The 72,089-nt window shown below is 39.0% G+C and overlaps 5 protein-coding genes across 13 annotated transcripts in view; 4 read left to right on the top strand and 1 right to left on the bottom strand.

The window, feature by feature from the left end:
• Positions 1-6,859: 6,859 nt before the first annotated feature.
• LOC109053177 (protein snail homolog Sna-like) lies at positions 6,860-9,575 on the bottom strand. Its single transcript, XM_042712573.1, has 3 exons — positions 9,339-9,575; positions 8,277-8,822; positions 6,860-7,700 (listed from the first exon to the last, which is right to left on the bottom strand). The coding sequence occupies exons 1-3, from the start codon at positions 9,412-9,414 to the stop codon at positions 7,519-7,521; spliced, it is 804 nt and encodes a 267-aa protein (XP_042568507.1). The 5' UTR covers positions 9,415-9,575; the 3' UTR covers positions 6,860-7,518.
• A 13,636-nt stretch (positions 9,576-23,211) lies between these two features.
• Positions 23,212-34,179, top strand: LOC109053175 (tumor protein p53-inducible nuclear protein 2-like). 4 transcript variants are annotated; one of them, XM_042712570.1, is made up of 4 exons: positions 23,212-23,400; positions 25,227-25,576; positions 27,695-28,124; positions 30,640-34,179. In XM_042712570.1, exons 2-4 carry the CDS (start codon positions 25,453-25,455, stop codon positions 30,905-30,907), a joined length of 822 nt encoding a protein of 273 aa, XP_042568504.1. In that variant the 5' UTR covers positions 23,212-23,400; positions 25,227-25,452; the 3' UTR covers positions 30,908-34,179. The 4 variants fall into 4 exon arrangements, with proteins under 4 accessions (XP_042568504.1, XP_042568505.1, XP_042568503.1 ...); XM_042712571.1 differs by having other exon boundaries at positions 23,212-23,409; positions 30,643-34,179; XM_042712569.1 differs by having other exon boundaries at positions 23,212-23,409.
• Positions 34,180-34,551: 372 nt separating this feature from the next.
• LOC109053174 (glutathione hydrolase 7) lies at positions 34,552-44,280 on the top strand. The gene is given in 16 exon segments (XM_042712572.1): positions 34,552-34,705; positions 35,924-36,120; positions 36,198-36,424; positions 37,494-37,645; positions 38,212-38,326; positions 38,458-38,525; positions 38,971-39,044; positions 39,184-39,377; positions 39,675-39,759; positions 40,666-40,796; positions 41,228-41,316; positions 41,425-41,577; positions 41,807-41,924; positions 42,458-42,595; positions 42,686-42,785; positions 43,150-44,280. Coding segments are annotated over 15 exon segments (2,004 nt in total). The 5' UTR covers positions 34,552-34,705; positions 35,924-35,930; the 3' UTR covers positions 43,320-44,280.
• Positions 44,281-47,416: 3,136 nt separating this feature from the next.
• LOC109087260 (nuclear receptor coactivator 6-like) lies at positions 47,417-64,575 on the top strand. The gene is given in 15 exon segments (XM_042712568.1): positions 47,417-47,586; positions 50,358-50,603; positions 50,927-51,082; positions 51,260-51,382; positions 51,974-52,102; positions 53,529-54,398; positions 55,705-55,836; positions 55,951-57,364; positions 57,472-57,587; positions 57,675-61,172; positions 61,269-61,316; positions 62,653-62,683; positions 63,009-63,050; positions 63,347-63,498; positions 64,099-64,575. Coding segments are annotated over 14 exon segments (6,966 nt in total). The 5' UTR covers positions 47,417-47,586; positions 50,358-50,401; the 3' UTR covers positions 64,152-64,575.
• Positions 64,576-68,159: 3,584 nt separating this feature from the next.
• Positions 68,160-72,089, top strand: part of LOC109071884 (DNA topoisomerase 1-like) — a 25,294-nt gene continuing 21,364 nt past the window's right edge. For 2 of the 6 annotated variants that reach the window (XM_042712565.1, XM_042712564.1), the window contains exons 1-2: positions 68,160-68,336; positions 68,533-68,557. In XM_042712565.1, coding sequence (XP_042568499.1) covers positions 68,304-68,336; positions 68,533-68,557 — 58 coding nt within the window. In that variant the 5' untranslated portion in view covers positions 68,160-68,303. The other 4 variants (XM_042712566.1, XM_042712567.1, XM_042712562.1 and 1 more) reach the window with 4 other exon arrangements.

Here is a 72,089-nt window from a genome sequence, read left to right as displayed (position 1 = left end):
TTACTGCAGGTGCAGCACACAGTGAGAGACACACCCTCGATTTCACAGTACAAAACAGAAAAACAACTTTTTACAGTGTATGCATGGAAGCGCTCTGTGGAAATACCCAGTTTATGATGCAGACATGAATGAAATCATGCAGCTTGTTGAGATGTTCAGGTGAGCTACTACTTTATTTACATCTGGTGGACAGACAATCCAGCAGACTTACATTAAAGGAGGGACTCAAGCCATATCAAGACACCAACAGAAAGACCAACAAAGACAAAAAAACAAGCTTAAATATAACTCCAGTAAACTCAAGTTTGAAAAGATGCGTTGACAGAGAAAATACTGAGTATTGAAGCCACAGTTGCTTCATTTTTGTTGGTCAGGTAAGAAAATGAATCATTGTGCAGACTGCTCTCTAAGGTACTGAAGAACACAAAGAACAGCAATGCTAACAATACCTAAAAATGCACCTTTAAGTTTAGATCTTAATGCTATTAAAAAAGTAAAGTTTCACAATGAATTTGACACTATTGGTGCTGTATGTTCACCTGTATGTCAACTTTTAGCAAATGCTAATGAACGTAACAGGAAATTACTTTTCACTCTTCTATAAATGCTTCACCTCTTTCCTTACCATCAGATTTTCTCTCTCTCCTCTCTTTTCTCATGTTGTTACACATACATCTAATTTCCTGCCCTCTCTTCAGTCTTCCTGTAATTGTGAAAGTGACACAATTTGTTTGGCTCTTGCAGAGATTCTTATATTGGGCCTCAAGCCATAAACACCAGGCTTCAGCACACCACTGTTGTATAACAGCTGTTTTTCTCTACTCAAGGTTGCTTAAATCCTAAACTGTGAGACCACCACACTTACAACCTGTTCCCTCCACTCAAATGTTGATTACTTATGAAAAGGGGTGTCCAATCCTACTCCTGGAGGGCCACCTTCCAGAGTTCACCCTAATTAAACACATTTAAACCAGCTAAACACAGTCTTTGGGATCACTAGACACTTCCAGGCTGGTGTGTTAAAGCTAGTGGCCTTCCAGAAGCAGGAATGGACACCCCTGTGACAAAGAAATGAATACTAAACACTAGACTAGGGGAGCCAAACCCGCTCCTGGGGGGCTACCTTCATGCAGAGTTTAGCTCCAACCCTAATCAACACACCAAACACAATTAAGGTGTTTAGGATTACTAGAGAACCACAGCCAGGTGTGTTAGAGCAGAGCTGTAACTGAAGTTTAGGGCCGTGTTTGTCACCACATTGGAATAACTCAATATGTCAACACAAACATCAACTAACATCAAACCTCACAAGTTCTTGCACGCCATGTGACCAAACAGCATGACATTGGACATTTCTGCCGCTATATTTGATGTAGTCTTGTAGTGTATGGTGATATAGTCTGTAGTTGGAAAATAGTAGTTTACTTCACAATTTCTTTTCTGGAACATAAAAGTTTTGGATCCTATTGACTTGCCCAAACATTCTTCTTTTTTGTTCTACAGAAGAAATAAGTCATACAGGTTTGAAATGACATGAGGGTGACTAAATAATGAAAGAAAGGTACATGCTAGGACATAACTCAATATGAGAGGGAACGTTTGAGGAGACAGAACCATCAGGGAAATAAGACCAATGTCATGGAAGAGGGCAGTGGCGGCTTCCAGAAGGGAACTGCATCTGGAAAAGAAAGAAAGAAAGTTGGAGAAAGTATGTGGGTAATCCCCACACAAGAGCACAGTCACCCAGAACTCTGTTAGTAATCCATACCATAATAACAGCTCCTGGCTCGAACATGATCCCTATGACTCAGCTCTCTAAACCACTACCTCAAACGTGAAAAGACATGAACATCACTGCTCAAATATGCCCTTTTAAGGGTAATGTACGGCCACCGTCCAACACAGAGACTAGAGCCAGGCCAAAGGCCCTCACGCTGAATATCCATGGCCAGTTTTCCCAGTTCAAACAAACATCTTAGTCTTCAAATGTAAAACTGATCTCAGAGCTGTCTAAACATATTTACATGAGAAGGTTAGAGGATTGGGAAATTAAAATTCAGTCTTTCTCATCACTCCAAACATGCATGAAAGTGTGTCCGAAAATGTATTTTTATGTCTTGGTCTCGACTTTATTCACCCCCAAAAGAAAAAAGCATGTCGTTCAGCCCATTTTCTGATCTCAAATACAGAGGCCTCAAATGAGCTGGTCTCAACTACGAGGTTATCAAACATTTAAATAAACAAGTCAAGACACACTGAGGCAGGATTGATGTCAATCATTTTCAATATTATCAATGGTTCTTGCCTGTCTCATGACTGCCTGTCATGAATGTCAAAAATGATCGGGGAATGACTTAAATCTGAACCTGTACCTCACACAAAGCTGTCACGTGACTTGGAATAAAGTGTATGAACCATTTGGACCACTTCATGATACGTTTATGGTTCTTCCTGGACCTTGACAGCTCCTCCCAGAGCTCCACAGAAATTCCATTTGTGTTTCACAGAAAGTCATTTGGGTTTGGAGCTACATCAGGATGAGTACATGATGACAGGACTTTTATTTTTGGCCAAACTATCTTTCAGCTCTCGTTCTAGCTGGCTGTAGCTAGCAGGACGCTTCTCTCTACCCCAATTCTTCAGATGTTATTTATCAGTGCTGCAGCGAGGCCAGTGTTTATATGTGACTGACAAGCCATTTCCTGTGTCCGATGGGCTCCTTCAGCCCAGAGGAGAGAATGAAAGTGAGATTAAACTAGGTCAACAATAGGAATAAGCATGATACAACTATATATTTATTGTTCACATAAATGTGGTCTTCATGCCCTTTAACTGAAAGACATGCGATATATGAAGGGCCCTCAGATATGTTTGTTCCAGCAGGGGAAAAAAAGAGGAGACAGCAACTCAAACCACACTGCACCCACATCAATTACAGACACATTATCTCACCCCCTCACAGGTACTAGGGGACATTTTTTGACTTTATGGGGCATTTTTTGCAGATTTGTGCCGCTTCAAGGGTTGAAAGACAATGACATCACCCTCTGACATCCATCCAGCCACCCACACACAGTTGTCATCTCTGTGTGAACATGACTCCGTGGGTTTGAGGGGCCGCTCAATCCTCCACGTCTACTAACTTAAGTCTCCAGTTCAGGCCAACCACATCAAAACCAAAAGACTTTCGGCTACTGAACACCAATCATATCTGACCATGTCGGCCCACATACACCCAAACATGCACATATTGCCGTTTCTCGGTTTGCTATTTAAATGACACAGTATAAAAACTACCGTAAATGAGTAATTTAAGAGATATTTACAACAGAAAACTATTTTGCTCATACCTTAGTTAAAAGAAAAAAAAACCTTTCTATATATGTATATCTGTTGCATATTGTACAGTAGTTTGTATTCTATTATTGCAGTATTTATTTTGAATGAGCTTTTATGTTTATATTTTCAGTTTTCATTTTAATTTTAGTTAAAGTTTAAGTAATTGTATGTGCTTTTTGGGTTTTTACTATTTAAGTAAGAATGGGGATGTTAACTGAAAGCTTTCTCCATGTATCATAGACCTTGTGAGCTTTAATGATAATTACACATTCCTTTAATTTATCCTTATCATGCAAAAGTTACCAAGTTCACAGAGTTTAAATGGCCATGACATGAGATAAAAGGCACACTTCACTTTTTAAACTCAAGTACAGAGCCCCAAACATGACATGTGGAAGAAAATATATACAGGTCCTTCTCAAAAAATTAGCATATTGTGATAAAAGTTCATTATTTTCCATAATGTAATGATAAAAATTAAACTTTCATATATTTTAGATTCATTGCACACCAACTGAAATATTTCAGGTCTTTTATTGTTTTAATACTGATGATTTTGGCATACAGCTCATGAAAACCCAAAATTCCTATCTCAAAAAATTAGCATATCATGAAAAGGTTCTCTAAACGAGCTATTAACCTAATCATCTGAATCAACTAATTAACTCTAAACGCCTGCAAAAGATTCCTGAGGCTTTTATATACTCCCAGCCTGGTTCATTACTCAAAACCGCAATCATGGGTAAGACTGCCAAACTGACTGCTGTCCAGAAGGCCATCATTGACACCCTCAAGCGAGAGGGTAAGATACAGAAAGAAATTTCTGAACTAATAGGCTGTTCTCAGAGTGCTGTATCAAGGCACCTCAGTGGGAAGTCTGTGGGAAGGAAAAAGTGTGGCAAAAAACGCTGCACAACAAGAAGACGTGACCAGACCCTGAGGAAGATTGTGGAGAAGGACCGATTCCAGACCTTGGGGGACCTGCGGAAGCAGTGGACTGAGTCTGGAGTAGAAAAACATCCAGAGCCACCGTGCACAGGCGTGTGCTTTTGAACCAGAAACAGCGGCAGAAGCGCCTGACCTGGGCTACAGAGAAGCAGCACTGGAATGTTGCTCAGTGGTCCAAAGTACTTTTGTCGGATGAAAGCAAATTTTGCATGTCATTCGGAAATCAAGGTGCCAGAGTCTGGAGGAAGACTGGGGAGAAGGAAATGCCAAAATGCCTGAAGTCCCGTGTCAAGTACGCACAGTCAGTGATGGTCTGGGGTGCCATGTCAGCTGCTGGTGTTGGTCCACTGTGTTTTATCAAGGGCAGGGTCAATGCAGCTAGCTATCAGGAGATTTTGGAGCACTTCATGCTTCCATCTGCTGAAAAGCTTTACGGAGATGAAGATTTCATTTTTCAGCACGACCTGGCACCTGCTCACAGTGCTAAAACCACTGGTAAATGGTTTACTGACCATGGTATTACTGTGCTCAATTGGCCTGCCAACTCTCCTGACCTGAACCCCATAGAGAATCTGTGGGATATTGTGAAGAGAAAGTTGAGAGACGCAAGACCCAACACTCTGGATGAGCTTAAGGCCGCTATCGAAGCATCCTGGGCCTCCATAACACCTCAGCAGTGCCACAGGCTGATTGCCTCCATGCCACGCCGCATTGAAGCAGTCATTTCTGCAAAAGGATTCCCGACCAAGTATTGAGTGCATAACTGAACATAATTATTTGAAGGTTGACTTTTTTTGTATTAAAAACACTTTTCTTTTATTGGTCGGATGAAATATGCTAATTTTTTGAGATAGGAATTTTGGGTTTTCATGAGCTGTATGCCAAAATCATCAGTATTAAAACAATAAAAGACCTGAAATATTTCAGTTGGTGTGCAATGAATCTAAAATATATGAAAGTTTATTTTTTATCATTACATTATGGAAAATAATGAACTTTTATCACAATATGCTAATTTTTTGAGAAGGACCTGTATATATTGTGGCCTCGAAGTAAGAATATTGTTTTAATCAAGCCACAGTTTAGCTAAAACAAGGGAATAATTTAGTCAACATTAACTAAGATGAGGGTACGGATTAGTACAATGTGGCCTAAAACTAAATGTAACTAAAAAGAGCAAACAAGATAAAAAAACAATAGTTAATTTGTGCCCCCGATATATAGCTTTTTCTCCCAGCATGTCATGTTTTAAGCTCTGTACTCAGGAGTACAGCATTTTTAGTGGTCACAGATGTTGTAGATAAAGTATGCCACAGATACTGCTGATAGAGCTGAAGTTGCATTGAGCGTGGAATATTTTTTTAAGCATGCCCTCCCCCTACAACTAGCTTCTCCCACCAAAATCCCACAGCTTTGAGCCTCCAAATCAGCAGAGGAAGTGCATCGTTACTCTAGCAAGACTGGTTGGCGTCAGCGCGGGTCACAAGGGCTTTGTGGATTCAGCTTCCTAGAGAAAGGGTGAGCTGCGGAGGAGGTCTACAAAACCTAAAACCTCAGAACCCTGGCCGCATTCGAAGCACAGATTGTTGGCATATCCCACATTTATTAAATTTCCCCTCGGGGCGGCATATCTATCTGTTTGACAGATTGAGGTTCTGGAGCTAAGAGCTGGATCCACTGGTCTTAATGGTGCGGACTGGCCCATTTCTCTGGTGCTCCTCTAAGTCTTCTGCCTCCCTTTTGGTCTTTTTCCACCTGCAGTGTCTCAGACGCGAACATTTGTTGACCATGTGTCAGCTAAACTGGATTAGCATTGTATTAGCATTAGGCTAAGCAGAAAAAGTGTGTGCAGGTGTTCTGACCATCACTCAAAATATCTGACTGCGTCTAGACACAGACGCTACATATTTATTGCACCGTATCTATTCAGAGACCCTTGGATGTAAATTCATGCATTTGAGGAATACTTCACATTTCTTTTGTCAATAATCTTTAAAAATTCTGCAAGCTTGTATTCATTTCAGAATGTTTAAGGGCATAATTTACAATATTTGATGTCAAACATGGAGTAATTCAGCCTGTTTGAATGTGCGCAAGCATGAATGATATGAAAGAGATTTTCTCTCTTATCCTGTTTGTCACATAAAACTACCAACGCACTTCTGAATATGTGTACAGAATGCTTCTTGAATGTAAACAAGCCCTGAGGACATCTCCTTTTGTTTACCATGAAAGATATAAAGTTATAATGGTTTGTAATGACATGAGGTTGAGTAAATGTATGCAGAATATTAATTTATGGGTGAACTGTCCTTTCAACATATCATAAAAACACAAATTAAACACTTCTGTTAAACAAAGAACATAAATTACTTTATTGAAAAATACCAAGTGGAAATACACTAAAACATCTTTGCTCCAAAAAGATTGCATAGCATTTGGTTTGTGTTATACGTACAACATAAACAATATGTAGACAGGCAGCTTCATATATCATTGTGGCTTTGGAAAAAATATGTTTGAAGATGACCAGATGATAAAGGCTTCACGGAAGACCTTTTTCAAATGAGAGCCAGCAAATTCCCTTCAGTTCAGGTGGCTTGCAGTGAACTTTGTATAACTTCTAAAACCAAATGACCTTTTTTGTGTGTTTTTGACACCTTATTCAGTGTTTAAGAACATAAAACATCCAGGAGATGCCGCATGATGGAATACCTTGAAGCTCAGATTACAGAGTCAAATTCCAGAGTCTAGTTGAACTTCTTATTAAAACAGGTCTTTGGTGTGCTTTTCAGCCATCAGTCTAGAGGCAGAGCCAATGCATTTGTCAACAGGCCTGCGCTGCAACAGCTGTCCCAATACATCCCTGCACGTCTGCGGAGATCTTGGTGAGAGATGACCTCTCACCACACACGCTTTATAGCAGCTGCCCCCTCACAGTCCCGGACCAGCCGGCACCAAGGTGCATCTTGGGAATCCACCGAGAGCCAGTCTGTGGGCCCCCCTCCCACGACAGAAATCTGCAGTCTACATTTAACAGGCCGTTACTGTAGACACTTTGTGTGTGATGTGTGTAAGACTAACACTGGTAAATAACATCATCACTCCTCTGGCTTGTGGAAGCAAAGATGAGGCCCTTTGTGCTTCAAAAACAGCATCAAAACATTTTCTATGAGTCCAGACATTCACTTATGGCTTAAACCCGTCCCAGCTCAATGTGAGAGATGGCCTCTAGACGGACGGACAGCAGCTGGAGAGGGTGTGTTTGTGCAGGAGGGACATGCGGCTGAAGGTACGAGAGCACGTTCCACACTGGTACTTCTTCACTTCGGAGTGGGTCTGCAGGTGAGCGCGCAGGTTTGAGCGGTCTGCAAACGCACGGTTACAGTGGGGGCATGAGAAGGGACGTTCACCTAAAACAGAGATGAAGAATTTTGTTTTTAGTATACACATATATATGTAACCTCTACAGTTTCTGCAAGACACAAAACTTGTGCCGCTCTGATTGGTTGTTTTGGGTGGTTGCTTGGATATTCGCTTTAAAGAGCCAGTCCCTAGGTTTCTATAATATTCTTGTCTCTAAATATGACTTTTTGGGAGTCCTTTAAGCAGACAGTCAAGGTTTTACTTGGATAGCCCCTGCTAGTAGATGTGCCAGCCAAGCAACAGCCATTGACAAGAATGGGAATGCTACAGATAGCATAGACCTTGTCAGCTTTAAAGGTCATTTCACCACATCCCTCTCGTTTTTTCCTTTTAGTATCATGCAGAAGTTACCAAGTTTAAATGACTATGAAATTAAAGATTGAATATGATAAACATAACTTTTTAACGCAAGTACAGAGATGCCAAACTGAAATGATAAATAATAGCACACCTCTTCTCGATAAGCTGCACGATGTGGGGCTTGCAGGATGAGTTTAATACTTCAAAGTTAAGGGTTGACTTTGCATGCACCACTAACAACCTCAGTGTATCCGCTCACTCACCGGTATGTGTACGGATGTGTCCTCGCAGTAACCAGGGTCTGGAGAAGGCCTTTCCACACGTGGTGCACACACAGGGGAGCGTGTGCGAGCGGATGTGCATCTTGAGTGCACCCAGGCTGTTGTACTCTTTGGGACAGTGTTTGCAGTGGAAGGCCGCTCTGGTGCTTGTGCTGGTGGCTCCTGTAGCGGTAATGACCGTCTGTGGGCTGGCGGTGCAGTGCGTGAGCTGATGGCGAGACAGCGCGGCCGGGCTGCTGCAGGTCTTGCCGCAGTGGGTGCACTGGAAGCGGTCAGCAGGGTCTGGGCTGGGAGGGTCAGATGTACGGCAGTCGTCCTCCTCTCCGCTGCTGCTGGAGCTGGACTGAGAGCTCAGGTCCAGAGGCCCAGGAGGAGAGGAGATGCTGGGTGACACCGGTGTGAAGGTAAGGGGTAAGGCACTGGTGGTCCACATGAGCATGGAGGGATAGGTGGGCACCACAGAGTCGCCTTCTCTAGTGGGGAGGTCATCCAGAGGGAAGCACTGTGGGACGACAGCATAGCGTTGGTCTGCGGGAGAGAAAAGGTGCCTGTTTAGATGTTTGCTGGACTAGAGGAAAATGGTTCAGTTTGCTTGAGGTAGTACTTTTTTGTTTTTATACTCTCCAGCTTTTCAAACACACACTTTATTTGGTTAGTAACTACTGAATATCAACTCTATGTGTTCTCTGACTGACTTTTTGAGATATTTTAATCAGATTAAATTATTGTGAAATACTACAGCTGAAGCATTTCAGCAGTTAGAGATAAACTTCACATCCTGCAGTTTGTGCAGATGCCATGGTAAAAAAAAAACGAATTCAAATATATTTTTAAATTATACACTAAAAACAAAATAATTTTAAAGTAATACCTTAAGTAATTAAAATATGATAATAAAATTATAAAGTTTTAAAAAATGATTTCAACATTTATGGTGCAGGATATTATGATAACTTTGGGTGAGGTTTTGGCTAAACATAAGCTGTTTTAATTCACATACTGATATGGCATAAAATAACAAACAGCTCTTAAAGGCACACTCACCAGTTTGACTCTCCAGTTCACTGTAGTTTGGCTTCTTGTTGGAGAAATATTTCTTGACAAGAAATGAACGTGGCATTTTGTAATGATCCTCCTCAAACTTCACCGTAAGTTTTAGAGCAGCTCTAGACTGAGGCCCTGGAAAGCTGTAGTGTGAATCCCTTCATATGCTCAGAGCGGACGGAAAGGTTTCTGATGAAGTATCACATGAACTACTGCCATTCAGCCCACACTGGTCTCTTCATATGGGGCTGGGCTGAGGAAGGGGGCGGGGCTCGAGCTCCATCCACGCCCTGGAGAACACCCACTGACGGAGCCAGCCTCCTGCAGGTGCCCGCGGGGAGCACGCCACTGCACCCAGCGCATATTCTCTATACTTAACTTTTGTTTATAAAACTTAAAAAATATATAAAATTAAAAAAAACCGGCTGATGAGTTGCTGTAAAACAACAGGTGAATTCTACATGAATGAGCTGCGTTGTAATGAGCAGCGTTAAATGTCCTGCACAATAAGTGGTGATTTTGGAATCAGTCTTATTATTATAAAAAAAAAAAACTTTTGTAAAACAATTCTTTGAACATTGTAGGTTTCTTACTTTATTAATTACTTTATGCCCAATGCAGGTGACTAAATGTCAGCTTAAAGACACAAAAATGCACTGCCATTAATGTATAAAATGATTTTTTTTTCTTTTATGAAAACTATGTGGGGTAACTTGACACAATGGAACCTGCCATCAGCTAAACATTTATAAAACACGAAACAATTAAAGAATCAGCAAAGTGAAACAGCGCACGGTGTATTCTAAACGAAAATGTTAAACATGTGACAGCTTGCTTTTTATGAACAATATTTACACTTCTCCTTAGAACGCATGCAGTATAACCTTAAAATATACACTGAAAAAATGGTGAAACAACTTTCACTCGGATATATTGCTAGCAAATATAACAAGCAAGTCTGAATTAAACGCTATTAAAAAAAAATGAAATTATAAAATGACATTTCTTTTAAAACGTATCCAGTAATCTTTGTTTTGTTTACTAGCCTACTTAGAAATTATGTGTGCCTTTATTATCCTAGTCTATAGTTTTAGTGTTATTACATTGTAGTTTGGAGGAAGGAGATAATCCTTCGACTTGGTTTGGCTGGAACACAAATGCAGCCTTGTGATACACAATTTCAGCGTGTGACAACTAACCCCGGTTACCCGTACAAGGGAGGAATATACAGGCTTAAATTTGACACAAAGCACAATTGCAAGTCATTAAACAATCATCTGGAGAACAAGCTCGTATTTATCCTTCATCTCCGCGCTCAGAGGGCGCACATCAGACTGATTTCCAGCATGGACACTGCGGGACACGAGAGGCGCTCAGCGGGTGTGTGGCTGAAAATTAACCCACTTTTCTGAACAAAAGTGTCCGTCCTGAATCCTCCTCTGTTGCGCCCCTCTCGTGCCTCGGGCACATTCACCGCTCATGTATTACTAGCTCTGGAAAACAAGGTGCAAACTGTCCATCGGATACTTTGCAAATTCATTTCTCAACGTGTCAGTCAGTGGCCATCAGATCACCGAGGGTGTTAAGTGTGGTCGTTTAGCATGCAATTCACCCTGAGCTGCACCTGTGCCCGGATGGGATTGTTCCGCAGTCAGGAATGCGGCGCATGTTAGCGCCTCTTCACGCGCCGTTCACGCCGACGCCGAGCAGACGCGGGTCAAACGAGCAGCACTGCCCTAAAACCCTCCACACAGCAGCCGCATTCCGACAACCACAGCCATTCCCTTCATAAACATCACAATAAACAGCAGTGCGTGCAGGCGAGGTGATCACACCAGATGCATGCAACAATATTTAGCTGTAAAGTATTCATGTATTGTCTTGTTTTATAGGCATACAGCTGCATCTCAGTAAATTAGAATGTCGTGGAAAAGTTCATTTATTTCAGTAATTCAACTCAAATTGTGAAACTCTTGTATTAAATAAATTCAGTGCACACAGACTCAAGTAGTTAAAGTATGTGGTTCTTTTGATTGTGATTATTTTGGCACATTTAACAAAAACCCACCAATTCACTATCTCAACAAGCTAGAATACTTCATTAAGACCAATAGAAAAAACTTATAGTGAACTGTTGGCCTTCTGGAAAGTAGGTTCATTTACTGTACATGTACTCAATACTTGGTAGGGGCTCCTTTTGCTTTAATTACTGCCTCAATTCGGTGTGGCATGGAGGTGATCAGTTTGTGGCACTGCTGAGGTGGTGTGGAAGCCCAGGTTTCTTTGACAGTGGCCTTCAGCTCATCTGCATTTTTTTGGTCTCTTGTTTCTCATTTTCCTCTTGACAATACACCATAGATTCTCTCTGGGGTTCAGGTCTGGTGAGTTTGCTGGCCAGTCAAGCACACCAACACCATGGTCATTTAACCAACTTTTGGTGCTTTTGGCAGTGTGGGCAGGTGCCAAATCCTGCTGGAAAATGAAATCAGCATCTTCAAAAAGCTGCTCAGCAGAAGGAAGCGTGAAGTGCTCCAAAATTTCTTGGTAAACAGGTGCAGTGACTTTGGTTTTCAAAAAACACAATGGACCAACACCCAAATCATCACAGACTGTGGAAACTTAACACTGGACTTCAAGCAACTTGGGCTATGAGCTTCTCCACCCTTCCTCCAGACTCTAGGGCCTTGTTTTCCAAATGAAATACAAAACTTGCTCTCATCTGAAAAGAGGACTTTGGACCACTGGACAACAGTCCAGTTCTTCTTCTCCTTAGCCCAGGTAAGACGCCTCTGACGTTGTCTGTGGTTCAGGAGTGTTTTGCAGGTGTTTTGAGTTGATTAGCTGATTGGCATGTCACCATATTCTAATTTGTTGAGATAGTGAATTGGTGAGTTTTTGTTAAATGTGAGCCAAAATCATCACAATTAAAAGAACCAAAGACTTAAACTACTTCAGTCTGTGTGCATTGAATTTATTTAATTACACGAGTTTCACAATTTGAGTTGAATTACTGAAATAAATAAACTTTTCCACAACATTCTAATTTATTGAGATGCACCCGTATAATCATTTATTATATTTTTATTTAAAGCTTTTATACACCTACTTAAAATGTTCACTCTAATTTTTCTCACGGCAAAATCATTTTTTTATCTATATCAACACTTTTATCTGTTATCTGCTCTTTCATTGCAGTACACTAATGCATACATATTTATGAATGTGAAACATTGAATGATTTCTGACTGCAGTGCAGTACAAGCACTAACTCTTTATTTTTGTCCAAAACATCTCACACGTACAAAAGCTTTTAGTGTTGAACTGGGGTTCACATCATTTGCTGTGTTTTATGCCTGTCAGTGCACATTAGAAAACAGCCACAGGTTGTGTTTTGTGAGCAGAGTGCCATGATCTTTTGACCTGGACGCAGGGGGCACATAAAGCACAGAAATGTCCTGAGCTGAGAACAGATGTTTGCCTTGTGTTACTCAGGAGAGACAGACACTCACTCAGCACAGTCATGAAAAGAGCATTTACACACAGCTTCATTCAGCACCCGACCTATATGAGACATCAGACGTGATCAGAGTTCACTGAAAACTCCTGCATGTGTGTGTTTGAAACATGTATGCATTATGAGCCACTGAGTAGAGAAATATGTCTGATTAATGTAAAATAAACACGGCAAAAGCTGAATTATTAGTAAAATAGACAAACATATCTGCTATGTATTATATGCAATATTTTAGAGATAAAAGGCTTCAAATTTGGAAGCTGAAAAATTAAACATAAAAATAATATATATCTTATTTTGTTCAACTATTGCACAAAACACACATACAGAAAACTATAAATATTTTAAATGCTATTTCAATATTTGACTAATTATAATATTTTACTGTAAGTACAAAATTATTAAGACTACAGTTCAAAATTTGGGGGAATGGTGATTTTTTTTATGCTTTTAAAAGAAGTATCATATCCTCATGAAGGCTGCATTTATTTGTTCAAAAATACAGTAAAAACTTTAATTTAATATATTTTAAAATGTAATTTATTCCTATGATGTGAAGCTGTATTTTCAGCATCATTACTCCAGTCTTCAGTGTCACATGATCTTCAGAAATCATTCAGATATACTGATTTACTGCTCAAGAAACATTTCTGTTTATTATCAATGTTGAAATTTTATCATGTGTTTCTTTAGAAACTGGGACCTAAAAAGGGATTGTTTGATGAATAGCAAAGAAAAGAAAAGAAAAGAAAAGAAAAGAAAAGAAAAGAAAAGAAAAGAATGAAAAGAAAAGAATGAAAAGAAAAGAAGAAAATATTACTGACCCAAACTTTTGAATGATAGTGTATATTAATAATTTGGTAATTCATAGTTTTTTCTTCTGTAAGGTATGTCTTCCTGAATCTAACATTATTTTTTAATGTTAAATTCATTGTTAATATGAACCATATTTTCATTATACTCACTATAGTGTTTTTACATTCACAATTAACAAAAAACACCATTCTCTTTAAATACTCTTAAGTGTTTCACTCTTAGGTCCTCTGTTTTACATCCCTTGGTGTTATAACTTGTGAAAGTGTCATTATACTTCACTTTCTTTCTGATTTTATAGAAGCTGATTGTATGTTATTGAGACAAGCCTCATAAGAAAAGGGAAATCAATGAAAGTCACCGAGCGGCTCGTGTAACGGGGGAAGGGTGTGTGTGTGGGGTGTTGAGGAGGAGCTGCTCGTCTTCAGATCCCCCGCCTGACACAGCATGAGCAAGATAAGGTACTGTAGAGGCGCTGCATGAAGACCCCTCTGGAATTTAAGCTGAAACATATGGTGAAAAGCTCCTTCTGTCGGAGCAGCCCAGGAATTTCACTTAACAACCTTTGTCTACCTTGATGACCTGTCTGTTAAGACTCCTCTGGATTCAATCTCAATCAAAACATGAGCGACTCTAAAGCAAACAAACCAGCGTCCTCAGATGACCGGCCGAGGCTGGATGCTGGGTGACGCTCACCATGTGCCTTTGGCACATATAGTGTGTGAAAATAACACAGATGTTGTATAAAACACACTGCCTTGACAAACATAATTCTGAAACAAATATCATAAGAGTGTTATAGACAAAAAGGGAGAAAATTTTGAATAATAAGTGCTGCTTTTCACATCATGCCTTTTTCTAGACGGTTCATGAAAATGTGCACAGTGTTCAAAAACGGCATTGTGAATTTTTCTCTTTGGTGTTCACATAATATCACATTTTTTAATGATTTTGTTTTTGAAGTCAAATGTCACTGGTGCTATGTTATGGATGTTTTCTTCTCATCTTACATGCAAAGTATCTGCATTTCATTCAAGTATGATATAATATGTTCAAATAGTGTGCTGTAGGTTGTTTGTCATCTACATCCATTTTTCAGGTTTGATATCAACAGCGCAGATATCTTTGTGTGAGGTGAAGGCACTGGTTCACACCTTAAGGCTGTTTTACACAAAGAGGCCTGTACAAAAGTACACAATCTGAAGGGCTTTGCTTATGGGACAGAACATTTCGAGCCAAACACTTGAGCTGTAAATTAAAGATGACAAATCAGTGCAGTGACAACACAACAAGAACACCCCTCACTAGTGACTATCATGAGATGTGATGTCAAAGACAGTGCACAAGAAAAATATAAGTGCATTTCATGCTCAGAAAAACGAAAATAGTTGCAATTTATATGATATATTCTCTCAGAATATGTGACTTCTATTGACTGTCCATCAATTGACAAAGAGCAATATGTTACTGAAGCCTGGGTCACCCTGCCTCTTTCTTACACTGCCATCTACAGCAGAACAGCAAAACTGCAGTCATTTGATCAGTTTGGGTATGTGTCTCCTTTGTGCCATTACAGTGTTTTAATTGTTATGCAAATGTTAGCCTATGAAATGTTTTATTGTGTTTTAAAAGCAGGGTCATTTACTAAAAGGCTTTATGGCCTATTACCAGTTAATTAATTGCTGGTTAATTCAAATGTAATTTTAAAACACTTCAGACGCTTCCTTTTGAATACAGACTGCTTATTTAAAAACTGAATGAATGAAAACGGTGATTTATCCAAAGAGCACGATCAAAACAAGCAGCAATAAATAAAGCTTTGTGTCCCAAATATATTGATATTTAGCCATTTAGAAATCTTCTACGTATCCAATGTCAGGTACAAAAGCTCTGATGTTACACGGATACTTTTAATTATATTCATAGATATAGTTCTGTTGTTTTTATTGATATTGTATTTATTTATCTATCTATCCAGATGTTTTTTTTATTTGTTCTTTCATTAACATGGTTGCAAATCAAATTACAAGCCAAGTTATTTTCTAAAAGCAACTTTTAAAGTCTCACGCAATTTGCTTCTGAAGTAAATGTAACTTGTTTCAAGTGTTGATTAAATCATAGCAAATGACTTTCCGACTGCAGGCTTAAAAAGTCAAAAGGAAACAAAACACTGCACTGTCTGTGACCACTAGAGGTCACACATGCCAAAACAATGAACCGTTACCGGACACTGTATTATAAAGTGTTAGCAAGTAATTTTCTAAAGAGCTACTTTAACTTTACTTGAGTCAGTTTCCATAAAGGTAGGCTATACATTTACTTAAGTACAGTTTGAACAGTTCACACAACACTGCTAACTCCATGTCTGTATGTGAAGAATCAAAGCTCTGTGTTTATGGTTAGTTTCTACAGTTTGCACCTGCTGGTAGATGACATAACTACACCAATCTATATTCCTCTTGATATTTGGAGCAAAATGCAGTAGGTGGTGTTTTTAAGCAAACTGGTTGAATGAAACATTGAATGACTCGATCATTAAGACTTATCACCACTTGCATGTGTGACGCTAAATAGAGACATTTAATGGTTTGAGTCTGCTTTAACTCAGAATTGTTACTTGTCCTACTTAGACAACCAATAAGACATATTGCATTTGAAATTTTATGACTCAAAAGTGCAAAGCAGCCTTTAATGCAAACAAGCTTGCGGTTCTTCCTGTCAAAATGCATAGCGCGTCAGGGGATGGTGTTACCTGGAAGCTGCTGCAGATGTTTTGTGCCAAACATACAGCAGAGCTTTCCTTTTAGGCCAAAGAGTTCAACTTTAGCTTTAGTTTCAGGTTTTGTCACATGGTTTCAAGTGTAACATCTCAACCTGCAGTTTCCCTTACGCAGAACTAGAGGTGATCTCCTGACACATGTTGTCTTCTATAACTGCTTTTAGATTTCCCTTACCAAAAAGTAGTATACTTCAAGTTTATTGTATTAAGTATACTTAAGTAAAGTTCAAGTATATTTAGACTTTTTGTAAGTATAAGTCAAGTATACTTAAACGTCATTTTAAGTATATTTCTGAGAAGTACATAAAGCCCATTTCTGAGAAGTACATAAAAAGTAAACTAAAAGCATACTTTCCTATTTTTAGTTTAAAAGAAGTATACTAATAGCACACTTGAATAAACTTCTTTTTCGTAAGGTTTGTTACTACCGCAGTTAGTAAAATACCTTTTGCTTCCTAAAAACTATCAATCAGATGACAAGAGGCATGTAGTGGATTGTTTTTCAGCAAAGTTCTAGTCATGTTAGAAATTTAGAGGCCTTAACAAACAACACTTCACCTGCATGTTTTGTACACACTCACACACTGCGTAACCTGTATTTCATCACGCCATCTGTTGGCCTGTCATGTCTCTTCACGCGACCTCTGCTCCATGAGCAGGTTTATGTTATCAGGCAAAGGCTAAGGGTAAGAGGAGACACAGGCCTGGGCAGGATATTTTAGGATGGAGCAGAGAGAGGTTATGTAATCTGAGGTTTAAACTCACCCCAGATATTATCCATCAACCTGGCTAGTATGTACATGACCGCAGATAAACACAGAACATTGATTAGTCAGGTCAAATAAGTCTGTTTCAATGCTCTAATCTATCTGTATGGTAAAAAGTGGTCTCTATATGACAGGTGGGGAAGAAAAATGGTTGCTGACATCAATCGCAAAGGAACACATATTGCTAAAAGACTAGGAAGACAAACTATTTTTTTTCTTTAGAATAATGTGCACTGATGGATCATGTATTATAAGACCAAGATCATGTTTAAAGAAAGCCCTTTTGATTTGATTGTGATCTAGTGTGAGTTTAAAACTGTTCTTCTGGTCCTGCTCTCTGGTGGAGTCTGATCCCCAGTGAGTTCAGTCTCTGTGTGCTTCATATTCCTGCCAAGGGCATTCCTCTGGGACTGTTTGTTCCAGTCGTGTAGAGACACATCTGATGAGCGGAGAGGACCATGAGGAGGAGGAGGCCACTGAACTCAGTCTTAGTCACCGAGCAGAGAGAACAGTGCAGGAAGTAGCTCCATTTTCCGGCCCAAATGAGCCCTTTCATCTGTGTTTACTTGAGTCACAGCACTCAGCTGCAAACGGAAGATCAATTCTATGCAAATGCTTAAGTAGATAATACAATTTTGCTTCACTCTTCCTCTGTATAGACTATCCTGCTTGCTTCCCTTTCTTGATTTTTTTACTACTTGAGCTCTTGTAAATCCAGCTATATGTTTGCATTTTCTGATGTAAATGTGAGTGGTATTAGTCTATGCAAAGCACTATGGTGCTGGGTGTTGAAGGTTGTTGCCATGACATTCATGTAGCCTATGCTTATTGAAGTGTTGCTGGGTGGTTGTTTGGGTTTTGTGGCTGAAGTCTTGGGTGTTGCTACAGCCCCGAGTCAAAAAGTCCACCCTCACGTCTCTGTGATTTTCCAGTTACTAGATATGACCCAGGTCCCTCCTTCAGTGTAAGTCAAAGAGATTTTTATTATTGTCCATTTTATAATGTTAAATTGAAGAATGTTGGGGTCTAAAGAGATTGGACTCTCCTGCACATTCAACAATTCAAACAGCACCCAACTGAAAGCACTAAAACTAAACTAAAAACTTATCAAAAATATACTTATGTAAATAGATTTTTTATATATATATATATATATAAGGTCCATGAAGAACCTAGAAACATTCCATTCTACAAAAGGTCCTTTTAGTGGAAATATGTTCTTTAGATTATTAAAATGTTCTTCACAATAAATGGTTCTTTAAGAACTGTTCACTGAAAGGTCCCCTTTTGGGACCTTTATTTTTTAGAGTGTACCAATTTGGAATTTTTTTTTTTTTTTTTTTTAATAGGTTTAAAAATATACTTCTATAAACATATATCTGAAAAAATGTCATATGGGTGTCACGATGTCTACTGTAAGGAGCAAGAAACGCTGAGATGAAGGAGATCCAGGATAATAGTCTTTAATAAACAGGCAGGAGACACACATAGCACCATCTTGAGACGAACAATACCGGACAGGGAACATGGGGCAAACAACGCTTTAAATACAGGACGAAACAAAGGTAATTGACAACACACACCTGAATCAAATGAACATAATCAAACAGGAGAAACTGGGAGCACATGGGGACAGAAACACAACAAAACAAGAACACAAGTCTGACAATGAGTGTCTTATTTATTTATTTATTTATTTCAATTAAGCACTGAGACATTTTTCTAAATATTTTCTTTAATGTTCCACTAAAGAAAGAAAAGTCACACAGGTTTGGAACAGCATAAGGGTGAGTAAATACAGTTCTTGAACTGTCCCTATCTGCTAGTGTGTTTTAACAGTGTTATAAAGAACACCAGAAAGTGGTCGAAGACTTGCAGCTAGTTTACTGCATGTCATCATATCCCACTCTGACCCAAAAACGCTCCATGTGAACTCTGAAGATAAAGAGTGAGAGCACAGACAGATCAGCAGGCCCCAGAAATGACCTCAGCCTTATCGAGAATTAACACTAAGAGAGAGAGAGAGAGAGAGAGAGAGAGAGAGAGAGAGAGTGCGAGGGTTTGAAGTACAGCTTGTAATGGACTTTCTCTGCCTGCAAATATGTCTGTTCTTTAGATACAAAAGATATGCTGGATGTTATGTGATATTACAGTGGAGACAGCCAGTTGAGATTAACAGCATTGATTAACAAAGAGATACATATTAGCTCTGATGCTGAACATGACTACAGATCCTAACAGCAGATACAAACATTGGGCATCCGTCTAAAATGCTTTGTTTTGGCTAGATTCACAAATACATTGCACTTTGCTCAAAGTTGAAAACCATGCATTAGAAAAGAGAAAAGTGTCTCAATTTTAAAATAATTTGAAAGGAATCATTAACCATAAAAGGTAAGTTATAAAAAGCATTTAGTGTACCAACAAGTTTGTGCAAATTACAAGATATATAGTCACTGTCTGGATTCCTAACATAGTTGAAAAAGGAAGATCCTCTATTGAATGTAACTCAGGTGTGTAAGTGTGACTGAATAGAATGAGATAGAATCACTGGCATTCCCTTTCATGTGTTTCTATAGAGTCTGTCCTATTTGAGTGTTTGTAATGAAGCTTTCATCTGGCTCCTCCTCCAGCTCATCGTAACTTCTAAGATAGAAAGCACTTCAGACTGTGGCCACTGCTACCATGTCTGTTTTTAGTGAGGAAGCTGGAAAGGTTAAGAGGGCCATGAAGATAACTTCAAAACATGACAGTGTCAAGAGAGCTACAGTAAAGTCAGCTGTTGTGGTGTTTGTTCTCTCTGTTATCTGCCATCTTGCGCACACACAAACTTCCAGCAGGAAAAGTCTTTCACAGCCACTTAGGAACCTATTTGCAAATCCTCATACTTTCTTAAACTAGCTACTTAACAGACTTAAACTAAACATGCTCTAACTAAAGATTCCAGCATTTTAAGAGGCTTGAGTTTCTGTGATGCTCAGAAATAGCGAGGAGTGTCACTCCAGTCAAGTGTTACATACAGACTGCTATAGTTAACAATATAACACTGCTGTACAGTGAACTTTCACCCACTTTTCCACCCTTAAGCTAAGGTGAAGACCTGCGAAAAAGACACCAGCCAAACATGCCGATGCAACTCGAGCTTTAAGAGAGGAAATATCTGGGAAACAATAAAGTAAGCAGCGGTGGAAACACAGACAGAGAGATTTCAAGAAACCGATGTTTCTAAGAATGTAGTTAACAGATTTAAAGCTGCAGTGTCAAGTTTTTGGAACAATAGTGGTTTCCAAACAGGTTTTCCAAACACTCCTTCCACCCCAACGTCATGCTATTGGTTGAGTCACAAGTTGACATTGCTTTAAAAAAAAACCAGCAATGTTTTGAAATTAACAAGGAACCACTGTTTTCATGAGGGTTCGGGCAAAATTCACAATTTAAGAATTGCTTCCTTTTAGATTCAAGAGTGCATCTTGTAAACCTGCTTCATGTCATTTGACTCCATTTTGAAATTTTTTGGCTAGCATTCTGGGAAATTAAGTGTTTTTTTTTTTTTTTTTTTTTTTTACTTGTTCTATAAAATAAAGATCATCCAGTAGTCTGATGTCATGCTTCACTATTTCTGGGAACAGATGTTCGATCAGATTCCAAAACAAACAACTAATGGTGCTGATATACACTCATGATGTGCTGTAGTTATCAAAATATCATGGACCTTTACCTCCTTACTGAAAGGGGATTTCTACTTGGCCAGGACGTGATTCATCTTTTCTGAATCATTAAAATATTGGTGTCCAGGACATTGTGAGCCTGAAGTCTATATTGAGCATAAACTGTGAGTGTATAAAAGCTTAACTTAAATGTGTGATATAGAAATAAGTACGGCTCATTTACATCTGTTGAGAGGGTATTCTCACTTGAAACACAGTAGAGGCTTGGACCAGGAAACAGCAGCAGAAAAGGGATTTAATTGAATGGAATACAAGTAATTATACAAATACAAATAAATACATATTTATACAGGTGGCATGTTTGATTGTCGATGTTGATATTTGTTGTTCATATGTTTCTGAAAATAATAGGCTTACTTGTGTGTATAATAGCATGTTTATGGGTAATGTGTTAAATGTCAGATTTCACCTCTATATGTGTTGTCTATGTATTACCAAATGTCCCCGCAAGGATAGTAAAACTTGAAATGTTTGATATTGTGGGGACAAAAGTTCGGTCATCATGAAAGAAAGAGTTTATAAATAATACTAAATGATGACAGTTAGAGGTTAGGAGATAAAATATAAAGGTCGTACCATATAAAAATCAATATGTCTATCGAGAGTCCTTGTGTGTGTGTGTGTGTGTGTGTGTGTGTGTGTGTGTGTGTGTGTGTGTGTGTGTGTGTGTGTGTGTGTGTGTAAACACTGATGCTTGTGAAACATCACGGTTATTGGCAGAACACTTTGCTTGCTCAATATGTAATATCTTGTACCAAACACTACACGTGTATGAAACAGGGCATGTTGTGCCGTGCCTGTTCGATTCTGTAGGGCAGGTGTGAGATAAATGTACAGGCTGGAGGCTTTTGTCTGTGTTTATTCAGTTGATTCATTTTAATTATTGTTCTAGCAGTTTTATAGGATCGTGTCTATGTTATTGTTATCATTTCAATAGTAATGACAGGGTGTAGAAGACCAATCACCAGGTGACTCAGAGAAAGGGAGGAATTATGGGAAAGGTGTCATTGTTTTGACATATGTAATAGTATCATCCCTATATATGGACTGTGGGAATGTGGAGGTGGCTATACATATCACATTCCTCTGATGAACAGGTTATAGTTTTTGGCTGTGTTGTCATATGCATTTATACCAGATGTTAGGACCCTTTCCACTTTTCAGGTTCTCAGAAGTGAAAGTCGCCATAGTTGGGTAAACGTCTACGGTGAACAGAGTACTACAAAAGAGGGAAAATATATATATATATATATAAACATTTATTATGTTTGTCAAATGAGCCTTTGTATTAGAAACACTCAAGTATCAGCATTAACTAGTTTTATGTAATGCAATGCCAATGTAAGAAAACACAAAGTCTAGCCTAGTGTTATGTACATTTAAGAAAGTAAGAAAGAAAGAAAGAAAGAAAATCACCATAAAAAATATATATATTGGATGTCTGCTAGTGTCAGAGCTAAGATGCAAATGAAAGGAATCTGATTTACTATCAAGCTTAAAAACGCCAGTCAACCATCAAGGCCTTTCCAGAGGTTTTCCATCCATAGTTTGCTGACATGTCGGTGTTCAGAGCGGGAGTTGTTGATTGGTTGCTTGTGACACGTGGCAGTCTATGTCCCGCCCCCGTGGTGAGGAATGTGGAGAGGGAGGGACGGGCAATATTTACAAACACTGTTTAAAGAGACAGAGCTCACATAACACCATCTTACCTGCAGTACCAGAAATGCACCATACCAGCCCAAGCCAGGCCAGTGACATCATATTTCACCCCGGCACCTTAATCAAAGGAATGATGCACGCCTGTGAAATCACGTCATATCTTTAACCACAGCTCGCCTGGCCTTTATTTCCATGGTTACACAATTCTGACTCCACAGTTTGAATTATTTTTAACTTTGCTTGATAAATATATATATATATTTAACTATATGACGCAAGGAATTGCTGATAGCAATATCTGGGTTGTGGCTAGAAGGGATACAGCAAAACCCTGAAGGTAACAATAAATTAATTTTTCTACCTGTTAGATTGTGTTTTATTAACGTGTACACCTACTCCTTACAATAACGCAAAAATAGTTATTATTGTTGTACAGTGTGAGAAGAATGTGCGCATGCCCATTAGTTTTTGCTGTATCCCTTCTAGCCTTGACCCAGTATCCGCCCAACCCCCACCGCCTCACTTACAGCGCTGCATCTGGTGTAAACCTCTGATTGGCCCAGCGGCCGGAGTGGGCGGGGTCAGGCCGTTGCTACGAGCGCCGTGACGTCACAATCAGCTGTTTGTACGTTCTATATTCTGATCTGCGGATCAGCTGGGCGAAGCAATAACATCACAAACAATATCTGCTTTTTCATATTTTGTACTACCTCATATAAAAAGAATACCTAAAGCTATGCTTTAAGATTTTTGCGTTTTTTATTGTGTGGTCGTCGCGTTTACAACTTGAATAATTTTGCAGGTAAGACAGGTAAGATGCTGAATCTCTTTCAGTCTTTTAAAGCGAGATCTGTTTTCAGTCTTTCAGAGATCAGAATTCAGTCTGGACTAGATCAGAGCTGCCTTTTTGAAAGCAAGCGCTAATAACATCTGTCTGAATGAACTCTTTTATTCTCCTGTCATTATTTTGCTCTGGTCACAGATCGTAGCAGTCGATAACAGAAGTCTTCCTAAAATAGCATTCATGCCGGTGTTGTTTTTAAGTCGACGTTTTGTTGCAGTGGGTTTGAGTTCTGATGTGTTACGACGAGCCTAGCTGTATCTGCAGCAGCTCGCTCATCATCCGTCGGATTCTGATGAAACCAGCTATATTACTGAACAGAATGAGATTTCTAAAGCTGATGTAAACAGGCTGTGGTTATTATATGACTGATTCTGGTAATACCCTTGATCCGAGCTGTCATTGCTGTGACCCTTTGCACTCTCTCTCTCTCTCTCTCTCTCTCTCTCTCTCTCTCCGCACTATATGCTCCTGTTCACTGCTGTTATGTGTTTTGCATTCATGTTCATTTTTTACTTTACTGTTTTTCAAGCATATCGCCACTGCTGCCCAGTATGCACACAGGATACGTCGGCTAACACACGATTCGATGTTGTTTTTCAAGCAGCATCTGTCAGACGAACGATAAATTCATTTTTATTAAACGCTCTTTCGTTCTTGGTGAATGCATTCAGTTTATCTGAAAAAAAGAAGAAGAAGATATTTCGATATCTTGCTGCTAAAGCCGGTTGTTTTTGCTGGTTTATATCAGAATGACCCCGCTTTCTGTCTGTTATTTCATCCTCTGTCCGCTAGTCTCACGAGGGCGGGGTCAGTTGCGCATGTGACGTCATCGTCACGCAGGGTTGAAGCCCCGCCCACTGAATGACACTTTTAGACAGCCTGCCTGCAGGGGAGCCATTGGGACTTAAGTTTTTGTTTGTGTGTTTGTTTGTTTTTTTCCCAGTTCAGTGAATAAGATCCATAATAATAATAATAATAATTTATTTAAAATAAAATAAAAATAATTTTATATATATATATATATATATATATATATATATATATATATATATATATATATATATAATTATATATATATATATGTGTATATATTTATATGTTTATATATATATATATATATATATATATATATATATATATATATATATATATATATATGAACAAATTGTTAATATATACATATAGTTCATGATTCAGTCATAAAACTATAATGGTAATTGTCTGTGATCTCTCTTATGATTTAAAATTCAATTTAAAATTCTAACAGAGACTGGTAGATACTGGTTAATTTCATATTCGTAGTCCAGTCATAATTAACAAGTACCGATCAACCTAAAATTACAAGATAAATATATTACATTTAAATGTAGCATGTTTAGGACCATTATGATTTTTTTTCTTTTTTTTTTCTTTTCACTGTGACATTTTATATTTGTATATTTTATATTTGTACATTTGTATATTTCCAACCTAAATACCAATTCTGTAATGCAAAAATATATATTTTTAAATTACATTTACATAATAAATAATTTGTTACATGATACAAATTATTTCTAAACCACATTTATATTATATTATTTTATATTATATTATATATAATATTATATTATATTATATTATATTATATTATATTATATTATATTATAAAATGTCACCAAATACTTATAGTGCCACCAAATCTGTTGTAGAGGTTGCTAAATGTTATTTTTTTTAATGTTATTTTATGATATGATTTTCTTGACCAATTCTGTTCTTCTTTTTTCTGTCTTTATCAAATGTAGATCTTTGCACCAAGTGAGACCTTATATTACACAGCGCCTTCTCTGAGACTCAAAAAAGGCCAATGCACCTGTGATCAACCTGCCATCTGTTACATCACAGAAAAACAACAACATTCGTGACTATAGTTAATAAAATAGCTATTTAAAAAACGTATAAGGCAGCTATCCCTCAGGAAACAAACAAACAAAAAAAAAAAACCTGTGACCTTTGACCTCCGAGACAGCCATGCTCCAGCGGTTCACCAGTTTGTTCTTTGGAAGCGAGGAAGAAGTTACTCCAGAGCTGAAGGGACCGAAGCCCTGTGTGTCTGAGGCTGATGAAGAGGGATGGCTCCTGGTCAATCTGCACGGTGCGTGTCCTACACAAACAATGAACACTGTCTTTAATGGGACCTACATTTATACAGTTCACAAAATAAAGGCAAGGAGTAAATTATATGCATGGTAGTTTCAAGTCTGAAGAGTATGTCAGGGTAACAAGATAACAATCTCCTGTATGTAGTGAATTAATAAATATTAACTTTGAAAACATCAGCTTGGTTCCAAAATCTAGTGAACTGCCTAAAGCCCTGTTCACACAAAGAAGGATAACTATAAAGATAACGATACCAGCATCCACACCACCGAACGATATCGTCTGTTTATTCTAAGCACATGCGCATCTGCCAGTTTAAACTCTCGAGCTCATCACAGCAGGATTGATTCTGATTGGCTGTCAGTGTCTTTATCGTTCATCAGCTGAAAAAAAAAAATTGTTCTGAAAGTGATTCCACAGTTTTTCTGTGCCTTTATCGTTATAGCTGTGGTGTGAACTCTGCTATTCTTTAATATTGAGAACGATTTTTAGAACTATATCGTTATCTTTATAGTTTTCATGCTTGGTGTGAACGGGCCTTAGAAGGCTATCTTCTGAGGCAATATCACAACCTCCACAGAACCTGATCTGAAATGTTTTTCATTGCCAGCAGCTGTTTATTCAGTCACGTATGCGCAACACACAAATAGTAACGATTCACTCAACTCACAATTCGATTCATGATACGATTTTCTCTCTATTTTTTTTTAAACAAAATTACAAAAAACAAATTATTAATGAAAAGGTGTTCTTTTATGATTGCTTGGACAGAATGCTGCACGTTTCTTTGTGAAACAGAAATGTGTCAAATAACAAAACTAAATTGAAATTTTAAAACGTAGCCCAAATCTCATCAAATAAATAAGACAAAAAACTCTTCTTATTTAACAAAGGCTTTGCCTGTGGTCTTTCCATTCAAGATTATAGGCAACCACTGCATTTGAATCAAAGTCCATGCAAAGATGCTGAATACATGCAGCACGAGGAGTTTTTTAAATCTAAATTAGATTGTATAATTTGATTTTTTAAAACAAAACAAAAAAAGAATTCACCTAATTTATGCTAAACAAACCATAATACATAAAACTCTGAATGAGAATATAAATTCACTCTCTGACAGCAGGTGGTGCAGATGGAACAGCAGCATTTCCTTGGTTATCAATATAAACAAACCAGCGCTGCAATTACAAACACTACTTTAATACACATTATACAGACATGAGATGAAAAATGCCATCTAAACTTTTCTAAAGACAGTCAGTTCCCCTCAGAGATGCATTAATATATCAACTACCATCATAGCCTGAAATCGCATACTTTCTGGTAGAATTGATTTGAAAGAATCATGAGTAGTATGAAATATGAGTGGTATGAATAGAATTTGGATACTACAGCCATCATTGTCACATGACCTACAAGCGTCAGTTGTGTGCCATTCACAACTCCTCTCTTCATAGTAAAGTGGACATCAAATGCACACTCCAGAACCTTGCTGGAAGTAGTAGGCCATGCAAACCCAGCGAATATCTCTGAGCAACTGTCAACATGTTTATAACTACCTAAAATAATAACCTCGTTTAATGAACAGGCATTCAAAGGTAACTCTATCACCCTCTCGAGCTATGAGTTTTGTTACTCCCACAGGACATAAGTAAAGTGAAGTGTGTAAATTCATTACCAATCTCCCCTTATATTAACCATTATTCCTGATAGTCCCACCCAACTGTCACCAATGGTTGAGCTAGTGTTGCTCTACTGGTTCCAACTGGGCCTTTCGGACTTTTACTAGAAATGACAGTATCCCTTTTGCAATGCTGCACATGGCATCTCCCTAGGTTTTGGAACAAAGTCGTTGAGACTTTATAAAGTTGTACATGTTGATTAGATAATGATATTTTAAAAGGGTTATAAGACACTAATGGCAGTATTCCTATTTTCTATATTTTTCTGTTGTTTCTGTATCCCTTCTCATTTCCATATTTGAATGAATTCCCTTTTTTTTGTATGTGTGCTCATGGTACTGGCATCCCCCACTCGCATGGCTTCAACCAAACCTTTCATATTCTGGAAACACACCCTGTTCTGTCTTCTATCACTTCCTACTTCACTGAAGGTGAGGATGGGCCAGAGGCAGCCTTAGTAGCACGTGCCCGTCCCCGCAGTGAATGTCATGCATCTGCGATATGCAGCCCCTCTCCTCCCACCTGCAAAAACCGCAGGACTAGAGCAGGCAGGATACAGGCAGCACATCCTTCCTCCCCGTCCATCAGCTCTCCTCCTGATCCCGCCTCCTTCTCTCACCTTGATTCAGTAGAAGTGAATGTGTTGTTAAGCGAGAGGGGCTCAAGGTCCTGTAGTGACTGCAGCATGGATGAGAGCTGGTTTGTCACCCCTCCACCCTGTTTTACTGCAGAGGGAGCCACGGCAGAGGCTAGCCCCATGGAGGACCTCCTCATCGAGCACCCCAGCATGTCCGTGTACGTCTCAGCTGGCCCTCTCCCTGCGGTGGAAGAGAGCACCACCAGCCTGGCTGGCAGTGTCAGGTAAATTTCACTTCCGCTGTTTGTGTTCTTCTCTGCAGTGAGATTTCACTAAGTTTCTGTTATTTGTGTAAAACAACTGAAACCAGGTGACTGACAAAATGTCTTGTAACAGTTGGTTAGGACAAAAACATGGAAAGACTAATGCTGGGGTGTCCAGTCCTGGTCCTGGAGGGCCAATGTCTTGCAAAGTTTAGCTCCAATCCCAGTTAAACACACTTGAACCAGCTAATCAAGTTCTTACTAGGAAACTGGAAACTTCTGTGTTGAGGAAAGCTGAAGGTAAACTCTGCAGGACAGTGGCCCTCCAAGACCAAGTTTGGACACCCCTGGACCAGGGGCATGTCTACGTGGTGGCCAGGGGTGGCACCGGCACCCCCCTGAAATTTGGCTGGCCACCCCAGATGACCCCCATACCAGATGTCTTGCGATAGGCTTGTTTTAGTAAATTTTGAACTGCATCTGGCAGTGGCGGATCCTGGCATGTGTAGCTGCCTACGGCCGCTTTCTTCTTCTCTTCATTTACAGCGATATCGTTGACTTGATTGCAAATTATTGCACAGATTCTATTTAAACTGAACTGAGCTGCATGATGACATCACTGAATTCAATGATGAACTGCCTTTAACTGTCATTTTGTATTATTGACACTGTTTTCCTAATTAATGTTGTTCAGTTGCTTTGACACAATCTGTTTTGTTTAAAGCGCTATATAAATAAAGGTGACTTGACCTGACTTTATACTTAATTTTAGGCAGCTTCTATAGCGCGATCTTAATGACAATGTCGAGAGCGCATAATGTGACATGATCCATGTAATGCACGAGCAGAATCTCCATTCGCAAGCAGATTTCCTTCACTCACACAAAACTGGACGTGTGCTTTTAAATATACATAGTTCTTTTATGAATTGGCTCTGCTCTCACACAGATATTACGTGCACGCTCAAACGTTGTCCTCACATCACTGTTGACCAGAGGAGCTTTTTTTTCTAATTCAAGTGAAGAGTAGGCTTTTCTTACTTAATGGAAGCAAACTGAATATAGTCAGCCTTTTCTAGTTATTTATTTTATTAATAGTTGTAAATATGCATTTATTAAATTATTTTATTTAGTGCATTTGTATTTTGTTGTTTTTGTATATAGTTATACAACAAAAGTGTATCAGTGAGGTTCCAGAAATAATCACTGAGGGTGCTTCTGAAATTAGTGAGGGTGCTCTAGTCTTAATGCACATTTTCACATATTTTGTCCCGTCTATTGCTATGTTATCACCATATCAAACACTGCTATTTCAAGAGCGAATCCTGCATAAATATGCAGATGTCATTCCCGAATCTTTGCAACGTGTGTGTGTGGCCAAAAAACAAAGTTCTACATTTTAAATTGACTGCCTAGAAAGCTTGCAAAGAGTGCTCATAACCACTAAAAAGCTGTCACTCTTTGTTTCTCTGCGATCTCACAAAGTTCTGTTACCAATGAATCTAACACTGTGCAAATAATATATTATTAACATCATTTATACACTCAATAATATATTATTAACATTGTGTATACACTTCCCCCAACACCCCCCCCCCCCCCCCACACCCCCCTTTGTGTCCACCCTTCTTTGAGGTACTGACCCAGACTGGCACCTCCCATTTAAATTGTTCTAGACACGCCCCTGCCCTGGACTAAAACATCTTGATTTATCGCTTGTTGACATTGGACATTTTGTTGAGCCTATTTCAGGGGTTCTAGGAGTTTTGCTCCAACCTTAACTAGAAAAAAATCTGCATTTGTGTCATATCCTGTCTACTGAGATATTTTCACCTGAATGATTTTTTAAGGCAGCATAGATGTATCCTTCGCTGCACCTTTGATATCCCACAATCCTGTGCATTCAGTTCCGTCACAATTGAGCTAAAAAATAAAGATGGCATCTGAAAGTTGTAGTTGGTGGTTAGTTTGTTCAAATGTATGTTTTTGTCCAACTTTTCCCACTTTTGATGTCAATCTAGAAAGAAATGAGTACTATGATAATAAAATTTTGCTTAGTTATTACAAAAGCTCTTTCTGTTTTGATGTAGACTATTATGTAAACTATTATGCTACCTTAGAAGCCCATCTAAAATCAGTTTAGAAGCCCATCTAAAATTCACTATCCCCTAAATTAGGCCACTAATAGAGCTGCATGATAAATCGCATGCATTTATCATGCGCATCTCGTCAGTAAAGCCGGTTCTGTGATTAGTAGTAAATCTCCAGCACATGCTTTTAGATGGAGCGGCATTTACTACACAGAGCTGTAGTTCACTGACAAGCTACGCAAACAGCTTTCATTATCACATGTGATACACCGCTGATAATGAGCGCGATATTGCGTAGCTTGTCAGTTAATTAAATTGTTTCAGAGTTTTGAGGTCACTGTCTTAATTTTGTCTTCCATCTTCTTCTCTTCTCAATTTCACTACATTCTTTCAATTTGCTTTTCACTCAAATGTATCCCATTCTTCCTCCTGTCTGCACTGTTCCAGCAGGATGTCTGAATCAGCAGTGCCTGCTGTGACCAGGAGCAGCATGCCCACACGGGTGACCCGAGGAGCAGCCGCACAAGCAGGTGCCCTAGCTAAAGTCACCCAGGTCTCCAGGGTCCAGAGGGCCAAAGCCCGCACTGAGCGTCGCCACCTGGCACGCAACCGCATGCAGCGACAAAACCGTGTGCGTGAACAGGTCCAACGGCGCGCAACCCACACCCGCAACTCCTTCCTGCACCAACCGTGCCAGCGCAACATCTGCCATTGAGGCATCAAAGTTTACATTGAGGGCATTATTACACACCCCAAGAAACCCACACCTCCCAATGAATCCCATACCTTCTTAATTGACCTCTAAAGTCCTCCTTTTGCTTTTACTGTTGTCAATAATTTTATTCAGTTTCATATTAATCAGGTTTGTTTTTGAGCATAAGCCTAAATCACTTTCCCAGTCTAGGAGTATAGCTGAAAAGGAGACACATGTAAACTCTGTATCCCTCTAAATGTATAACAATGACACTTCAGGTACATTGGCACTGTTCGTTGAAATATAATCAGGTTAAATTGTCAAAAGAAATAGCCAAGCACTGAATGCTTCATAGAAACATGACCCTAAGATTTCCAGAAGAGATTCGTACTCTGTAATGTCACATTGAAAAAATCTAGCACAGCAATGAAAGGGTCACTTAAAAATGTGTATGTAGATAAAGGTGTGAGCAAGAATAGAAACAGATACAAGCAATTGAGAGTTTGTGGGATATTTTTGTAAAGAGGTCATTTCAAAGTAGATGTTGCTGCCTGATTTTCAGCATAGTGGTGCTAACTTTAAAAAGTAATTCAACCCCCAAACAATTTCATTTAATTGTCTGCTATTATATGACCTCTGATCCTTAACCTAGTGTGATCCCTATCTAGACAGCATTTAGGAAACACCTTTTATAGGTGTGCTTCCACAAAGGCAGTCTCCTTCCAGTTTCAGTGAAGTAATCAATTCAAGATGGTGGAGAAAGCGGGCACTGTCAATTCTGTACATGCTCTGAATGGGAAAAAATAGCCCAGTGTATTTAAAAATAGATATTGTCACCCAATATTTATGTGTGACATGAATTTGTGCTTATTAGAGTGTTGCCTTGCGTTACCTTAGCAACATGCTAACATCAAACGCTATTGGGATCAACTCTAAGCATCAAAACTCTTGTGCACTTTGTAACTCATTCAGTACCAACAAGTATAGAAGACAACAGTCTATTGAAGTCTATTTTAATTCATTTCTCTTGAGGCAGCTTCTTAAGGAATCTAGCTCACTAGATTTTGAAACAGAGCCTTCAGGTAAACTGAGGAGTCCATCATGAATATCACTCATACTATGCCAACAACACATTACTAATTATCTTTACAGGTCACATGATCAACATATAGAATGAGGAGAGGTTGCCATAGGCCAGTGGTTCCCAATCCTGGTCCTGGAGAACCCCCAACACTGAACGTTTTTGGTGTCTCTCTTATCTGACACATATTAGAGGTCTTGGAGTCTTCACTAATGAGCTGATGAGTTGAATCAGGTGTGTCTGAATAGGGAGACATCTAAAATGTGCAGTGTTGGGGGTTCTCCAGGACCAGGATTGGGAACCACTGCCATATGCTATGGATATAATTGCTTATAATGTGCAGGATAGTATAGACTGTGACTCTTTATTTGCTTCATGGAGGATTACTGATGGGTGAATCTCACAAAACATGTCAAGATGGCTGCATATTGTACAACAGTATAATTACTTTTGATTTTGGGATGCAATTTGTCTTGATGTTTTTTGAGATTGACCTGATGCTCCACAAAAAAAAAAAACCGTCCCTTCATGTGCTTGTCCACTGTAAAGTTTTCAGTGTAACTCGAAAGTCCCCCTGTCCCGCACTTAATGATTTGTGAGAAATCACTGTGACCACAGAGACAAAAAATGAAAAAACGTTTCCCATGACCATTTCTCTGTTTCTCAAAACATCAGTTTTTCAGACAATGTTATTATTTGCATGTCATCATACCACTTAAATGTTGATTATACAATTGTGCTTTACATCTTCATTGTATTCTGATGTCTGTCTGTCAGAGGATGCTGTGTCATCGTCTTTATTGTGACAGACCCAGCACACATGCACTCACACAAACGCATACGGTGAATGCAAAAATGTGCTCTTTCTTGATAGTCAGCGAATACTCTTGGCACATTTACAGAAATGTGTCCACCATATATCTTATGTGTATTCAGTAATGAACAGACTTACAATGGTGCTGAAAGTATATAATTATATGACTGTTTGTACATTTTTTGGACAAGTTTGCACTGTCTTACGTTTTATGGAGACTCATGGTATTTAGCAGTGAATGAGATGCCAACATGCATGAGTTTGGGAAAAAAGCTACCTTAAGAGGTAAACAATTAGTTACATTCACATGTATATAATTGCAAACTATTTACAGTGTTTGCGTTATTTTCATTTTGAAACATCACCTTCCTGTTTTCATGGTATCGTTTAACCATATGTTGTTCCAAAAACTTGAGTACACGTTCTTCTACTGAGTATTTTATGATAGGAACCAACGTCTGCCATGCTGTCAGTACCACCATTGAGCTTTTTCGCATGAGGGGATTTGATTTTACATGCAATTTTCTTTTAGTTCTTCTCTCAGTTTAATGTTGAATCGTTTTAAGAGTTCTTCTTGTTGACTTTCCTATATCACCTGCCAAAATCTATTATTGTAGTAGGCTATCTAAAGCTATCTATTAACAACATAATGTAAGTATAATGTAAATCTAAATATGCTTTTATTTCTTTGTTTTCATTTGAAACTGACTGTTTCTACATTATATTGACTCCACAGAGAGCGCAGTATGAATGTCAGTGGTGTATCTAGGAGAATCCAATGCCCTGTAGCCTTACAAGGGTCCTTAACATCGTCCACTTGAAGGTTGTTTCTACATGTTAGATGAAGTGGACAAGGCATGAGCATAAAATCAGTGATCTCTGCACAGCTAAATTTCCTCTGAACAGATCCACCGCTGCTGTTCAGGGTAACACCTGGCTACCGTATACTCTGTGTTATTTGTGTGTGTGTGTGTGTGTGTGTGTGTGTGTGTGTTCAATATGATTCATTTTATTTGTGGGACTAGAATGACGTCCATAAGGCCTCATGAGAGGCTGGTGGAAGCGATAGTTATTTGTGATTTAAGGCAGGGTTGACTGAAAACATGAAATGAGAAAAGACAACAAAAATAAATATGCTTGTATTTTTTCCTCATATTGCTATTAGAAGAGATGTTCACCTTAGTAACAAACTAGAGTATTAAAATGATTGGTGGATAAGATATCTATGGTGATTGTGCCTTTCACTGTTCTGCATGGTTTTCATGATGTGCCGATTGTTTCATCCATATAACATGGGCATCAGAGACCTATGCAAAATACTATGATGGGTTTCCAGCATCCTTGCAGAAATGCAGGTACCAGACAATAACAATAAACACTCAGGATGCAGCTGCAGTATTTACTTGTTCTTGTTTCTGTCTTCATGCACATCACTTGAAAATACCTACAATGCATGTTAAAAGTAAATATGACTAAAACGCAATGAATGTTACAATTAAATGACTGTTAATAAATATGGTAAACAAATATATATATATATATATATATATATATTATATATATATATAGAAAGAAAGCCTCAGTACTAGAGAGTGTAAAACCATATAGATCTGTCAATCATTAAGAACGTACCATGGTGCCGTTTTGTTTGTGCTGCTTGATAAAAATAAGGGTTACCTACAGTGTAAACTTAATAATTACACCGACATATAGCATATTTCCGAGAAACTTCAGTGTGTTTAACATGCATTTAATTATGCACACACAAATGGCTTCTCTGGAGGGATGAGGAACCTGTCAAGCAGGATCCACTTCTATTCAACGACTGGGGCGCATGCGCAGTGTCTGATTCATTTAAAGAACCGAATGCAGTCATTCACCTGGACTAATGTGCGACAAAGGATCTGAACGGCGCATTTCACCTGTAAGTATGTTAAAAACGCTGGAGTTATTATTAACATTATTGCTGTTGTTGAAGTGCTGATGTAAACAAAAGCACATACACGGGCGTCTTTGGTCGTTGCATTGCGTTTTAAAACAGCGTGTAAGCTAAAAAGACTACATAGTTAAAATAAATAAAAGCTCTCTCTCAACATCATTGTCCTGCTGTTTCGAGCGTAAACCGCATCGCCTGCGTGAACGCCCGCGCACCTGCGTCTGTAACATCGCGATCCGTCAGGTTTTCTGCTCCGTGTCCGTGTGAACCAGCAGCTGTAACAGTTACTGTAAACTCTAATCAGATCTGCGCTACAGTGTGGATGGAGATACAGATGATGGAACTGAAGCGCGCGCTCGACACGGATGATCTTGATCTGTAACTCTACAGTAAGTTGTGGTATGACGGGGTGTTTATTATATCGACTGATTTACATGACAGATTGTTGTTGTTTTTCTCTTTATCGCCTATAGGCCTTTCTATATCAGCTATAAACGAACATCCAGCAGGCCTTCATTGCTGTCAATGAATAAAAGATATGGAGGCCTGATTTATGTTACTCTGGAAGTGATGAATTGTAATTTCAGATGAGTTTTGTATTGGAGATTGGTGTTGAATTGTTAATTCAGTTCAGGGTACAATGTCAGGATAGTCATTATAGTTTACAAAATGCAAAAACATGTTTTTTTTTATTTTGATCAGCGTTATGATTCTAGGTTAAAATAATGCATTAGTGAAAATGTATATTTTAGGTCTTACAGGTCATCGTTTTTTTACTATTTCAATCAGCTCTCAATTAGTTTGAAATGGTTCGGTGGTTTAACATTTGTGAAAATGCAATATAGTCTATCGATAAATATGGTCATAAAAACTTCATGCCTAACAGTTACAAAAGGAGAAGCAAGATGCTGTGTAAAATTGATTTAGGTGGAGAATTGTGTGTCAGTTATTCAACAATATGCATAAAAACATGCAGTCAAACTAATGCAAATAAAAGCAGCTAACAGCTCGACACACAGCAGAGAAAATCCTGTTTACCCCGGATGAAGCGCTCCCATCCTTCTCGAGGTCAAGTCACATTTACTGTAGCACTTTATACAATACAGATCGTTTTCAGAGCAGCTTCAGAGTAATAAACCGGAAAATAGTGTTCATGTTGCAAAATTAATATTATGTTATATTGAATAACTGTGCGCTGAATTTCAGGTAGATCATGTACTCTCCGGCAGCCGATGCGGGAGTGACGGTGGTGGAGAAGGATCCGGCTCTGAGCAGTGCGTACTCACCTGTGGACTACATGAGCATCACCAGCTTCCCCAGACTACCAGAAGATGAAGTTTCAGCTGACAACATCCTCAGATCACGCAAAGACAATGAGAACTTCCTCAGTGAGCAGGACACAGGTAATGCGTTTGATCATAGCACTGTCTGACGTGGTCTCCACGCCGTGGCTGAAGCTCTGTCCTGTCTCTGTGTGCAGACCCTGATCTGTTCCTGAAGTCGTCCCGACTGCAGCAGCTGCCCTCCTCTGCCTCTGACCTGGCCAGTCAGGACCTGTCTCCTCTGAGAGAGACCAGCAGAGACCCGCTGGCTCAGGACTGCGCCTGCACACGTGACGGGCTGACCGTCATCATCACCGCCTGCCTGACCTTCGCCACAGGGGTCACCGTGGCCCTCATAATGCAGATCTACTTTGGAGACCCACAGGTGCTGTGAAGTGCTAACACCGCTTTGGTTGGTTTTCAGTGAACGATAAACCTCAGGTTGCTTTGCTCGTTGAAGTAAGATGTGTTATTATTAGGGCTATCAAAGTTAATGCGACAATTGTGCAAAAGTTTGGGATCAGAACGACTTTTAATGTTTTTTACAGGAGTTTCTTCTGCTCATCAAGGCTGCATTTATTTGATCAAAAATATGATGCGATGGATGGTACTTTTTTCAGGATTCTTTGATGAATAAAAAGTTAAAAAGAAGAGCATTTATATAAAATAGAAATATTTTCTAACAATATACACTATAGTTCAAAAGTTTGAGGTCAGTACATTTTTATTCTTCCTTTTTTTTGAAAGAAATTAAAACTTTTATTCAGCAGGGATGTGTTCAATTGTTAAGAAGTGATAGCAAAGATTTATATTGTTAGAAAAGATATATTTTGAATATATTTTGACTTTTTATACATCAAAGAATCCTGAAAAAATATTGCAGTTTCCAGAAAAATATTTGGCAGCAGAACAGTTTCCAGCACTGATAATAAATCAGTATATTAGAATGATTTCTGAAGATCATGTGACACTTTATACTGGAGTAATGGCTGATGGAAATTCAGCTTTGCATCACAGAAATAAATTATATTTTAAAGGATATTAAAATAGAAACCATTATTTTATATTGTAATAACATTTAGCAAGATTACTGTTTTTCTTCTGTATTTTTGATCAAATAAATGCAGCCTTGATGAGCAGGTGAGACTTCTTTAAAAAACATTACAAGTCTTACTGATCCCAAACTTTTGACCGGTAAGGTATATAAAGGGTCAAATTTGAATAATTCTAATATCTATAATGGCTTTATGGTATTTAGTCTATAAACACATTTATTTAATATAAATAGAAAAATGTGTGATTGATTTATTTTTTTAATTGGTTGGCAGCACTAAATAATACTATTCTGTCCAATCAAACTTATGAATTTTGGATGGTGGAAGATAAAATGAAAATAAGGAAATAGATCCCAAAAGAACAGAACTTTTCCTTATGTTCGTCTCTTCTGTCCTCAGGTGTATAGTCAAGCGGCGGTGGTGACGGATGTGGCCCGCTGCACGTCTCTGGGCTTTGAGGTTCTGGCCAAACAGGGGTCCAGCGTGGATGCTGCTGTAGCTGCTTCGCTCTGCCTGGGCATCATCCATCCCCACACCTCGGGCATCGGCGGGTACGAGCGCTGCTTCAGTGTTTCACAGCAGTCCTTCTTTACACTTATGTATTCAACAGAGGCTTTTATCAGAAGCCACTTACAAAAAGAGGAGCAAAGCAATTCATCAATATTTGCACAATGCAGTGTTTATTAGACAACTAGATTAGAAATCGAGCTAGAGAAGATTTGTGTGTGTGTGTGCAGAAAAATGCTTGCAGGAAAGGTGTGTCTTCAACCCTAATTAAACACCCCCGAAACCAACTAATCAGGTCTTTCAGGCCTATTTGAAAACTACACGGCGTGTGTATTTGAGAGAAAAAACTCTGATCTAGAGTGAAACTTGCTCACAAAGTAATGTGAAACAGTGCACGATGTCCATCTTTGGTGTAAATGTTTAAATGTTATATTGAAAGTCTGGCCATAAACCTCTGTTAAAGCATCCTTTTCCAGTAAGACACTTTTATAACTGGAAAGGTGATGGAAATTCACTGGTGAATAATTCCAGGAATCCTGTAGAAAGTTTTGTGAGAAGGCACATGTGCAGGGCTAGAGAAATTGATTTTGTTTGCGCTCTTTCTTCTCAGTGGTGGCGTGATGCTGGTCCATGACATCCGCAGGAATGAGAGCCGGGTCATTGACTTCCGCGAGACGGCACCCTCCGGGATTCACCAGGACATGATGTTACGTGTTAATCAACAGGTAAAGGTTTATTGTCATCTGCTTTCATCTTGTCTTTAAGCGCGTCATGCGATGATGTTAAAAATCCAAAGCGAATTAATAAGTGCAGCTGTTTTCACAAGCACAGTATCTGTCTGTCTTTTGTCTGTCAGTCAGGTCTGTTAGTGGCTGTTCCCGGCATGATCAGTGGACTACACCAGGCTCATCAGCTCTATGGAAGGTACAGTTCAAGATACAGCTGAGCATATACACATCTGACCGATGCCCTGAAGTCTGGTTCACACTTCAGCTTATCTTGACTGAGAACCGCACAGTTAGACTGGAAGAGACTAAGCCACCAGTCCCAGGGTACTTTCTCTTGATGCAGGACCAGTGTTTTTTCTGTCGCAGCTACTTCAAGAGTGTAAAATTAGTCTAAAACTGAGAAATGAGGGAAAAAAGCAAGTCCTTGTGGAACGTGATTGTAGGCTTCTCTGATGAGCTCAGATCAGTGAGGCCTATGATCAGTCAGCTACAAAAAGAAATCTAAAACCTGTGCTAACTGAAAGAAAACAAGTTGAATATTTCATTATAATATAGCATGTTTGACGAGGAACACCAGCTTAGATGAAGGACTTTCAGCACAGCACAAGGGTTATTAGTGATGTGTTTTCTCTCTCCTCTAGATTGCTGTGGAAGGACGTCGTCACGATGGCCGCCGATGTGGCGAGGACTGGATTCAATGTGACGCACGAGCTGGGTGAGCATTCATCACACACTTCTGCCGAGAAGAAATTCTGTCTCAGAGGTTATCAACACATTTGCACAGTAAGATTGTAAATGTCATATTTTTATGTTGACTTTTAAGCAGTTCGGTATATGTGGCGTCTCTTTCGCAGCTGATGCGCTGTCTGAAGTGAAGGAGCAGAATGTGTCGGATACGTTCAGAGATCTGTTCCTGCCGAACGGTCAGGCGCCCCTCGCGGGACTCTTGGCTAAACGTCTGGATTTAGCTGCCGTTTTGGACAGGATTGCAGCCAACGGAGCCTCAGAGTTCTACAGTGGGAATCTGACACAGGAAATGACATCAGCGGTACATCTCCAGTGTCCTTTTAGTACTATTGAGATATACTTTTATAGTAATTATAAATACTTTTCATTTGATATTTTAAATTTTAGTTTGAGGAATTTTTTTTTTTTAAGGTTTTTTAACATTTCTAGTTAGTTGTATTTATTTATTCCAGTTTTAACTTTAATTAAATGACTGAAAGCTATTTTGAGTTGTTTTAGTTTCTTTTTTAAAACGCTGGTCTGACCTATCAAATACTCACATTTTTACCAATAACTAGTTTATGATCATATTAATATTGTAATGTGTTTTTGTGGCCAGGTTCGAGCTAAAGGAGGTGTGCTCATATAGAATAACACCACAAAAAACACAACACTCACACACAAAACACACCAAAAACTCTACCACCATAAAAAACACACATCAAGCTGCTTTAAAACAGCCTATAGATGTTTAAAATGCTTGACTATGTCAGTGTATTACGTTATTAAATGCAGTAGTTCAGGTGTAGTAGTCTACTGACTGTGACACATAGAGTCCAGACAGTAGAGCAGTAAAAACCCTTCTGCTCTACCCTATATCAGTTTCATAATAGTGCATAATTGCTGTTGTTATTTGACTTCCCGAAACTGGGTAGACGAGAATAGCAGGTGGAAATATGACAACACTGCAATTCAGCTGAATTTTATAAAGCACACAATAGTCATGCTTAGGTGAAGATGATTGGCAACGGACTGAGTAAGAGTTAAAATAGTCCATAAAACATATTCTAATATATTAAAGAAGCTGATATTTTATGTGCTTAAGTACCAAGAGTACAAGAGATTGAAGATTTATTTCTGGACAGTAGTTCTGTTTTGTTTCTGTACACTTCTGCTGTGCGGTTGGAGTGAAGACTCATGAATTATGATAAAGGTCTATTGTTTCCCTTGTAGATTATAAGCGGTGTTATATGAAATGTTATATGCAGATAGTAAAATGAGCATCATGAAAAAATGTTAAAGCACACACCTGTGACCCTAAACGTGTTAAATGGGTTCATTTATTAAGTGGTTTAAGAACAGCGTTTCTCTGGGGTACAGTCATTATAATGGTCTCTGGTGGCTTATTTCTTAATGGAAACGTCATTAGATAAATGTAGACTAGACTGCTGCTGCATGGGTTAACGTGACGCTTCTGAATTTTGGAAAGTCTTTTCTTCAAGCCATTGATGGCTCAGTTTTCCAGTGAGTTCAACACCTCCTGTAGTCTTGAGTACCTCAGCAGTATATAACTTGAAAGGTTCACTGTAATTTGGCTTGTGTGTCTCTGAAAGGCTACCAGGTGTTCGTTCCTCCTCCGCCCCACGCGGGAGCCGCCCTGCTGTCCGCACTCAACATCCTGGAGGGCTTTAACATCACACACCAGGTGTCCAGGAGCAGCATTCATCACTGGATCGCTGAGGTACCAGTTCATTCAACTTAAAGAAGAATTCACCCAAAAACTAAACTTCAAGAGTGCACATGAGGGAGATCTCTTTTTCCTTTCTTTAATGTTTTGAATTAGTTTATGTATTTTCAATTTATGTATTTTTTTTTTGCTTGATTTAGTCATTTTTATTAGTTTTATTTCCATATGTTTTTAATTAATTTCAGTTGTAGTTTAGTACATCATGTTAAACTAAATGAAACTGAGAAATGTTGCCTTGCCAACTAGCTAAAATAATATATATATATATGTGTATATATATATATATAATTTTTTTATTTTTTTTTTAGTTCATTCGTCATTTTTTTTTATTTATTTTTTTTTTTTTTTATAACCCTGGTGTACACCAGCATTCTTGTTTACTATTGTTTAAAAATTCCTGTGTGTTTGATGTCCTCCACGTGTAGTCTCTGAAGATGGCTTTGTCTCAAGCCAGTGCGCTGGGAGACTCCATGTTCGATTCATCGGTTTCTGAGTTGGTGACGCAGATGCTCAGGTGATTATTAAATCAAAGCTGTAATAGCATGTTTAGTTCAACAGCAGTAATTGGATTGTTCACCGTGTGTTTCTGTGCCACTTCCATGGCGTTGGCTGGCTCTGACAGTAAAAGCCAGGCTGCTGTGCTCCGGCAGAAGATCAATGATTCTCAGGCGTCTGCGGCCGAGCTCTACACGCCGTCATACGAGCTGCAGCAGGGCGCTGTGGCCAGCCAGCTCATGATCATGGGCACCGATGACTTGATCGTGTCTGTTATGAGGTGCGTTACTCTACCAGAGTGGTGTGTATATATGTAAACCCCAGTAGCAGTGGTGTCCAGTCCTGCTCTAACCCCGGTCAAACACAACTGAAGCAGCTAATCAAAGCGCTCAGAATCACTAGAAGAGTCCCGGCTGCTGTGTTGAACTAGACGGCCATCCAGGAGCAGGACTGGACACCGTAAATGTTTAATTTGCATAATAAATGAATGATTTGATTTATGTTCTTAGCTCTCTAAACCGGCCGTTTGGAAGTCGCATTGTGACGTCCTCTGGGATCCTCCTAAACAGTCAGATGCTGGACTTCTCTTGGCCCAACAAAACCCACAGCTCTGCGGCTTTCAATCTGGTACGCACTCACAAAAACTTGCTATATGAATTATTATTATTAGTCAATACAATTCTAGTCTGATTTCAGGTAAAACCAAAGAAAGAAAACATCAATATTTTTATACAGTAGGCAATATTACGAAACGTCTTTTATTAAATAGTAATGTGACACATTTGCCGGTAATAAAGTCGTGACATACTCTGCCTTCTCTTAAAAAATTACATTTTTATCAAGAGTAAAACATGAAGATTAGTGAACAGGCTATCGATTCATTAAATGATGAGCTGTTTCTTCTCAAAAGCCGTTTATTCAGCGTTACACTTTTTTGGATAAACGTTGCAGGCTTGCCTTCCATTGGCTTTTCTGGAAACTTCTAGGCAAGTGTGTTGAAGCTGAACAGAACCAGGACACTCCTGTATTATTGTTTTTCGCTGTGTAGAGTAAGGGAACGTACCGTTAATGAATCATCATGCTTTTACTGTTAAAGTTGCAGTTTTTCACAGTAAGCGGTGTGTGTGTGAGGATTGTAACATGTAGTGTGTTCTCATCAGCGTAACAGCATTGAGCCGGGCAAGAGGCCGGCCTCGTTCCTGACGCCCATCGCGGTGCGGCCGTCCATCGGGGTGTGTGGCACATACGTGGCGCTGGGCTCCTCTAACGGCGAGCGGGCGCTGAGCGGCATCACGCAGGCAAGCTGTCTTCACTGTGACTCTAGCACATCTCATTCACTTACTAACATCAGTGTAGAGCAGTGAGCACATGTTCTGCTGTTTTCACAGGTTTTGATCAATGTTTTGTCCTCACGTAATAACATGAGTGACAGCGTGTCCTACGGCAGACTGCATCCTCTCATCCAGAACAACACCCTGCTGGTGGACTGTAAGTTCTCCATCATTCTTTTTTATATATATATATATATATGGCACTTTGTTAGTTTCATTTTCATTCAATTTCATACAAATCAGGTTATTAAATTGTATTTTCACATGCGGTTTATTGGTAACATTGCTGCAGAACCCATAACTATAGAGAATAAAACCAATGCTAATACAATGTTGAATTGAGAAGCTGAGTAAATGTTAAGTGCAATTTCTAAAATAAAAAAATAAAAAAAACTGCATTCCTAGGGTTTAAAGCCCTGTTTTGTATTCTCTGTGTGGAAAGTGTCATTCAGAGCAAAACCCCTGCAGTAGTTTTTGTGTGGAGGTGGAGTTCTGCTTTAATTCTCTTGTTCTCTGTCCAGCTAAATTTCTTGAGGCGGACGTGAAGTCTCTGATGCAGAAGGGTCATGATGTGCGTAAGGTGGACATCATCTCACTGGTAGAAGGGACCCGGCGGACCAATGAGCTGATCATCGGTGTGAAGGACCCGCGCAGCACTGATGCCTCGGCGCTGTCCATGTCCATGCCCTAGACTCACACACACTCCCACTGTCTGCTACTTCATTCTTCTGCTGTTTGTGCACTAAATAGGGATGTTATGAGGTTTCCACGCTCCCTGCTACTCCACCACAAACACAGAAAAACAATGACGTGACTCCTCTTTGTTGGCTTGTTTTTTTTTTTTTATTATTTACCTGAAGATTTCAAGAACTAAGTATGTTATCACACACGACTGGAAAAGTTCACCCAAAAATGAAATTGATGAAACTTTACTGATTGAAACCGAAGAAGATCTAATTTCTTCATCAGATTTGGAGAAATATAGCATTATACATCAGTGTCTCAGCAATGGATGCTCTGCAGTGAATGGGTGCCGTCAGAATGAGAGTCTAAACAGCTGATAAAAACATCACAGTAATACACACCATCAGTCCATCAGGTTTAATGAATGATGCTTTGCTTAATTCTCCAAATCTGTTCTGTTGAAGAAACAAACTCATCTGTGATGGTCTAAGGGTGAATAAACTTTCACTTTTGGGTGAACTATTCCTTTAACTGCCTTTAACTATTCCTCCAACACAAAAACATTTGAACACACCTGCTCATTATTTATTGATATTTTCCACATTTGTGGAATTATAGTTAAGGCATTAAAACTGTGAAATAACACAAAAGGAAGCATGAGAATTATGAAGTGAAAATATTTGTGCTTATTCAGTCGCCAGCCTTTGTCTGGAGTCCGGCTGAGCACACTTCTGTCAGAAACCCTCACGAGGAGCAACAGAACAGTACTGAAGGCGTTTCATGGCTGCTGGCTGCTTCTCCTTCACTCATAAGATCATAAGGATCAAATTCAGTCAAGTGTGTCCTAACTTTTAACTTACATAATTGCTGTCTTTTGATTATCCTAATTAGGAGTTATTTGAGGATCTTATTGTGTGAATTACTCCAGTGGCAGATAAAGGCAAATTAAAGGTTTTTTTCATACCTTGTGAGGTCTCTTGAAGTCTTCATGAAGCCGTATCTTCACAGATGTGAGTAAATGCTCCTGTTTACAGATGAATGGAGGTACATACAGTGGTGGCAGTCAAAATTATTAGAACACACATCAGGAAAAAAAATGGGTTAAAGTTGGTTATTTCTATCTTTTGCTGTAATGTGTCAGTAGGAAATATCAGTTGACATTTCCAAACATTCATTTAGCCATTAATTGTAATAATCCAGAGAGATTTCAGTATGAAAACCACACACAGCCTCACACAGATATCATAACATAAATAAACTCAGTCAGTGATTACTTGAAGAAACTGATACAGACTCACTCCAGAAGAACTGTGGCATCGTCTCCAAGACGCTTCCAGAAACCTTCCTGCAAAGCTCCCTGAAAAACTCTGTGCAAGTGCACCGAGGGCAAAAGCTGCTTTAAATGCAGAGAGGTCACACCAAATGTTGATTTGATTTAATTGATAAAATCTATTTATTCATTATTTTTGAAAGCATCCTCATTTTACAGCATTTATTACATGTGCCTAAAACCTTTCACAGTACTGTAGCTTTGCAGGAAGGTTTCTGGAAGCGTCTTGGAGACGATGCCACAGTTCTTCTGGATCGAGTCTGTATCAGTTTCTTCAAGTAATCACAGACTGAGTGAAGATCAGATCAGATCTCTGTGTGCAGCACTGACTGTCAGATAAAAATCTCACTGGATTATTACAATTTATCTGGTGAAAACACTTTTTTATTAGCCAATCAAAACATCCTGGAATCATTAATGAAATGATTGAAGATGAGAGAAATGTCAGTTGTAAAATATGAGGTAAAGAAGATTGATTTTCCTATAAGCTTTCAAGTGCAGTTTAATAATGCCGTAATTGTTATTTCCTTTTATAATTTTATTTTGAATTGTGGATATCAATTTGCTGATGTAATTGTAATGCATGTTCTTTTTTATGTGGAAACCGTGAAATGAAGTTTTACTTTATGCACATATTTCTGAAAGACAATCAGCGATCATTTAAAAGTGAAAGTGAGCTTCCTGTTAATGAGCACATTTGCTTTTTTCTGCCACAGTCGAATATGATTGCACTATGACAGCAATACTGTTGTGATTATAGCTTTACAATGAAGAATAAATATTCATATGTAGTGTAGTTTCTTTGCATTATTTCCAGACTCGTTCAGCATGCAGTTAGATGTACTTCTCCTGTAATCTATGAAATGATCATATAGGCTTAAGACCACTGGAAGGACTGTGTGTAGGGAAGAGTGGGGATGGTTGCAACAAGCCTTATTTCTTCAGTCAGGGATGAGCTACAGTGATGATGTTCAGTGCACACATGCTCAACTAGCCCCTCGTCCTTCCTGGAAGAAACAGGCACGTGTGACCATTCCTTCTACAAAAAAAATATATATATATTTTCATGGTAAAAAAGTATTTATAATTATTAATTTCTATAATGATCAGATTTTTCTTCAGAAGTTGTTTGCTGAAGCATGAAAAAAAAAAAAAATTTCAGTCTGTGTTTTCTTAGCATCTAATAGGCTAGCATATTTGTCAAAGATATTGTGTCAAGCTAATATGCAGGTTTTATGACGGCTGTCAGTGTGGGACAGATGAAACCGGTCTCAGCATGCTGTCCCATACACCAACATTGATTTAAAAGCCATAACAGTACATAATTGTATTTTTTTGGATTATAATAAAGAACTCCTTTCTTTAGTGAGCTATCTCTCCTTTTTTATTCAAGTAAATAGGTTACAAATTTCCTTCACTCTCATATGTGTCATACACAAACTGTTCATCAAATACACACACAGACATTTATTTATAAGTCAGTTACATAAAATGGTAAATTTGGCCTATTTGAATTTAGAAGTATAAGCCTGATTCCCACTTGGTTCTTAAGACACAGTCTTAGTGGCTTTGTTTATGCAGCTGCCCTCAGTTCAGTAAACTTTCACAGAAGTAGACTATGATTACATTTCAGTGTCTTGATTTTGATTAATATTTTCTAATAATGAACCAAAACATGGTTTCTTGAAAATGTTTTTTCCATTTACTAATCTGTTTTTATACAGCCAATTTAACGTATTGAAAACCTGTGCACAAATAATATAAAAAAAAAATTCAAAATGATTTTTAAGAATTAACATGATTTTATTATGTAATTTTTTGTAGGGCTGTCAAGCGGCTGAATTTTTAAAATCGAATTAATAGAAGGATGTGCCGATTAACTAACTGAATTATCGCATTCATATTTTATTTTTTCGCTGTTTAATTTTTTCAAGATCAGACAATATTGACAATACTTTGTCTAAAATGTTAACTTATTGTTTATTGAACTGCTGTATAAAATATTTGCATAAATATTCGGGGAAAATCAGCTCTCCTGCTCATGTCCTGTGTATTTCTAAACTATATCATATGACATACCCCCCGTGTTTTGTCCCTCACATCTTGAATTCTGCCCTGAATCTGCACATGTATTTTAGGTGTTCTTGCTCCATCCACGCATTAATGCTCGTCCTTGAATGAGCGCTCAGGTAATGGCAGTGTAACACATTTCAGGGCTGCCAAAATTACTTTAAAATTAGCTACAGAAATGCATCTTAATATTTACAAGTAAATCTCCACATATAATGCGTGGCCTACTTTCTATCCGACCCCCTACATCTAGTTTTGACGTCCATGTCCTTCTTTAGGAGGGTCGGACCCCAAACCCCCTGATTTTTATTACATTATAATGATTTTTATAATGAGGTCAGTTACAACATTTGACTTTGTATATTCAACTATAAATTCTACAGATATATATTATCTTATGTGCACAGAGCAGTGTGGGCAGATGTGCCATATTGTATTAAAATTGTGACTCTCTACTAACAGTCTCTAACAATATTATAAAGGAAATGCAAAAAGTGTTGCAATCGTCGGTCAAATGTAAAAATCATTAAAAAAAACGTCAGAATCTCATGAAGCTACACCAAACATAATTGTTTATATATATATATATATATATATATATGTATATATAAATTAATTGAAGCGCATTCACTTAGTCACCCTTGTTTTGTGCTCGTGCCCGTGATCTCTCGGTCACGGTGTTACCGTGCTCATAACCCTCGCTCGTGCATCTGGACAGCAGAACGGACAGGAACGAGCGCGGTCCCGTGAAGCGCGAGTGCGCGCACGCACAGCGTTGAACTTACGTGCCCAGCCGCTTCGCGAACGCGCCGTTAGCGTCTGCTAGCACATACCTGTTTACTGCAGTAAAACCACTCCTGATGGACTGACAACGGTGAGATCTTACCACCTCATTATCTCATGGAAACATCTCGATGAAGTTAACGTGTAAACGCGTCCGCTGCGTGAAGGAAGAGCCTCGCTTTAGTGAGGCAGTGACCAGTGAGGCTGACTTGCTAATAACGTTACATGAGCCTGAGTGAAGTAAACTCGTTATAATCGTGCGGTTATTCGCTGCGGTGTTACTGTCAGGACTGCACGTACCAGATATGAGATAGAAAGTCAATATAATGTTTGTCTGTTCTGTCTTAAACCTAAGTTACGCGGTTTGTCTTTGTTTTGCTATTGCTAATGCTAATGCTAGAGAAATAACCCCATATGAAGCTCTTCAGTGAAGTCATCACTAATGGCAAGGATAACAATACACCAGGTGTTATGTGTTAGATATTTACAGGTGTTACTAAAGGCACCTCATCTCAATATCATTACCACATGAGCTGACGGATGTTAAGTTTAATCGTTGTGGATTCACCGTGTTCTCTGAGTGATGATATCTTATTTGATAAAGATAGCATGGTGTAAGTTATGTCAAAGTGTCACTGTGTGCAGCTCTTCTCCTGAAGTGTCCAGTCACTGTTTCCTGTTGTACTGCATTACTGTTGATTATTAAACACTGTGAGGTTGTTTATCTTCTTCTGTTTAGGGTCAGTGCTGTCTCTTTATAGTGCAGTTCATACACATCTGAGTCTTGTCTGAAGCATGTTTTTAACTTCATTTCAATTAAGTATAAAATGTTAGGGTTATACAACTGTATTGTGATCCAAAAATAATAATAAAGATATTGTTTTAAAAAAAATAGCCTCATTAAAATAATTAAACCTGGCAGCCTTGCATAATTATCTGTTATTAATTTGAAACCGCTTCACTGCGTTATAATATTTGAAAAACCTTTGTCCAGCAAAGGCGACTATCATGCAGGGAGAAAACTGACAGGAAATGAGGTCATATAGAGGACCCCTGTAGAGTTCAGACCCTCATGACTGTGCGTCAAGGTCAATATGTGCTTTATAGCATCAGAGCTTTTGACCATTAAATGACAATCCTGGGTAACTCTTTATGAATTAATACTTTATAATTTGTAAAAACTAGAAGGTGTGTTTTACATATATTTAAAAAATATATATATTTAAAGAGGTGTCCACTCGCATGTACACTAAGCTTTTATGTTTTTGATGAAAGTCTCTTATTCTCACTATGGCTGCATTTTTGTACAATCAGAAATACACTACATACAGTTATATTGTGAAATAAAATAGCTGTTGTCTGTTTGAATGTTAAATTATAATGCACTCAGCTGAGTTTTCAGCATCATTACTCCATGATCTTCAGAAATCAGTCTAATATGCTGATTTGCTGCTCAAGAAACATTTCTGATTATCAATGTTGAAACCTAATATTTTTTTCAGTATTCTTTGATGAATAGAACGTTTAAAAAGCATTCATTTGAAATTTTTAAAATTATTTTTTTAATTCAATATTAAAGTCTTCACTTTTGATCAATTTAGTGCATATTTGTCTGAATAAAACCTTGAATTTCTTTTAAAACAAATCTTACTGACCCCAAATCTTTGAACATTAGTGTATTCAAGGTTTAAGTAACTGTGTTACTACTTTTTTATTTGATGTTTTGACACATGACATATTTAGAGTCATTAAATTGAAACCTTTCTTGCAAATGGTTTATTTTTCTGAAACTATATAAACCAACGTGAATACAAAGAGTGCATGTCTGATAACTTGGCACGTGTGTTTTAAAGGGTTAGTTCAGCCAAAAATGAAAATGATGTCATTAATGACTCACCCTCATGTCGTTCCAAACCCGTAAGACCTCCGTTCATCTTCGGAACACAGTATAAGATATTTTAGATTTAGTCCGAGAGCTTTCTGTCCCTCCATTGAGAATGTATGTACGGTATACTGTCCACGTCCAGAAAGGTAATAAAAAAACATCTTCAAAGTAGTCCATGTGACATCAGAGGGTCCGTTAGAATTTATTGAAGCATCGAAAATACATTTTGCTCCAAAAATAAAAAAAAATACGACTTTATTCCGCTTTTTCTTCTCTTCCGGGTCTGATGTGAGCGCGTTCACAACACTGTAGTGACGCCGCTGATGTACAACGCTGCTGACGTGTTTTCTTTGTTATTGGGCGCACCAGAGAACACGTCAGCAACGTCGTACGTCAACAGTCACAGCATTCACGCTCACAACAGACCCGGAAGAGAAGACAATCCTGAATAAAGTCATCATTTTTGTTATTTTTGGACCAAAATGTATTTTCGACGCTTCAATAAATTCTAACGGACCCTCTGATGTCACAAGGACTACTTTGAAGATGTTTTTATTACCTTTCTGGACGTGGACAGTATACCGTACATACATTCTCAATGGAGGATCAGAAAGCTCTCGGACTAAATCTAAAATATCTTAAACTGTTTTCCGAAGATGAACGGAGGTCTTACGGGTTTGAAACGACATGAGGGTGAGTCATTAATGACATCATTTTAATTTTTGGCTGAACTAACCCTTTAAACTAGATTTTCTTTTATTTCTGATGGACACTCTCAGATGTCCTTGAGCCTTACACCAGTGTGGAAAGGAAATGTTTTTGGTTAGCAGTGAAGAATGCTGATTTTTACATACTTGAAATGTATTAAATGTATCTCTGTATATATTTAAATTCTGGCTATGTCTTGTTTGCATGGCAGCATGTGTTGTGTATAATTCTGAAGTTAATATTCATCAGTGGTGTTCCTCTTTGAGCAGTGTCCCCGTCTCCAGAGGCTACGCAGCTCTTTTGGTGAAGGGCTATGGCACATCAGGATGCACAGTCCCCTCGAGCCGTCCCGCTCACGGATCACGACTCCGGAGTGGAAGATGGAGTCGATGGCTCCTGCAGCCCTACCACAACCTCCACGATCTTTGTTGCCTTCAAAGGGAACATGAATGATGAGGACTTTCAGGAGAAGCTGGATACCATCTTACACGGGATGCCTGATATGCTGTTACTAGGTCAAGATTTGATTTAAGACTATGATTAATATTCATGTGCATGAGAATGATTCGTTGCTGCTAGAAAGATTCATTGAATTTTATACGTTAAATTTAAATTCTGTTTATTTTAAAAATGCAAAGCGTCATACTCTCTCTGCTCAGGGTTTAGTATATGGGCTAGTAGTCAAGTGCAGTTTTCATTCTTGCATTGTTGTATTTCAAACCCAACGGACACTGACTAAAAGCCTAACTCTAATTTTATTTTCACGGTACTTTAAATGTTTTTCCCCCATCTCTGTTGGCTTATGTTGCTCCTGTACTCCCCTCCGTGTCTAATAAAGGTACTCCGCGGCTCGAACCCGAGCGTGTGGAGCCGTGGAACAGCGTTCGTGTCACTTTCAACATCCCTAGAGAGGCAGCCGAGCGACTGCGTCTCCTGGCTCAAAACAACCAGCAGCAGCTGCGGGATCTGGGCATCCTCTCTGTGCAGATTGAAGGTACGGATGTGTTGAATTCTGCCCTGGCAAACCACACGCAATGGAAGCGTCTGCCGGCAACCTCATCTCCTGCTTGACCCTTTTTGGCACATTGTGTTTTTAATCACATACAAGTTTAATTTTAGCCTTTGTTCTACAATCAGCAAATGTGTTGATCGGCCTGTTGGGTTCATACAGGTGAAGGAGCCATTAACGTTGCGGTTGGACAGGGCCGAAGTCAAGAAGTAAGGGTAAATGGACCTCTTGGTGCACCTGCTCAGATGAGGATGGATGTTGGATTCCCCATGCAGCAGGGCCAGGGTAATTATAAGTGCTTAACTTAACACAGAGTTCTTCAACTCTGCCCCTAGAGGTGCACTGTCTAATCAAACACACCTGTACAAACTAATGCAGTGTTTCCCACAGACTTAACTCAATGTGTGCCGGCACTTCACCGGGGGAAATAAAGGCTATATAAATCAGTAGACGTGCTTATTGAAAATGCAAATTCATTCTTTGCCAGCAGGAGGCGCTTTAGGAGCATCAGAAATAGCGGTTTTCCCAGTAACGTTTGTAATCCAAACAGTGCTCTGCTCATAAACACTGCTCTATCAGGCGTTATAGGAAAGATTAAATGAAATTGACATTGAAACTTTTCAAACTTTTTCCTTCGCTTTGGATAAAAGCGTCCCTTCAAAGATACATTCATATAAAAACACCCACGCCACATTCTGACTTTAAAACGTGCAGAGCTCATGTTTATTCAACAAAGTCAATGCATTTTGGAAAATCTATTTGTGGCGGTCAGCGTTGATATTAATCAATCAATGTATGGGAAACACTGTAAACAAGGCCTTCAGGATGACTTAATTTAATTAGGCAAATGTATGCTGATAAATACTTGTTTTTCAGCTGGAATGCGTATGAATAATCCTTCGGTGTCCATGATGCCTCCTGGGGCTAATATGGCAGCACAGGGAATGGTACCGAATAGTGGTGGACCAATGCAGCCAAGAGCACCAAGGCCACCTTCACAGACAGGTAATGGTAATTTTCATTCAAAGAAATGACGAAATTACCCTCATTTATAGTCCATACTGCCCTACAAAGGTAAAAGCAGTAGTTGCACCACCATTGGGACCATTTTTTTTATTTATTTTTTTTTTTTTTTTGGATTGTTTCGAAATGTATTTTCACACTGTTTTTTCTTTGTGTAGTTGAGCCAAACGTCTCTGTCACAGGACAGAATTATAGACCCTGTTTATCTTGTATTAAGATATATGTTGGAGACACATCTGTTCATAGCTGGTAGTTGCATACGTTTCAGATGTTGCATATGACCATAGATTTCAGTGGGTCCTCTGATTTTATGACTGCAAACATCAGTCACTATGCAAGTGTGTTACTATATGTTGAAAAAACACAAAAATGTGATGTTTCAAGCTGAAGTTTTAGTACCTGTATTAAGTGAACTCTTGAGGATTGTGCTTCTTATTTTGTGTGTGCTATTATTTTTTTTAATTCAAAGTTTATTTTCTTTTAAGTTACACTTAACTGACAAAGTTTAAATGTATTGTTTTAGCGCATTGGTTGATTTACAGGTGAGTAGGTGCTCCTCTGATGTCAGATCACCTAAAGTCAAGTCAAGTCACCTTTATTTATATAGCGCTTTAAACAAAAAAGATTGCGTCAAAGCAACTGAACAACATTAATTAGGAAAACAGTGTGTCAATAATGCAAAATGACAGTTAAAGACAATTCATCATTGAATTCAGTGATGTCATGCAGCTCAGTTCAGTTTAAATAGTATCTGTGCAATAATTTGCAATCAAGGCAACGATATCACTGTAAATGAAGTGTCCCCAACTAAGCAAGCCAGAGGCGACAGCGGCAAGGAACCAAAACTCCATCAGTGAGAGAATGGAGAAAAAACCTTGGGAGAAACCAGGCTCAGTCAGGGGGCCAGTTCTCCTCTTACCAGACGAAACCAGCAGTTCAATTCCAGGCTGCAGCAAAGTCAGATTGTGCAGAAGAATCATCTGTTTCCTGTGGTCTTGTCCCGGTGGTCAAGCTGGAATACACTACACAACTTTTGACCAGATTTACAGATGATGAATCAATGGATGAATCAACATTAGTTGCTGAAAGTCAAAGCCAGTCTGCATATTTGAGTTGACAGATTTCACAGAAAATCACATAGTGTAAAATGGGCACAGACTCTAGTTTTTTAGCTTCAGACTATGATTTCAGTCCAGATTTTAAAAGTTATGTAGTGTATTCCAGCATTAAGTTGGATCTTGATCAAATTGGTCAAAAGTGAAAGTCCAGATGATTTGTAGGTAAAAAGGTGGTATGCAAAGCAAACATTTGCTTGGGATTCTGATTAACAAGGATGTAGTTCTCATTTCATATTTCAAAAGTTTTCACATTTGTGTTCACAGTTTTTTATTTTTTATTTTTTTTTTAGACACAGTGGATCCCATGCTTTCAGGGTTGGCCTTACAGCAACAGCAGCAACAACAACTCCAACATCCTCAAGTGGGACATGGTCCTCTCGGCAACTTAGGCCCACAGGGACATCACATGCAAGCCATGCAAGCAAATCGACAGCTAAATCCAGCAGCCCTACAGCAACTTCAACAACAACTTCAGCAACAACAACAACTTCAGCAACACCAGCACCAACAACAGCAGGTTCAGATGGCCCAACTAGGTGGTGCACGTGGTCCTTTCAACCCTTCCAACCAGATGCCTATACCTCCTGGCTGGAACCAGTTGCCCTCTGGGGTTCTCCAGCCACCACCTGTCCAGGGTCCAATGGGACCAGGTTGGAGGAAAGCCCCGCCACAGCCACAAATGGGACCGCGTCAACCCTCTTTGACATCTGTTCAGACGCCCAATCATCCACCACCACCATATCCATTTGGAAGCCAGCAGGCTGGACAGGTTTTCAATACAATGGCACAGCATCAGTTGCAGCAGCAGCAGACAGGGGCAAACCAGTTTGCAACCCCTCAGCCCAAAGGCCCTCAGGGAGCACCAGGTGTAGTTGTCTCAAGAGCACCTCCTCCTTTGCCTCCCTCCTCTGCCCCACAAGGAAGTCTTGCAGTTAAGTCCCCTGGTTCGTCGTCATCTCCTTTCCAACAGGGCTCCCCTGGAACACCTCCAATGATGGGACAGGGACAGGGGCAACTTGGTCCACGTCCCACAACCCCCCAGGGTTTCCCACAAGGTGTTGGATCTCCAGGAAGAGCTGTGATGGGCCAGCAAGGAAACATTCAGCCCGGCTTTATGGGCATTCCACAACATGGACAGGTTCCTCAAGGTGGAATGGGAGGTATGTTTTCAGCATTGTACATGTTTAAATTCTTAATGTAAAAGTGATAATGTATTGTTATTTATTTGGTCACCTATTAGGGCTGCACGATAATGGTTAAACTGATATAAACAATTATTTTGATTAAAATTATAATCACAATTATTAATAACGATTATTCTATCCTGCTGAAAAAAAACTGCTAAAACCAGCCTAAACTTAGCTGGTTTAAGCTGGTCTCCCAGCTTGGTCAAGCTGGTTTTAGTTTGTTGTTCCAGTTGGTCTCCCAGCCTGACCAGTTAAGGAAGTGGTCAAAACCCCTCTAAAACCAGCCTTCTGACCAGCTTAGACCAGCCAAGGCCAGGCTGGATGACCAACTAAAATCAGTCAACCAGCCTAGGCTGGTTTTAGGTTTTTTGTTTTGTTTTGTTTGTCTGTTTTATTCAGCAGGGAAATGCAATAACATTTCATGTGTCCTTTAACCAACCTCCACTGACTATACACTGACTTCATTTAAACAACTATGATAATACAAAACTCATGGTTTTGGTTAGTGTTTTGTCATCTGTATTCACATTACATTTTCTAAGTGACAATTTGTTCGCAAATGGGAAAAAGCCACTCAGATCGCACAGTAAATTTGCTCAAAGATCATTAATACACACTGAAAACTAACATTGCCATGCCATTTTCAACACGAAAACTGGTAAAAACTTTAGAAACTCTTAATATAAATTCCAACTATTCCAATTTATGTACATTTTTCCTCATTGTATTGTCACAGGTAGGAAAAGCACATTTATTCCTCAAACACAATAGATCCAGTTTTGAAACTCAGTGAAAGTTTGATCATGGCACATTTGGTAACACAAACAGTACAGATGGCTTGTGAAAAAACACACATTGTCTATATGACACTTTCATGTAAGCAGAATATCGCTGTGGAGAGATCGCTAAACTCGTATGTTTTCACATCAAAATCAGCACTTGTTCCGCCATCAGTGAACGTGCACAGGGTTGCCAGATTGCACAAATTAAAACACCGGGCAGAAAGTGTATCCTTAAAGGAGAAAAGCTCTTTTTTGGCGCTTTAAGCTCTTCACATCTGGCAACCACAAGCATGAACGCTAGTGAAGACTTGTTAGCAAAGTAAGATAACGCAAATGCCAAATTAAACACACGTTTCAGAATAAATAACGAGCCGGCCAATATCGTGACGATTATTTTTAATTAATCGAGAAAGGTGGATATCGTTATCGAGATTAAAATACGATTAATCGTGCAGCCCTATAACCTATATTTGAATAAATGTATGTATATATTGCAGGTATGCCTAAACGAATGCCAATGGGTTTCCCAAATGCTCCTGTTAATCAGAATTTTGGACAAGGACAGGTTACTACCACTGGAGCAGGTAGTACACCCCAACTACAAAATAGTCAGAGTATGGTGAACTCTGGTAAGATATGTGGATTGTTTTAATGCCGTATTGAAACTTTTGTTCTAATATGAAGTTGTGTCTAGTATATAGCATTTTAATTCATTTTCAACACCTCTAAAAATCTCAATATAGGTGTCCAGTCATCAGCCTCAGCGCCAAACCACATGCAGTCAAATCCCCTTCAAGGTGCTGGAATGACCCACCACAGTGGCATGCCAGCCCAACCCCCAGGCACCACCTCAGGTGGCAGTATGGGGCAACCTCAGCAAGGTCTTCAGACTCAAATGATGGTTGTACCACAATCACAGCATCAAACACAGGTTGTAGCTTCCACCCAAAGTCAAATGGCACAAAACCAAACAGGGGGCCAGACTGTTTTATCCAGGCCAGTGAATACCGGGCAGCGAGGAATGACCCCTCCCAAGCAAATGATGCCACCACAAGGTCAAGGGATCATGCAAAGCCAAAACCAGCTTGGCAAAAAAAACAAAAAAGGCATTAAACAACAACAACAACAATAAAAACAACAACAAAAACAACAACAACAACAACAACAACAACAACAACAGCAGCAGCAGCAACAACAGCAGCAGCAGCAGCAAAATGCTATGATGGAACACATTGTAGCTAGTCAGATACAGGGTAATAAGCAGGCCTTTGGCCCAAAAGGTCAACCTGGAGTAATGCAAGGCCAGATGATGAGAGGTCCTTCACCTAGTATCCAAGGTAACATGCCACAGTTTCAATCTCAGATGGGTCAGCAACAAATGACTCAACAACAGCATCAGCAACAGCAACAACAAATGGCTCATTTGCAACAACAACAACAGTTACAACAACAGCAACTACAACAACAGCAGTTACAACAGCAGCAACTACAACTGCAACACCAGCAGCCACAACAGTCACAAATGCAACAACAACAGCTGCAGCAACCCCATCAGCAAATGTTACAACAACAGTCTCAACAAATTCCAATGAATGGCAACCCCAACCAAGCATTAGGGATGCATGGGCCTCAAATGCGACTTCCGGGAAATCATCATTTAGTACAACAACAGCTACAGCAAAAACAACAACAACAACAACAACAGGTGATGCTGCAGCAGCAACAGGCTGGTCAGCAACATCAACATCAGTTAGGAGATAGTAATGGAAATGCTGATATCAGCCAGCAGATGGTTCCAGACCTGCAGAATCAGCATCAACAGCAGGGTATGTTGGGGAGTTCTCAACATTTGCAGGTTGGCAATGGTCATTTTCCTGGTCATGGCATGTCCTTCAATCCTCAGTTTGCTGGTCAGATGCCAATGGGAGGCCCATGTGGCCAAGCAGGTGGATTTCCAGTGAACAAGGATGTGACACTAACCAGTCCCTTATTAGTAAATCTTCTCCAAAGTGATATTTCTGCCAGTCAGTTTGGTCCTGGTGGGAAGCAAGGAACAGGTGCGGGTGCCGCTAACCAGGTCAAGCCTAAAAAGAAGAAACCTCCTCGTAAGAAGAAACCAAAAGTAGAGGAAGGACAACAGTCTACTGACGGTCTGTGGTAAGTGCTTTTTATTCTTTGATATTTTTTTTACACTGAAGCTGAGTAAATAACTCTGTTGCACTGTTGAATATAACTACAAAGTTTGATAAATGTGTCTTTCTTAGTGGTCTGGATTCACTGCCTCATGGAATGGAGGAAGTAGAGATGCAAGGGTTGGGAGGTGATCAAGGGGGTGGCATTGACTCGAACTCTAAACTTTCTGAATTCACTAATCGACCAGGTAAATGATTTAATGCCTTTTGATTATTTATTGTTTTTACATAACTTTTAATTAGAGAATTTTAATTTATTTACCTTTTTTTTTTAGGTCTGCCTGGTCAGTCTGGAGATCAAAGGGTATTACAGCAGATGCCTATGCAGTTTATGCCCTCACAACAGCAGCAACAGATGCAACAAATGCAGCAACAACAGCAGTTACAACAACAACAACAACAACAGCAGCAGCAACAGATGCAGCAACAGCATCAACAGATCCAGCAGCAGCAAATGCAACAGCAACAAATGCAGATGCAGAGTATGCAGGGTCCTCAAGGTCAAGCAGGAACATCACAAGGACCCCATCATGTCCAGACCCAGATTCATTCACAACAGTCAATGCAGATGCAACAACAACAACAACAACAACAACCACCACCACAACACCTCCAACAACAACAACTGCAGTCACAGCCACAACAGCAACAACAACAACAGGCACAGCAGCAGCAGCAACAACAACAACAACATCAGCAGCAACAGCAGCAACAACAACAACAACAACAAATGATGATGATGCTTAAAATGCAACAAGAAGCTAAGAATCGAATGCCACTACAGCAAGGTGGACACATGCCAAAGGGTTTAGTCAATCCTAATGATCCATCTCAGAGAATGCCTGTATCACAGCCAGGCAACATGCCTGTAATGATCGATCTTCAAGGCCATGGAGGTGTTCCACCTTCTCCTGATAAAGCCAGAGGAATGCCACTCATGGTAAATCCACCTCTCACTGGACCAGCAAGAAGGACACCCCATTCAGAGGTTGGACAACCAACACCACCAGAGGAAACCCCTGGAAACCATAGCATGCAGGATCGGGGACCCCTTGAAACTGGTCAACAGTCAGGAAATGGAAATCAACCAATGATTCCCAATCAAGGGCCAAATACTCATTTAATGAAATCTGTGCCTTTATCAGTGCCCCACCAGCCAGGAGCAAGTCCCCAGCAGCAGTCCCAGCAAGTGACAGCAATGGCTGGCTCACATAATATTCATTTTTCAAGCTCTACTGTAACTTCCCAGAGTTCCCGCCCTAAAACCCCTAACCGAGCCAGTCCCCGACCATATCACCACCCTTTAACTCCAACCAACCGTCCACCTAGTACTGAACCCTCTGAAATAAATCTATCCCCTGAGAGACTGAATGCCTCTATCGCTGGCCTTTTTCCTCCAAAAATTAACATTCCTCTGCCACCGCGGCAGCCAAACCTTAATCGAGGCTTTGATCAGCAAGGTCTTAACCCAACTACACTTAAAGCAATTGGCCAGGCTCCACCCAACCTAGCAAATCTTCCTGTCAACAATAATACCAGTGGCAACAATAATGGCCCACAGTCTTATCCATCAGGTGGTGGCATGGTAAGCTCCGGAGGAAAACACGACAAACAGACCGGTATTGGGCAAGCTAAAAGAGCTAGTCCCAGTAATAGTCGAAGATCCAGCCCTGCCTCAAATAGAAAAGCTGCCACCCCAAGCCCAGGAAGACAGAAAGGTGCCAAAGCATCATTGACATCACCTCCACATCCGCAGCAAATGATGGTTAGTCCACAGAACGTGATGGTTAGTCCCAACTCAGTGCTCCCAGCTACCTCTGCATCTTTGTCATCAGCAGGACCTGGAGAATCACAACAGAGTTTAAATTCACTGCAAACTATACCTGTTAGTGCTGATACAGTTAGAGATGGCCAGGTAGTGACTACACAAGCAGAGCAGCATCAGGCAGGTCAGTTAAGAGAGCAGTCTGCTCTTAAAATGGCAAGCCCTCGGGTTTCGTCTCAGGAACCCAGACGGCAAGAGCCTAACAATTTGGTTGAACAGCGAGCTGAAGATAAGCAACAATCTCGGGCAACACCACAACATGACCTTGGCTCTACTGTATCACCAGCCTTTAGAGATGCTCCAACATCTCTGAATCAGCTATTGGACAATACAGGCACCCCATCTTTGTCAGTGAAATCTCAAAATATTCCTCAAGTGGGTGTAGAACTTGTGCAAAAAGATAGTCCTAATGCTCCATCAGCTCAGGAGAACCAACCTAATCCTGTTGTCTCACAGAGCACAAATATTGGCACCTCTTTGTCTACAAGGGAAACTGATCAGAAACCTAAATCTGCTTCAGTATCAAGTCCAAATATTATAGCCAGTAGTAGTGCAAACCTGCAGACTATCAGTGCTGTATCAAGTGTTAGTTCAAACCAAACTGTGCTCTTAAGCCTCACTTCTGTTCCCAATACGTCAGTAAGTTCAAATCACAATCTTATACCCATCTCAAATGCATCTCAAACAGTCTTGCAAAGGCCCATCTCATCAGCACAAACTCAACAAAATCAGATCACAGTCTTTGTAACCTCTAATCCCATTAGCTCTGCTACCAACACAGCTTCTGTCGTTCCTCCTGCTGTTGTATCCAAGGTACTAGCAGTTCCCAATAAAAATATAAGACCCCCTGATGTCCGTCAACAAAATCCTACCCAAATGCGTCCACAGTTCATCACAGGACCATTGTATTCAATATTTCAAGCTACGTCGGTACCATCAAGTACTAACGTCATGTCTCAGCCTGTCACTATGGTTGGTCCCATAGTCTCTGCAAATATCCAACTTACTCCTACCCCGGTGTCAACTACATCAACACCCTCTGCACCACCATCAACATCTGTGCTGACAAACTCGCCTGCTGTCAGCATAGCTGCTACTCAGCAGAGCCGCACTGTTATTGGGCAGCTTCAAGTTCAAGTACCTGCAAGTCAGGCTTCCCCTGTAAACGTAGTACTGCCACCTCAACAGCCAAGCCCTGGGGGTCCCAAACAGGAGAGTGTCTCTAATGCTAGTGGCCCGAAATCTAGTCCTGTTGGGCAGACGGTCTTACATTCTGGCATGTCATCACCCTTTCAGCAGCTATTGGCTTCTCCACCTGCTTGCTCTAGCCCAGGGGCTACGGCTGTTTCTCGCAGAAGTCCTCTGTCTCCAACAACGACGTTAGCCAAAAGCAGTCCAGTCCAGACTGTTGCAAGCAAAAGTACCACGCCCAGCATATCTTCGAGCAATGGCGATGACCAAAAAGAGCGAAACCCTGTCACTCAGATAGGAAAGACTTTGGATGTTGCCACAACTCAAGCTTCTTGTGCAGTTACATCTGAAACGGTATCTACTCTCCAGCCTACTGCTCCATTGACTGTTCCAGCTGCTCAAATAGCGTCTCAGCAATCGGCACTTCCTCCAAAAGTGTCTTCTCCTGAACCTGCACCCACTCATTCTCCAGTCCCTACTTCTACACCATCGTGTAATATGCCGCCCCCAGCCTCTACCCCTGGAACGGTTCACCTCTCTAGTCCTGTTGCTACTTCTTCACCACCCACTAGTCTGCCTGCAGCTTCAGTTTCTGCACCCACTGCTGCTCCAGGACCTCCCACTACAGCTTCCGGCTCCTCCACAGCAACACTTGCACAACCCTCTGGGGAACAGCAGCCGCCTTCATTGGCAGACACTAGTGTACCTGACTCAGCTGAAACAAAAGAAGCAATTATTGATGCTCCTAGCATCTCAGGTAACTACTTGATGGTATCAAGGCAATTTCGTTAGTTGTCCTGTCAGTCGTTAATGATTTTTAATTCTAAGTTATGCTTTTTATTTAATTACACAGTTCATCCTGAAGCTCCACAAGAAGACCAAGCGTTATGTGACCAAGCTGGTAAATACTTTAATAAAATCTTATTTTTACCCATGCAAATGGTAGTCATATGCAGGGGTGGCGCTATGGCTTCTGGGCCCCATGAACAAGGGCCCTTGGAATCATTTTAACAACCCCCTGCCTTTATGGCGCCCCTGGTCATATATGACCTACCTTAAATATACTTATGCATGTGACGAAATACATAGCCTTTCGAAGTACACTTCATTTCATAGAGTGCATGAACACAGGTGCTCAATATATGTCTTTGTGTTCTTTCAACTAGAGTTGCAGGTATCACACAGCTACGGATGTGTGCACCCCAAGTCGGTTGAAAATCAATGAAAATATGTAACGATTTAAGTCATTTAAGATGTTAAATGAGTTGCAACTGTTGGGGGTGGTGGTTTATATGAATGTATCTCTGAGGGGAACTGACTGTCTTAAAAAAAAAAAGGTAAATGGTATTTTCTTTTCATCTCGTCTCTGTTTGATGCATATTAATGCAGCTTTGTTTACAGCGGTAACCAAGGAAACGCTGTATCACTGCTGTTCCATGAGCGCCTCCTGCTGTCAGAGAGTGAAATTGTCTCATTCAGCCCCTACTGCTTTTATGTAGTTTTATGTAGCATATTTTTTTCTTTTTTTCTCAAATACATTTTCAATTTTGAAAAAAAAAAAAGAAAAGAAATGTAAGAAAAAAAAAAGCTAGGAAAGAGCACAGGCAAAATCATATTGTGTTTATATGAAGAGATTTATTTTTATTTATTTATTTGGTTTGGGATTTGTTTTAAAATTTACATTTATTTTTGTTATTTTACATAAAAGATATTTCCATTTCACCAAAAAAATGTGCAGTGTTTTGTTTGTTTCTTTTATAATTTCTTTTCATTTATAATTTGTTTTTAATTTAGAACAAAAAAAACATGAAAAAATGTATTCGTGAAACTAGTATTGTGAATTGTATGGCACCATGATTTGAGTGAATCGTTATATCCCTACTCTCAACCTCCTCACTCAAGTGTTTGGTCTCTGGAAGTTTGCTGATGTTACGCCTCTTCCATTTATTTTTAAACTGTGAATACAACGGGCATCGTTGCAACCTTGTGGAACAACTAATTAATGCAAAACAAATCAGTGGGCATGTGTGACCTGAGCATACAGAGTGTAATGTGGTTAGAAGTATACTTTGGGCTTTAGCATGTACTAATCTTATTAAAGATGAAGTAAAGCATGCTTTGACCAAAACTCTTTCTCCTAGTCTGACTCTGCTTTGCACCAGCAAGCCTGAAGAGGACAAATAGAAAAACACTGTGCACAGTAACACAAAACTAATCTGAGTTGTCTCTATTTACAGGACAAGGGGTTAGCACCGCAGCAGAACAAGGGTAAGGCAATGTGTAATTATCTTTCATCTTCAATAATCTATAAACTTCATGATCAGCATTAGTTGTGAAGACTGTCTGTTTTTTGTTTTTGTTTTTTTTTACCATCATTTAAATTTTATTCATTGCCTGCATTTTAAAATGAATCCATGTGTTGATTGTATTTCAATATAATCTGAATGAACTCACCCTCATGAACGCACTAATAATCATGGAATGATTCACGAAATCATTCTTTTTCTTGATCATTACTCAAATATGGGGAAGGAGGCAAAAATGTTGTTCAGCATCAAAGCAGTTTACCGCTGTTTTTCCACTTCTATAACAGATGGGCAAAGAAAAGAAAGACGCCCGTCATCTTAGCCCCAAGGTATGTATATAGCAGACCTGTAGATGCCCTGCACGGGTCCGTGCACGGGGCAGCGTGGCCGTTTTACTAAAACGGTCATGAACAGGACGGACGTAATCTGTGGTAGATGAGGAAAAACAGCAAGTGTGGATTCCTCAGTTGTACAGGGGCCAGATGTGGTCATTCTCTTCAGTGCTAAGACCATTGAGAACAATTGATTTCCAAAGAAAACTAGAGAATATATGTAGCATGCAAACTGACTGCGCACTGAGCCTTTTGATCATTTTTATTTTTTCCTCCCTGTTATCCTTCTCCAGGGATACAAGGGCCACCACTGAGAAAGCAAAAGGTCCTAGTCGACGGAGCTCAAGAACAGACAAGGAGCCTGAGGAGGAAGCGTCCGACAATGGACAGAGAAAAAGAGCTGCTAGGCCAGGGTCAGCATCCTCGAACACAGGAAAAGGTGCAGGTTAGATGTCTAGTCTTTATGTCATTATTATATCATTTAAAATTAACTTTATTTGTCATCAGGTATTTAAATAATTACTACATAATTAAAATAAAGCACTCGTAAACTGCATCTGACAGAAGTGTCAACATCTTTCAAAAGAAAACTATCGCATTAGAAAAACATAAAATGTTTGTTGTTGTTTCTTTGACTGCACACTCCGTGGCCCACTCAAATCTGTCTCGTAACCCACTTTTGGTTAGTGACCCACTAGTTGAGAAACTCAACACAGTAGTGCAGTACAAACAATAGTTGGTCTCTTCCGTTCGTTTTACTAGTATTTGGCGCCACCTGTTGTTGCGGATGTAGAATTCTAGACCCTGTAAATAAGATGACCCCATTTTTCCAGATGTATTTCCAATAAAAAACACTGTCTTATTCTGAACAATACGGTAATGGTTTAAATTGCTCCAATAATAGATGTTTCTTTTTGTGAAGTATTGGTGGTATTTCTTTTTCGACTAGAATCTTAATAAAGGAGAAAATATCTGCCGTTAATCACAAGACGCTGAAATGAATGTTTTTGAAGACTAATTTAGCTTTTATTTCTTCTGTCTCTAGAATCAAACACTGGAGCCAGTCCCACGCAGGCAAAACGAAGGAAGTCAAAGTAATCATGACACATAAACCTGTGAATTGTACTTTATTTTTTGTTGTTTTCTGAACTTGTTTTATCTGCTGTTTTTCCTTTTGTTCTAAGCAAGATAACCATGTACAGAAAGTTTTTTTCTTCTTCTTTTAAATCATGATACTGTATTTTGTCCTTGGCTACTAGATGAGGTCACGTTTAGAATTGTGTATGATGTGTTTGTATGTCGTTGTTTTGGTGTGACTTTTTTATTATTAATAATATTGATAAATTCTGGATTAATCATGTGATGTCTGTAGAATCACAATATAATGATGTGACAGAATCAGAATTTGTACTTTTCACCCCCGTGTTGTATATCATGAATTAACTGCATTTCAATACTGTTAGAACCTGTCTTCACCCATTTAGCCCCGGATCACATGCATTAAAATATTTTTACAATTGTACATTTGACTTGTTTTCGTTTGTGTCACTAAACATGCTAATAAGAACAGTGATGTTTTTAATATGAAAGCTCCATGAGCTCCAAAATAGCAGTGATCTTAGAATTAGAATAGATTTATAGACAACACTTGGAAAGTTCTTGATAGAATACTAGCATACGTACTGCATACTGTGCAGTATACACTGCGTATAGTCACATGACCTCATTGTGTGCTTGGTTCAGTGGCTTTCAATCTGTAACTTGCAAAAAGTAGTTAATTTATGTTTTCTCATAAACAGCTCACAGTCTAATTAAATAATAGTCCAAAATATATGCAAACATTGTGATGCAAACACATGATGGTTGAATGCAGGCCATATTTATTTCATCACAAAAATGAAACCTCAGTGCTTGGGTGGTTAGCACAGCCCAATTAGGACTTATAATGTTTGAAAGGTCATTTTGAGTGAATGCAGATGAATGCCTTTTAAGCACCGTTTTAAATAAGTATTTGCTTGCTTTCATTGTATGTAATTATGCACGTTTCATTATAAAAGGATGTAAGTTATTAACTTGTTAAATTTCTCATTTATAAATCTAGTGTTTGATCATGTCTAAATAGTTATTCAAATGAAGAACTTAAAACTAATTAAAGGGGTCATATGATGCCATTTCAAATTTGTCTTTCTCTCTGGAGTGTTATAAGCTGTTAGTGAACCGATAAGATTCCTAAAGTTGCAGAGACTAAAGTCTCAAATCCAAAGAGATATTCTTTATAAAAGTTAGTACTTGTCCACGCCCCCCTGAAACGCCTCGTTTAAACACGCCCCCACATGTCTACGTCACTATGTGGAAATATTTGTGTAATGCCGCCCAGATGTTCACGCAAAGAAAGAAAGCCTGCGGCCGGTCGAACCAGTTCACCGAATCTATCTGAATCATTTGAAACGGTTTGTGTCTCCAGTACGCACTAATCCACAAATTACTTAAGTTATTCATTTTATAAACATGCCATGCTTCAGACAGGTAGACCTACGAGATTCACACGCAAGAATTTTTCCTCTATTTCCTCCCTTCCTGAACAAAATCCTATTGATCAGCTTTGTCTTGACGATCCAGAACAAAGAGTCAAACTTGAGTCAATATTATGCACTTCTGTAACTGCACAAAGAGATTCCTGGCAACTAGAGCTTAATATCTGCCTGACGGACAAGGAATTCAATGAGGCTATACAGTTTTATGCAAAGGTTTGGGCAACCCTCTGAGGCTGGATAATAATTAGCTCAGTTTGTTAGAGAAAGCAGCATTGTATGATGTTTTTCAGACATAAATTCTTAGTGTAGCAGTGTTGAGTTGTATGGAATAAAGATGAATGTAAAAAAAGGCTGTACAAAAGTTTGGGCACTCTTTCAATTGTGTTGATTTAATACCTGTAGTCTCTTATTGCTAATTAATTACAACATGATATTGATTTAAATTAGCTCAATGAACCTTAACACTGCAAAATCACATCCAAACAATCACAAAAAAAATGTTTAAGGTAGCTAATTGCTAGCTTTGCTTTTCTCCACTTAAAAGTAACGACATGGGAACCTAAAAATGACCTAAAAATAGGATAATTCATCAATTTGAATTAGAATTATACAAAAAAAATCACAAAGGTTTAAGGTCTCTGCCACCACAGCTTTTATTTCAGCAGGACAATGACTCAAAGCATTGCTCCAAATCTACCAAGAAGTTCCTGCACAGACGCAGACGTCGAAATCTATGGAATGAGTTGAAGCTGGCTGTTCATGCTCAGCTGCCATCAAACCTGACTGAACTAGTGACACTTTGCAAGAAAGAATGGTTCAAAGCACCTGCAGCCAGAATTCAGGGTCTTATCAGTGTCTACAGAAGTGTGTACAGGCTGTTGTTTCTGCAAAAGGTGGCTCTACTAAATATTATTGCTATTATTTCTTCGGGGTGCCCAGATTTTTGCACCTATGTGGTTTTGTTATGATTCACATTGCGTTGTTGTTGTTGTTGATTCAATAAATGTTATTTCAGAGCTGAAATCTCCATAAGGTATAAAATATATCCAAAATTGAAAGCCCAGCAGATTATAAATTAAAATTCTGATAATCATCACAGGTGCCCAAACTTTTGCACAAAACTGTGTATAGAATTCAAAGATATTCTATTTGTGCTTGACACACATTATTAAGACTAAAGTGATACTAACACACCCATCCACTCATCCAGCAGACTATCACTGGAAACAGCTAGAAAACCAGTTTCTGTTTAACCATGACAAGTATATTCTGTGTCAAATTATGGTACTATTAAATGATCTGTGAGCATGTGTGAGATCACAGATTTCTTTGCAAACTAACCATGGTTGTAAAATGAATGTCTTTTCATTCTGTATTTCTTTTACTGTGCGTGAAGCTATTGATCTTTTTACACTGATGCTATGAAAAATCTTCCCTGTGACCTCCTCTAGTGGACAACATTAGTTTCACAGCTTTTCCCTGTCATTGATTTTGATGTAAATCATTCAGAAATCACTGTAACCCTCCAGAGGATCAGAAATCTATCAAATTTGGTGTTTTCTCATAATGTCCTGCTGCTCGTGTGTAGCAATCATATAAATATAATACAATCAAAAAACAAAAATAATTCAAAAATGTCATTATACAGGTGCTGGTCATATAATTAGAATATCATCAAAAAGTTGATTTATTTCACTAATTCCATTCAAAAAGTGAAACGTGTATATTATATTCATTCATTACTGAATTTGGGATTTTCCTTAGTTGTCAGTTATAATCATCAAAATTAAAAGAAATAAACATTTGAAATATATCAGTCTGTGTGTAATGAATGAATATAATATACAAGTTTCACTTTTTGAATGGAATTAGTGAAATAAATCAACTTTTTGATGATATTCTATATGACCAGCACCTGTAGGTCACAACCCATATTTTGGGCCATATCTGCCCAACGATGAAATGGATCAAAACTCTTTTGATAAGTTTTGTATGGTGCATACTAAATTTAGTGACCACCTTTGGTTTAGAGGATTCATTTAATGTGGTTGAATACAAAATCCCTTCCAGAGAAAACAGGAGTTCGTTTCATTGAACTTTTGACTCAAGATCTTAATTTTTTTTTTTTTTTAAGTCAAAACCTAAAACAGAAATTTTAAAGAGCTACCCCTCACAGAAAACTTAATGCATTTTTACAATCTAAAAAAAAAAAAAAAAAAAAAACAACAACAACAACAACAACCAAGAAACTCATTCTGTATGATTCAGATAAGCTTTTGTACCCATGGCATGGGGACCTCAGTTTAGGTCTCCAGGGTGACACAAGTCCCCATGAGCTGGTGTGTATTCAGGTTTAAGTCCCCACCAGTACACAAACACACACACACACACACACACACACACACACACACACACACACACACACACACACACACACACACACACACACACACATTTCGGTGTCATACGACTTAAAATAAACATTTATCAACGAGATAAACTTGTTGTATATCTTGACCTGAGATGATGTGTGTAATGCATGGCCCTGCGGTTTGACAGTGTTTTGTCAGACGGGAGCCGCGCATGCGCAGTGGCGGTACAGTCAGACTTCGCTCGAGGACTGAACTCCTGCCATCATTCCGTTCATCATTCAGCTTTCAAAACACCGGCAGCCTGATCATTTCCAGCTAACACCTTCATCATCACAGTCTTCAGCATGAGCGGAGACCACGCGCACAAACAGCAGCAGGTACCTAAACATGTTCTCCATATGGAGCCATTCTCGCAGGACGCATCCGAATATATCTGCAATAAAAATGGTAGACTTTGCACACGAAAAGTTAAGGTTGTGCGTGAAATGGCTGTATTTTACTGGCGGTGGTCTTGTGATTGCATGCGTGTGTGTCACTGACATGCACGCTCACAGCTGTAACTGTGTGTTTCAGATGCACCCCGGCTCCGTGGACTACAGTAAGTGCTGATCTCCTCCAGCGAGGGACAGATGGAGCAGACATGGCGCAGAGACTAAGTCCCGCCGCCGCGCTCCGTGCCGTCTATTGTTCAGAAACAGCGCTGAATATAACGCGCAGCAGCAGCGGAGCCGCGCACCGAGCTCGCTTTCCTTTAGAGAAGTAGACCGGTGAGCGGAGACCGACTGTCCCCGGGTCGGGCTCGGAGGGTAACGGGCTGAATTTGTTCTCTGAAAGTGGGGAGAGGCTGCGTGAGGACTTAGTCTCTGCGCCATTTTCTTTTCTCTGAACACCAGCAGCGTCTAATAACTCACACACACACACACACACACACACACACACACACACTCACACACACACACACACACACACACACACACACACACACAATGCGAAGCAGATGTGTACTCAACATATAACACAGTTCTCCCAGCTGCTGCTGTCAAATCATCATGCTTTAAAGTGAAAGAAGCTTCTCTGTCTTTCTGTCAGCAGCCACTGTGGATACTAACTCAAAACTAACATTGTTCAAGGATAGTCTTTCAGACACATAAGAATGCACACATTCACATAATTTCATATTTACATGTAATGCAGGGATTCACAAACTTTCCTTTCACCAAATATATTTAGTTAATAACACATGTGTGTGTTCATGCTAAACAAGACATGCAGGTAAACAAATTAAATATCTGTTTTATTTTGATTGATGTTATTTCAAAATGATTTATTTTAATTTGACATTTTTATGAGTTAATTTATTTTTAGCGCTCCCCGTGCAGTTCCTTCTCTTAATGTTTAGTGCACATAACAACAAATGGAATATATTTTCTTACTCTTTGTATTTTTATCTCAGTATGGTAAAAGATTATCCTGTTTAAATCAATATGATAAATGAGTTGGGTCAATAGTAATATAAAAGTAGTCTGATTATACTGTGTAATGTAACGGATTACGTTTCCGTCATGTAATCTGGAATCAGTAACAGATTACAGTCTTCAGGTAACCCGCCCAGCTCTGCATCACAGTATATAGCACACCTGGCATGCACCGTTGTAATACTGTGGTTTGGGCTGTATGAATATGGTAATCATTTATATAGATATACGTATAGAGAGAGAGAGAATGACAGATTATGAAGCGCAGTAGTAAATAGTTTCTTGTAACTGAGTTCTATTGAAGCAGATGTTAGTTTTTGTTGAACTGTCTGCAGCCGTTACGGTTTCTTCTTATCTTGCTTTACAGCTGGAGCTCGTGTACGCTGATATTACTCTCTGAACACTTGTCTGTGTGTAACAAACGTGTGTATTGTGGTGGTAGTGATGCTGTCAGGTCACACATATAAGGAGTAGATGTCACAGTTACTACTGGGAACTAATGGAGGAAAACGGGGAAAATCCATGGAATAAGAGAAACAAGTGTATTGTTGTGCCTTGAATGGGGATTATATATCAGCAAATCAGTTTTATAGAATAGTGTCGTCAAAGACGCCATTTGAAGCTCACGCAGACATTTAAACAGACAGACTATGGATGAACCTGCTATGATTACTCTACTTTTAGAGCATAAATTAGATTTAAACAAGAGGTCTTATAATATTGCAGTAGGGGACATATTGTATTGGCCCTGCAGTCACAGCATGAAATACTGTTTGAACCGGTAACATTCTGACTTTTTTTCCTCGCAAATACAAGTTTATTTCTCCTTTTTTGGACTTTATAACTCGATTTGTGAGTTTGTCAGTTCTGAGGGAAAACGGATTATAAACTCATGATTCTGTGTCGAGGGTAAAAGAGAGAGTGACGAGTTAATTATCAGAATTGTGAAATATAATCTTGGAATTATGAGAAAAAAGTCAGAGTTTTGAAATATAAACTCAAAATTAATTTCTTTTTATTCTTTTATTCCATGGCTTCCATAGACTGCTAACTTACTTAAAAACGGTCATTTCCTGCCCCAGAGAGGCTCCGCCCACAAAAACATCATCACTGCTTGTTGAAAACACTGATATTGTCCATTGAGTTCCTGTTTAATTTCAAACCCTAGATTAGCCAAGTCAGGGCCGTTAAACAATCATTATACTGGACGTTACATTATTTGAGCTATTTCTAGTATTTTTATTTGTATTTTTTTGGAAAGTATTATTTTGAACACTCTGGTGCTCTTCTGCCAATTTTGGCCAAACAATTTACATTTTTTACTTTTTAACACATTTAACAAATTCATAAAAATAAGAAAATAATAATAATAAAAAAAAAAATAAAATGAAATAAAAATAATAATAATAATAATAATAATAATAATAATAATGGACATGATTTGAAAAGGTTAAATGGTTCTGAAAGAAATAGTCACACTTTTTTACAACAATAAACTTCTACAACTTCTTTTAATTTCGCTTTTTAAAACTATGTCAATGAAGCAATAATCTGCCTAGTGTTTTCTTTCTTTCTTTTTTTAAATAGAGCAAACTTAAGTCTGTTCTCCAAAGCACTTGAGATTTATGACCGTTCAAGTTGGCAATTTAATTTTCATTAAATTGATTACTGCACAAATATAATTTAGTACCAAAATATTAAATAAAAATCATCATCGAGCTAAAATATAGTACATTCATTTAATTGAAATAAGAAAAATATAATTGATTTTTGGCCGCCACACAAGGAGCGCTGGAGGGTTCAGTGAATGTAATAGATTAGTATATTGATGTAAACATATGATTAAATGATTTCTGATGCTGGCAAACAAGCCCCATGCAGTCGCTGGACTGACTTCTCAGTGTGCTGCCAAAGCATCAAGGTTTACATGTTTCAGGCGCTCTGACGTGACACAGTAGCTCAACAGAGAGGGGCTGAATGAGAACAGCACATTGTGTTTGTACACGAGCAGATCATTCATGTGTCAGGTTTTACTTCAGTAAGTATATTTTCACTCTGTGATGCATGCACTAAATGATCATGTGTTATATGCTTCAATCTCAACTGGAGAAAATTGTTATACATTTTATATAAGATCAAATCAATTTATTTGATGAAGAGTTTAATTATATAATGTTATTCAGGGTTACTAGTTGTTTTCACAACTGAAAATGATAAATAAAAATAAATATTTCATCAGTTAATAATACAATAGGTTTAACATGACATGACTCGCCGGACCTGTCACATTTTATTTATTTATTTATTTTTACGAAGAATTGCAAAAATAGGCATATAGAACTTACAATTAAAGACGGATTAATGTTGTTCATGGTTTTCCCCATGTAAGCTAATACAATATCAATTCAAAGTGTCTGCAAACTTATGTGTATTGGGTGCACTTACTCAATGTAATAATCTATGATTATTACCATATTCATATACTGTGGTATTTACATGGTGCAACAGGGTACCAAATTACCTTTCTGGTAGTTTATTGTTAGTATGTCATCAGATTAAAATCCTATAATAACACTGGTAATTATTTTATGATGTAGCATCATTCATGCCAATTACATGAAACTAAATCAAGTAATATCATATCACATTAATTTG

Source organism: Cyprinus carpio, chromosome A23, assembly GCF_018340385.1.
Source record: "Cyprinus carpio isolate SPL01 chromosome A23, ASM1834038v1, whole genome shotgun sequence".
NCBI classification, from domain to species: domain Eukaryota; kingdom Metazoa; phylum Chordata; class Actinopteri; order Cypriniformes; family Cyprinidae; genus Cyprinus; species Cyprinus carpio.
Note: the sequence above shows the minus strand (reverse complement) of the source record. Positions and strands in the feature narration are given on the sequence as shown.

Bases quoted from the DNA above. Each gene is read 5' to 3' on its own strand.
- LOC109053177 (XM_042712573.1), bottom strand. From the start codon at position 9,414: ATGCCACGTTCATTTCTTGTCAAGAAATATTTCTCCAACAAGAAGCCA. The intron at 8,823-9,338 runs GTGAGTGTGCCT...TCTCTCCCGCAG, and splicing joins TGAACTGGAGAGTCAAACTG to ACCAACGCTATGCTGTCGTC. The intron at 7,701-8,276 runs GTGAGTGAGCGG...TCTCTGTTTTAG, and splicing joins ACACATCCGTACACATACCG to GTGAACGTCCCTTCTCATGC.
- LOC109053175 (XM_042712570.1), top strand. From the start codon at position 25,453: ATGCTCCAGCGGTTCACCAGTTTGTTCTTTGGAAGCGAGGAAGAAGTT. The intron at 25,577-27,694 runs GTGCGTGTCCTA...ACTTCACTGAAG, and splicing joins GCTCCTGGTCAATCTGCACG to GTGAGGATGGGCCAGAGGCA. The intron at 28,125-30,639 runs GTAAATTTCACT...GCACTGTTCCAG, and splicing joins AGCCTGGCTGGCAGTGTCAG to CAGGATGTCTGAATCAGCAG.